Source organism: Dysidea avara, chromosome 6 (assembly GCF_963678975.1).
Source record: "Dysidea avara chromosome 6, odDysAvar1.4, whole genome shotgun sequence".
In the NCBI taxonomy this organism is placed as follows: Eukaryota; Metazoa; Porifera; class Demospongiae; order Dictyoceratida; family Dysideidae; genus Dysidea; species Dysidea avara.
The window spans coordinates 30393678-30463149 of NC_089277.1; the positions used below are offsets into that span (position 1 = coordinate 30393678).

At 39.4% G+C, this 69472-nt stretch overlaps 2 protein-coding genes and 2 long non-coding RNA genes across 6 annotated transcripts in view; 2 read left to right on the forward strand and 2 right to left on the reverse strand.

Annotated features, from left to right (window-relative positions):
• The window catches only part of LOC136258426 (uncharacterized), a 1406-nt gene extending 1367 nt beyond the window's left edge, over positions 1 to 39 (forward strand). The window contains exon 2 of the mRNA XM_066051741.1: positions 1 to 39. This exon is cut by the window's left edge and continues 1145 nt beyond it. The gene's annotated coding sequence lies outside the window, so the exon portion shown is untranslated.
• Positions 1 to 9193, reverse strand: part of LOC136257357 (putative defense protein 3) — a 112164-nt gene extending 102971 nt beyond the window's left edge. Inside the window, exon 1 of one of the 3 annotated variants that reach the window (XM_066050527.1) lies at positions 9039 to 9193. In XM_066050527.1, the coding sequence (XP_065906599.1) occupies positions 9039 to 9056 (18 nt within the window). In that variant the 5' untranslated portion in view covers positions 9057 to 9193. The remainder of the gene's footprint in view (positions 1 to 9038) is intronic. The other 2 variants (XM_066050526.1, XM_066050528.1) reach the window with 2 other exon arrangements.
• Positions 9194 to 22439: 13246 nt separating this feature from the next.
• Positions 22440 to 56444, forward strand: LOC136257360 (uncharacterized). The gene is made up of 3 exons (XR_010701927.1): positions 22440 to 22539; positions 47065 to 47117; positions 56009 to 56444. It is a non-coding gene; the product is annotated as an uncharacterized lncRNA (long non-coding RNA).
• On the reverse strand, positions 39650 to 41924 carry LOC136258184 (uncharacterized). Its single transcript, XR_010702610.1, has 3 exons — positions 41853 to 41924; positions 40473 to 40544; positions 39650 to 39958 (listed from the first exon to the last, which is right to left on the reverse strand). It is a non-coding gene; the product is annotated as an uncharacterized lncRNA (long non-coding RNA).
• Positions 56445 to 69472: the final 13028 nt, after the last annotated feature.

A 69472-nucleotide genomic window follows, 5' to 3' on the forward strand; every position in this document is an offset into this window, starting at 1 on the left:
GTCATGTCCATAGAATGATCCATTGTATGGTGTAGGAAAAGGATAACCAGAACTCTGAGACTGGACCAACATGGACATCATACGTAACTGAAAATCCATTTCATCCTTTCTCATTCTTTCTTCTCTCTTTTTATTTTCCTGCTCAAGTCGCATCCGCTTCTCTTCTAATTCCAAGTAACGCTCATCACTTTGCAACTGAGAGTCGATAATCTGGGTAACGATTCCACCCATGATGGTTCGCAATCTGTCCTCTCTTCCACGTTTTTTTGGAACCTTCTTTGCTGTTTTGATTTCTACTTTAGCTTTTCCTTCACTTGACTCATCTGCTGGAACACTTGACACATCCGTGGCAGCAATAGATGCTGTATCATCACTTGTTTCAGTGCCATCTACTGGCACATCTACAGGTCTACCGTTACAGCCATTGCCAGTAGTACCTTCACCATCAGTGTCGTATATACCTTCACATGATGTGTCAATAACTAACGGTGGTTTTGTAGCCGGTCTATGAGCCAGCACTTCTGCTAATGCTTCTCCATAATTATTTACATGTTTTTCTTTTGTTACCTGTCTGTTTGTTCTTATCTTTCGTCTTACGATAATCTACCTTTAGCTTTTTAGCTTTATCTCGACATTGGTCACTGGTTTTGTTGAAACCAGCTTCTTTCATGGATTTGGAGATCTTCTCATACACTTCTCTGTTATGTTTACATCCTTCTAATTGGCTTTGAATAACGTCATCTCCCCAAAGCTCAATAAGCTTGTACACCTCTTCGTCTTTCCACACAGACGACGACGACGCCATTTTGTTTCTACTCAGTAAAACAAATCATGATCCGGATATTTATAACTGAACCGAGCTGGCACGGCAGTTCTTGGTGCACTGAGCATGGTTGTAGTAGCATGGTTCGCTTCCTGTTTACACTGTCAACGTGAACTGAACCAAACCGGGATGAACCGCGCTAGCACGGTTGTTTATTGTAGTGTGAACAGGGTGTAAGTGTCTATACACACAAACATTCTGAAGGTGTTATGAAATCCATGAAAACTGTATTTACATACTCTAATAGAACATTTACTGATGTCGCAAAATTGTTTCCATATGATACAAACTGGATATGCTCTCAATAATACACTATTCCTGGTAGCTTACAAGACTTGCTACATTGTCATTAAAAGCCTGTTACACCCCCCACCAAGCAGTTTCAGTGATGAGTTTTAAGTAAACATGACAAAAAATAGAAAGCTATAGCCTTTAACACAGTACACCCAGGTAAAAAAAAACTTGCAAGAATCTTGCTAATCTTGCATCAAATTCTTACACAAATGTTGCCAATTCTTGCACTTTCAAGATTCTTGCCCAATCTTGCAAGATTAAATGTGACCTTGCAAGATTAAATGTGACCTTGCAAGATCTTGCACAGGCTTGTTAAATCTTGCAAGTTTTTTTATATACTGCAGCCTTTATTCATCGAATAAAGGTTAGTTTTCTGTAGCTTAAAGCTTATTTCTCACTTCAGGAGCTCAGATACATGTGGTACTTATGAGCTCCTTCTTATGTGGGTGTGTGGACAGACACACAATTTTCCCAAAACAATTTCAGGAAACCAGGTGCATGCTGTCGTTGGCTGTGGGCACCACTTTATACCACAAATTAAACACCTGTCTTAGCCATGGGTAGTAGGAGTTTGTGTTGTAAATTGAAGCTATCTGTAACAAAAATATGGTGGTTTTCAAATTAGATGAGATAATAATTATTTTAAATGAAGTTTAACCAGTTAAAAAAAGTTAATATAGCAATGGAACACAAAGGAGTGTGTGTTGACATATTCTTACATACTGACCTCTGGTAAAAGCGGGTAGTGCATGGAGGCAGTAACTACAGTTAGGAAGTCCACCAGTGTCTGCAACAGTCATGAAGAAAACAGGGGTGGCCACACGTTGACAGGGGGATCCTTAATTGGAATATGGTTGTTGCACATGTGTTACCAAAAAGTGGCTGCATCTCGTTAATAGGAAAACAATTTGTTGTGCATGTGTTATCAGAAGGCACGCAGTGAAGTGTGAAAAAACTTGGAGAGCTTGTTCCTACCCAGACTCCCTCCCCTGTTGTACAGTTGTATTTGTGAGGGTGGGTAATGGAATCATATAATGAAACATGGTTGGATTGTCTCAATCCAGAGAGGATGGAGTAATAAGTGCAGTCTCAGTGGGGAGATTATTTAGAAAATCCCTTAATTCCTCTGTTTATCCATTTTGAGGTTAGCCCAGGGTGTGAAAGTGCAGGTGTTTTACCTAAATGCCCATATTGGCTGTTGAATTCTGTTAACTATTATGCTTGTGCACATTTGAACCTTTGAATGATTTCACAGTGAACTGTGCAAAGACAAAATATCACTACAAAACTCTCATGGAAATAAGACTTTCAGCATGTAAATATGGTGTATTATCCTATATCCCAGCCACGCTGTGGGCATGCATTACAGCATTAGTCTAACATGTGATTACAAGACAACCATAGATAACATGCAAGAGCATCCTGTTTGTCTTATACACCACATGTATAGTTAAACACCCACACTATGTACATTACAGTATATTACGTTCATTCCCACATACAGTACCCACTTAATCAAACAATGGCAACAACAAAAAAAGTGTGCATGGTAAGAGTACAGCAGAGTTACAATCCATCCCACATTGACAGTATACTGGTTTGCTGGCTGTAATGTATTTTGTCCCTTTAAATGTTTCATAGATTGTCATGCTACCTGGTCAACATTGTGTAAAATCAACTAACTAGTATAATACACTTGTGGTGTTTTGGTACAGCTACATATTCAGTAAGTTGCTGCATAATACTGTATAGAGGGAGAGTTTGGCACCGGCAAATTTTGCGAATGCCATGCACCTGAATTATCCAAATTTCTCCATCCAAGTACTTTGCTTGTGAGAAGACAACAGCCATTTTGCTTGCTCTATGTGGCTACATACTACATCCTGTCACATTACAGGTCATATCTCAGTACTGGAACAGAATATTCAGTTGCATTCTGTAACTTGCATCACAACGCCAATTAAATGCTTACTAAGAGCTTAAGATTGCATTGCCATAGCCAGTTACTACTGCAGAATTATGGTCAATTGCCATTAGTAGCCAGCACTGCAGCCATCAACATGGTAGTGGAGAAATAAATGAAACAACAAAGGTAAGTCCATGATGCACGCAGAGCTGTGTTTGGTGAAAAGGCATACCTTGGGTCAAAGCAAAGTTGAACAGTGAAGAAATCAAGCCTGTAGCATTAGCCATAGTTCAGTTATGCTTTGCTAGAGCTTAGAGGCATCAGGCAGTCAATCAGCTATCAGAAATTTCAGATTTTGTAATAAAAATTTCATAGAAACTTAGTTGTTAGAAGAGTTTATGGGGGTCACTCTGAAGACATTTTTGGCCTTAATCATGCCTAACCAAAACTACCAAGTTGGTGTGAAATAAAAACGAGGCCGGTTTTTGTGTGATATTATGTACAGAAATCCTATAGCTACAGTACTACTGTAATGTATAATTAACTAGCTACATGTCACACCAAACATATTTTCTGTTTCTATCCACCACTTACATCTGTTTACTATCACTACCATCAACACTATACTGCTCTATTATTTCTGTATTCATTCTTCAAATATTTCAGTTTATTATAGCATAACAGCTAGCTACACAAGCTCAATAAAAGTGATCCTTGTGTAGCTAAACATTTCAACGGAACACTAAGTCATAAACATGTTTTAATAAAAACTTATTATGATTAAAGTACCTGGTAAAGGCAGAGCCTGTATACCAGAAGGCCTTATAAAGGCCTAAGATGTTTATATTAACTGCACTAACTTATTATGCTTGTGCCCTGTCATGTGGTAATTTAAAAAGCTGCTACTCATTGAAGTTACCAACTGCCAAGAATCATGGAATAGTCCACCTGCCCACATGTAAATAATAACAAAACATTATGTTGGTATGGAAAATGAGGAGAATAGCCATACAGCTGCTTTAAACATGTTCAACCACAAATCTAGTCAAATGTGATAAAATTGTCACTATAGTGGTGTTTACGTGTAGAAAGAGTTATCATAGTTACAGCATCAAACTTTAAATGTCGCTGGTGCGTGGGGGTATACTGTAACATCTACCAGATGAGAACTACACATGTTCACACTACTGATCGAAGATTAAATGCACAATAACTGAATATAGTTACAACGGATATACTATTGAGACAGGCAGTCACTGTCTATCAGGGATGTTATCCACTCCTTGACCTGCATTTGTCCTCTCTTAGCTACTTCCCTCATTGGTCTCTTAGGGGTACAGGTATGTCACTTTTCTTCGACATCTCCATGGTAGATCGCTTTGCTGTCACCACAGTTGTTGACACTTCAAGTGGATATGGCCGGGCGTTGGAATGTGTTTGTCTTCCTGGTAGTCATGCGAATGTTGGCTGAACATATCATGTCATCTGCTCCCTTTTTTACTGACTCGATTACAGCAAGCTACCAACTGACTCACTTTGTATCATCATGGATAAAACAACATTCCTATCTTCATGTGTTGATCATTACTGCCAGTTTTCCTATGGGTTTCCCTCAGTGCTGTAAGATACTTGTCCTTCCAACATTTCCCAAACTGTCTACTCACGAGGGCTTGTCTCATAGCTCGTGCTGAATCACTGCCACAATCAGGGTCATGAATTTCATCATTTTGTACCATTGAATGTGGCAGAGTGACAATTCTTCCATGGAGCAAATGTGATGGAGAAATTGGCTCAAGATCAGATGATGTGTAATTCAGTGGCCTGTCATTGATAAATGCTTTAATTTCTACAATGATGGTCTGGAGATCCTCTAATATAGTGCAATATGCGTTCATCCCAATGTTTTCTTCAGTGTGGTCTTAGTTAGTCGTCCTAAGCATTCCCAGAAACCACCAAACCAAGGTGCACATTTGTGACTGGATCTGGGAAAACCGGTCTTATCGCCCATGTCAGCAGATTCGATTTATCACCAAGAACACAAAGCTACATGCAATCAAAATCAGTTAGACATGAGTGGTCTGGTTTTGCTGGCTGCTTTTCCCAAGCCCAGTGGTGGTCCATACATGAGGTGTGGGGCATTAATGAGGTTCTGGTCAGCCTGGGGATGTAGCTGTGCAGCTCCGTGGTGTAGAATAAAAACGTCTGTGAATTTCCTTTCATTTAAACTAGTTTTGATACCTGAATGGCCCATAACTTGGCCAGTTCATCCCTACACCTTCATTTTCAATTTTTTCAACAGCCTCTTTCCCTCCTTCCACTCTCTCCACTTTTGGAGCTTGCCTGATACAGTCAACCTCAGTTTAAAAACTATCTGAAATGGTGGGAAACTTAGCTGTTGGCTACTTGCACAGTGGATGCTCTGGAAGATAAGGAATTGTTGTAAAACGTGTAAAAATTTGGTACACATAGCTTTACCATTGGCGAGCTACAACACACTAAATACTTAAAACTGGCAATTCTCGATACATTTAAATAGGTGATAGACCGGTTTTCCCAGTTTGGGTCACATTTGGGTATGAACTTTCATTTGGGAACCTTTGGGGGCAAGGGTTTCTGACAATTCTGTAGAAGAAAGGGTGTATTTAGCTCCTACGCCACCACCAAAAGTGGATAAATCAACAGACATATATATATATATATATAGGCAGTTACTGCAATTAACTTGCTTAAGTTGCTGAACTTGAGATATTGTGGATACCAGACTCAACAGCAGGTGTGGAGTCAGAAGTAGCAACTTCACACATACTTCACCTAGTTCATCTGCTACTGCTACTGCTGCTGCTTGGATGTAGAGAACTTCTAGGCACTGCCACGTGGGCCATTGTGATGGTGGTGTTAACTATACTGGACCATGATTCCACTTGTCTGAAGTACCCAGTTGATCAAACATTATGCCCCTGGTCAGTAGGTCAGCAGATTATCAGCCAAAGGGAAGTATCTCCACCTTGTTGAAACAGATCAAATTTCAGCTACTCAGTTACTAACAAATTCTTGTTGCTTAATATCCATGAAAGTACTATCTGGCTATCTGACCACAGGCAAACTGGTACAGTGATTTCAAGTTATGATACAAAAAATGAGCACAGACATAAAGCAACAACAGCTGCCATCAGTTCTATAATATGGGAAGTGAGAGTGGCTTAGGTGGGGCTGCTCTATATAGATTTTGATATCACAATAGCAACTTGTGTTCCTTGTAACATGTACACAATAACTCCATATGCCTAAGGACTTGGCATCTGCAAAAAAACATCTAGTATTGTCTCTGAGGTGGATGGCAGTGATGCACACCGATGAGGAAATGATAATTCTGTAGCTCTGACTACATCACAGGAAATGGGACTCCATGTTGTACAAAGGTCTTCATTCAACTAAGTGTCCCAATACAGTTCTGTAGAAACAACTTAGTAGTGATTATCACTGGGGAAATGAGCCCTAAAGGGTCAAAGATGATAGAAGCCCACTTCAGCTCTTGGTAGTGGCAGCAGAAATGTGGGAAACATCTGGTTTTAGTGATGGACTGGATACGCATCAGATCAGATTGTGTATCCCACCATAGGCCAAGTACCTTGACTTGGATTGCTAGCTCCAGCAATACTGTGTTCAATAGTTGTAGTTCTAAACTGGGCACAGTTAGAAGCCCAGGAGCATAAATTATATCTGGCACCACCCAATAGTGATCTTGAAGATACAAAGTACCACACATCCTGTCTCAGTATGGCAATCCAAAACCATATTATCTACATAGAGGTTATGGAGAAGGTCTTGAGATACTTCTGTGTCAGATGGTGGGAGAGAGCAGCATGAGAGCAGCATAATGCATAAATGGTGAGTACATGATTCCAATCAACACAACCTTAAAACTTATATCAGATGGATCAGAGAGCCACAGAAAACAAGTAAAGCCTCTGTCCTCAACATCTAGGTTAACATGCAGAAATGCCTTGTCTTTATCAGATGAAAAGGCAACGTTGTGCTACCGAAAGTGAATAAGCATGCCACAGAGGTCATTGAAGAGTGGAGGACTGCAGTCATTCAAACTGGGGGAGTCAAGAGATTGTCATCATAATTCACCTTCTCAGTGAATCCTCTTGCCTCCTGTTCTCTGATAATACCATCATATATCTCAATTAGTTTGGTGTTTTGCCAACCGATAGGCCATTGATCAGGTTTGTCTTGTGTAAACACCATAGTTGGATGGTAGTGGTGGATGAGCCTTCTTCCATGGGAATTTAAGACTATAAGCCATCTGGTAAAACTGGTATCTTGGTGTCCATGTACTCCTGTAGGAAGCCACATTCTGGATTCTGCTCTGGGAATGTGGTGTCTTCACAGAAATATTGTTTTCAGTATCTCGCAAGATGCAAAATTAATTTTTTAAATTTCGTGCTCCACAAAAAAGACTGGATGAAACTTGCTACTTAGCCAGATTATATCCAGAGTTGTTGTAGTTGAAAAGTACGCACAGAACCAAGTGATTGATTTCCTGGGTTCCCCGGCACAGGGTTGCTTTCTTTGAAAAAACAGACAAAGAAATACAGTTTCGAATTCAAACTGCCCTACCACCCAGGGCAAGAGAAGCCAACTCTTCCTCATAGTGTTTCGATACGGTTGGGTGCATAGTCTGTCTATGCTGTTAGTTTGGAAAAGATCTGAGACTTCTCACCATCTGGGTGACGAGCGTCAAATTTTTCTGCAGCATCAAAGAATTGTGTCACATTTTCTAGCCATTTCCAGCACCTCTGCAGCCACAACAATCATCAATTATTGACTAAAACTATGGCAAAAGATGTCACTGAATGTTTGATAGCAGCGGTTGTCCATGATTATTTCGTCCACAACTTCCAAGCCTCGCTCTAAGCTATGCATCAAGGGAGGCAGCAAAGTCATCCAAATTTGACTTCACCTCTCACACTCCACGGCAGCTTCAAATCTTCACTAAATCACCCTACATCACCATTATGCTGCAAAACATCCCAAAAAATACCGAAAAAAGCACAAAATGTTTCATTTTTGATTTGAGCTGGGTGGAGCTCCTGGTGAGCTGCTGGTATACTGCATCATATGAAATCACAGAAACACCAACTACTACCAAACATTTTGAACCATCATTTATCATCATTCTAAACAAAATTAAGTGGCCAGTGTGGCATCAGAAGTACTGGAAAGCACTTTGGTACGATTGAGAGAATCCCTTGAAATGACGCACAAAAATTTTGACGTTCTTCACCCAGATGGTGAGAAGTCTCAGATCCTTTCCAGACTAACAGCATAGACAGACTATGCATCCAACCTTATCACATCACTATGAGAAAGAGTTGGCTTTTCTTGGCTGGTAGGGCAGTTTGAATTGAAAATTCGTGTTTCATTTTCTAGAGAAAGCAACCCTGTGCCGGGAACCCAGTGAATCATTTGCTTATTACTGTGCGTACTTTTTAACTACATTAACTCTAGATAATATCTAGCTAAGCAGCAAGTTTTATCCTGTTCTTTGTGTGGAGCACGAAATTTAAAAAATATTTTTTGCATCTCACGAAATACTAAAATCAATATTTCTGTGATGACAACAATCGTGCCTCCGGTTTCATGGTGGATCTAGTAATGAGGCACTACAATGAACATCCCACAATGGTAGGGGGGTCGATTTGTAAAAGTTGATTTTTCGGATTGCGGACCCTATCCATGATATTAAATCACCGTAAAACTATAAGAAGTGTTCATATGATATCCCCACTGTGCATTTCCGTTATGGCATCTTGAGCATGTAGGGATATAACACTTCTTATTGTTTTACGGTGATTTAATATCATGGACTACTCCAGCTTGTTTCAGTACTTTTTATCGATGTGCTATGGTCCCTACTCTAGTTGAAAATTCTTAATTTTTTCGTGTACTTGTGTATTAAATTAGTTAGCTACTATGATTATTCCACTGCACATTGTGTACATGATGTACCTTGCTATGTACCGTCATGTCTCCGAGTACTGTTGTGAGCAAACTGGTCCAGTAGTTAGATGCAAGTCAATTCAGTCTCAGACCAGAAGAGGCTTTCTCGTTTCACCGAATACTTCACGCCACCAAGGATGTGGTCTAGCCGTGCTGATTAGCCATATCACAACAAAGACCTACTGTAGTTCCGCCTCCGTTTGTGTGTCGTGTGGTGCATGTGATCACTCTCCCACGTGTTCTGGCGTCCAAAACGCGAAAGAACTGGTCTGTGACAATATTGTCATTGAACCCCACTTTCAGCCTCTTTCTGGTAGGACCCTTCAATACAAAACAGCCAACCATGATGATAGCGCAAGGGCTTGACATTGAAGCTAATGGTTGAAGAAGACGTGGTCGGTGGTGAAGCCACAGTATTTGGAGCTGGCATGTCAAGTGTTTGATGGCATCAATGTTAACATTAAGGGTATAGGACCTTACTTGGGGGCTGCAGTTGGAACTACCTCCTACATTGCTGACTATGTTACTCAGAAAGTAAATTTATGGATTGAGGAGCTGACCCTTCTATCTGCTATTGCCAGGTCCCAACCACATGCTGCTAATGCTGCCTATTCTGCATTTACACATGGTTTCATCAGCAAATGGCTCTTTATTACTAGGCTGTTACAAACCTTTAGAAGTTTGTATCCGTAACATTATTATTCCTGCTGTAACTGGGCAATTGCTCACCCTCCCTACAAGACTTGGTGGTTTGGGAATTACTAATCCTGTTCAGTTGTCATCTGTTGAGTATGATGCTTCCACTGAGGTTACTGGACCTTTACAGTCACTTCTTTTGTCCCAAACAGGCATTTGTTCAGCTGATTTTCGAAACACCCAGTTATCACTGAGATCTGCTGTTCAACGTTCAAAGTCTGTTGTGATGGCCTCTACTAAGGATGCTTTATTGGATCAAGCACCACCAAGTTTAAAGAGAGCTTTAGAATTGGCTTCTGAACGGGGTGGGGTCAAGTTTTCTGTTGAACATGCTTTTTCTTGCCCTGTCTCATTATAACAGCAAACCTACGTTACTCACATATATCAGCTAAGCAGTCCAATTGTTGGTTTGAAGTAAATGTGGAGCAAGTTGCAAAGAAGTTGTGAATGCCATTCCAAACAGGCTTAATGGAAATCATGAGAACATAACCAAAAGGGCATATTGGGGGGTTTCCTGGGAAAACCCTCTAAAATCGTGACTTACAGGCTTACAGTAGGGGCACCAGACTATCTTAGTTTGGCAGCACAATTATACCAAATAAATGGGAGCAGGGCAGTATAGCTACAGCGTAATAGGAAACTTACATTGGTTTCTCAAAAGTGGATTAAGGGAGAACACAAGTATAGCTATGTATTAATGAACCTTTATAAAAATTGGGATACTGTAATAGAGCAGTCAGAGGTATTCTAATAGTGGAAATGCACAGATACCACATTTTCACTACTGATCTGATGCCAAGTACATTTTAGATGGAAATGGCCAATACCATGCAGTCATAATTTGCCACAATGAGGTATAATCTTTAGAAGTAGTATATACAACATTAACATGATTTTATAGACACAATTTTAAAGATGCAAAATTTCAAACTCTGGGTGATCCTCAGAGATTAGGAAAACTAAAGAACTTCCACTGTAATACAGTACATTTTGATAAAGTTATTATACAGTATGATAGTACTGCATATTAGGAATCATGAAGGTTTGGCTTTTCTTTATCACCCTAAAACCACCCTCACAATACCACCTTCATGGTGCCTTGGCAATATTGGTTAAGTATTTCCAAGTGTCTTTAGTATGAACTGAATCACTTCTAATAGGTTGCTATGGTTTAAAAATTATTCAGTGGAATTTTCTACTGGCTGACTGACTGACTCCCTAATTGACTGACTGACTCCCTAATTGACTGACTGCCTGACTGACTGCCTGATGCCAAGTGTAACTTTATAGTGGGTAAGGCTACAAGTTTGACTTTTCTCTGTTCGATCTCTGCAGTACGTACAATTGCATGCTTCATGGACAACTTATCCTTTGTGTCCCATTTATCTTTGACGACAGCACAAGGTGTTGGTTCACAGCAGCACCATGTAATGGCTTCCCTATATATGAGGTCCTTCTCGTAATGTTCTTCATTCGTAATGCTGTGTAATGGTCTGAACATAGCTGAAATTAAAAGCCACTTTGCTATTTCAGTAATTGGTGGTTGGGGGCACATGCTCAGACAAAAACAATAAGCCCAGCACCATTCTTTCTTCTGATGCGATATGCACAGGTTCACCAGTCATAATGCTACAAAAAATAACTAGTAAAAATTAGGAATTTTAAGTTTGATTAGGGATCAAAGAAATAAAAAGTAGTGAAACAAGGTTGCCTACACTTGAGGATATGCTAGTGGACATTTAATCCCTGTGGGTACTGACTGAAGTAGTGATTATCTTCAGGTGTAGGCAGCCTTCCTTGTTTTATTACTTTTTGTTTCTATTAAATTTAAAATTCCTAGTTTTTACTTGTACTTGTTTGACTAATGTGTACAGTAGATGTGTTACTGTTATAAGATGGCTGGACACCATTGCACAATTCGTGTAATGAAGGACATGTAAATATTGTTCAATTTCTTTTGGACAACAAAACTGATATATCAATGACTACTGATGTAAGCATAGGCGGTGGAGACGGGGGGGGCCAGGGGGGCCATGGCCCCCCCACTTTTATGGGACACTGTTTGCAAGAAAAGATCGAGATACTCTAATAGAATAGTCAGGATCTGGAAACTCTAATAGAGCAGTCACAGTATTCAGAGAAGCAGTGTAGCAAGCTACTTAGCTACGTATATGTAGTTATAAATCTAATCAAAAACAGCCAAGCTGTAAAAAAAGGTGCGGCCCCCAAAGAGGCCATGGTGAAAAAAGATGTGAAATCCAAGGTGGCGGCCAAGAAATGGCTGTGATGGTAGGTTAATGGTTACATTTTAATAACAACAATTCAGGTGAATTTGGTGCCAAGACCAAGCGGCACAAAATTCACCTGAATTGTCGTTATTAAAATGTAACCATTAACCTACCATCACAGCCATTTGTTGGCCGCCACCTTGGATTTCACATCTTTTTTCACCATGGCCTCTTTGGGGGCCGCACCTTTTTTTACAGCTTGGCTGTTTTTGATTAGATATCACTTCTTTTTGTATTTGTATACTGCAAAGCCGGCCTATGGCTGGCTTTGGGGCTTTTTTAACCCATGTGTTTTTTTCTTTACCACAGGAAGAAGAAAAGAACTTAAAGAAGAATTTTATTACTTCAATTATTTTTGATTTTATTAGTAATTATACAAATTATATACATATATTTATTACATGCCCATTATTCCCCACAGGATTTTTTTGCAGCTGATCTCTCTACTGGGTGACTTGAAATGTAGCTGAACTATATACAGGATGGTTTCTTTGTAGCTGAACTCTCTACAAGGTAACCTCTTCTAGCTGGTCTCTCTACAGGGTATTTTGTTTCTAGCTGAACTCTCTACAGGTGATTTGTTTGCAGCTAAACTCTCTACATGGTGGTGTCTTTGTAGCCAAACTCTCTACATGATGGTTTCTTTGTAGCTGAACTCTCTATAAGGTGACTTCGTCTAGCTGAACTCTCTACAGGGTGATTTTTTTGTAGCTGAACTCTCTGCAGGGTGATTTGTTTGCAGCTGAACTCTCTACATGATGGTTTCTTTGTAGCTGAACTCTCTACAAGGTGACTTCGTCCAGCTGATCTCTCTACGGGGTGATTTGTTTCTAGCTGTACTCTCTACAGGTGATTTGTTTGCAGCTAAACTCTCTACATGGTGGTTTCTTTGTAACTGAACACTCTACAAGGTAACTTCTTCTCTACAGGGTGATTTGTTGTAGTTGAATTCTCTACAAGGTGGTTTATATGAGGCTGAACTCTCTACATGGCGGTTTCTTTGTAGCTGAACTCTCTACAGAGTGATTTGTTTGCAGCTGAACTCTCTACATGATGGTTTCTTTATAACTTTACACTCTACAAGGTGACTTCTTCTAGCTGATCTTTCTACAGGGTGAATTGTTGTAGCTGAACTATCTACAAGGTAACTTCTTCTAGCTGATCTCTATACAGGGTGATTTGTTTGTAGTTGAATTCTGTACAGGTGGTTTCTTTGTAGCTGAACTCTGTACATGATGGTTTCTTTGTAGCTAAACTCTTTACAAGGTGACTTCTTCTAGCTGAACTCTCTACGGGGTAATTTCTTTGTAGCTGAACTCTCTATATGATGGTTTCTTTGTAACTGAACTCTCTACAAGGTAACTTCTTCTAGCTGATCTTTCTACTGGGTGATTTGTTTGCAGCTGAACTCTCTACATGGTGGTTTCTTTGTTGCTGAACTCTCTACAAGGTGAATTCTTCTACCTGATCTCTCTACAGGGTGATTTGTTTGTAACTGAACTCTGTACAAGTGCGTTTTTGTGGGTGATCTCACTGCAGGTTGATTTGTTTGTAGCTGAACTCACTAAAGGGTGATTTTGCTTGTAGCTGAACTCCTTGCATTGTATCTAGTTTCTAGCTGTTCTCTCTACAGGGTGATTTGTTTGTAGCTGATCTCTCTACAAGTTGATTTGTGTGTAGCTGATCTCTCTGCAGGTTGATTAATTTGCAGCTGATCTCTCTACAAGGTAATTTGTTTGTAGCTGAACTGTCTATAAAGTGATTTATTTGTAGCTGATCTCTCTGCAGGTTGATTTGTTTTAGCTGAACTCTCTACAGGGTGATTTACTTGTAGCTGAACTCCTTACATTGTGTCTAGTTTCTAGCTGATCTCTCTACAGGGTGATTTGTTTGTAGCTGATCTCTCTACAAGTTGATTTGTGTGTAGCTGATCTTTCTACTGGTTGATTTGTTTGTAGCCGATCTCTCTACAGGGTAATTTGTTTGTAGCTGAACTCTGTACAAGGTGCTTTTTTGTAGGTGATCTCACTGCAGGTTGATTTGTTTGTAGCTGAACTCACTAAAGGGTGATTTGCTTGTAGCTGAACTCCTTACATTGTGTCCAGTTTCTAGCTGATCTCTCTACAGAGTGATTTGTTTGTAGCTGAACTCTCTATAAGGTGATTTGTTTGCAGCTGAACTCTCTACATGGTGGTTTCTTTGTTGCTGAACTCTCTACAGGGTGTTTTGCTTGTAGCTGAACTCTCTACAGGGTGATTTGTTTCTAGCTTATCTCTCTACAGGTTGATTTGTGTGTAACTGATCTCTCTACAAGCTGATTTGTTTGTAGCTGAATTCTCTGCAAAGTGTTTTGTTTGTAGCTGACCTCTCTTCAGGGTGATTTGTTTCTAGTTGATCTCTCTACAGGGTGATTTTTTTGTAGCTGACCTCTCTTCAGGGTGATTTGTTTCTAGCTGATTGCTCTGCAGGTTGATTTGCTTGTAGATGAACTCTCTACAGGGTAACTTGCTTGTAGCTGAACTCCTTACTTTGTGTCTAGTTTGTAGCTGATCTCTCTACAGGGTGATTTGTTTGTAGCTGAACTCCTTACATTGTGTGTAGTTTCTAGCTGATCTCTCTACAGGGTGATTTGTTTGTAGCCGATCTCTCTACAGGGTAATTTGTTTGTAGCTGAACTCTCTACAAGTTGATTTGTGTGTAGCTGATCTCTCTGCAGGTTGATTTGTTTGTAGCCGATCTCTCTACAAGGCAATTTGTTTGTAGCTGCTACAGGTTGATTTGTTTGTAGCCGATCTCTCTACAGGGCAATTTGTTTGTAGCTGATCTCTCTACAGGGTGAATTTTTTGTAGCTGACCTCTCTTCAGGGTGATTCGTTTCTAGCTGATCTCTCTACAGGGTGATTTTTTGTAGCTGACCTCTCTTCAGGGTGATTTGTTTCTAGCTGATTGCTCTACAGGTTGATTTGTTTGTAGATGAAATCTCTACAGGGTAATTTGCTTGTAGCTGAACTCCTTACTTTGTGTCTAGTTTGTAGTTGATCTCTCTACAGGGTGATTTGTTTGTAGCTGAACTCCTTACATTGTGTCTAGTTTCTAGCTGATCTCTCTACAGGGTGATTTGTTTGTAGCTGATCTCTCTACAAGTTGATTTGTGTGTAGCTGATCTCTCTGCAGGTTGATTTGTTTGTAGCAGATCTCTCTACAGGTAATCTGTTTGTAGCTGAACTCTCTATAAGGTGATTTGTTTGTAGCTGATCTCTCTGCAGGTTGATTTGTTTTAGCTGAACTCTCTACAGGGTGATTGCTTGTAGCTGAACTCCTTACATTGTGTCTAGTTTCTAGCTGATGTCTCTACAGGGTGATTTTTTGTAGCTGAACTCTCTTCAGGGTGATTTGTTTCTAGCTGATCTCTCTACAGGTAGATTTGTGTTGATTTGTTCATTGCTGATCGCTCTAAAGGTTGATTTGTTGCAGTTGAACACCCTGCAAAGTGTTTTGTTTGTAGCTGATCACTCTAAAGGGTAATTTGTTTGTAGCTGAACTCTCTCTACAGTGACTTGTGTGTAGCTGAATTCTGTGTAACTGAATTCTCTAGAGAGTGACTTAATTGTAGCTGAATTCTCTACACAGTGCATGACTTGTTTATAGCTGAACTTTCTTCAGTGTGGCTTGTAATGTTCTGAATCTCTATAGTGATATATTTGCTTAACTCTCCACATGGTGACTGTCTTCTTGCTGAACTGTCTATAAGATTAACTGTTTGCAGCTGAACTCCCTACAGAATAACTTGTGATGTAATAAAATTCTATATTGGAGTAAATAAATTAGCCGAATGCTCTATTAGGGTGACTGTTCTATTAGAGTATCTCGATCTCGCATTTGCTACACGGAGTTGGCTTTCGAATCAAAACTCAGTGGTTTGTAATCCGATTCTTCTGTACTACTCCAAGGACTTTCTATGAAGATTATTCCAGCTATACACCGATTTTCAGCTCATTGCTCTAAGCGGTTTGCCTAGTAGGCGTGAAAACTAATACTTTTTAATTCATAAAAATCGATCGCGTAATTGTGACACAGGTTGGGTTTTGTATCATATCTCCGTGGTCTTTATCTCGATTCCTTTCAAACCACCAAAAGGCACTCCTACGATGGTTACTCCATCTACATAGCAATTTTCAACTCATTCCATGAAGCGGTTTACCCTGTAGGCGTGACAACAAATCGATCTTGTTTTACGCGACTAATCGGTCATAACTGCTGAACCATTCATCGGATTTGTACCAACTTTGATGCTAGAATTCGCCTTTGGACTCCCTTTCTGTGTGCCAAATTTCAAGGCGATCGGAGTACGCGTTTGCTTGTTATAGCAATTTTTGCAAGTGTGCGAAAAGACGAAGAAGAAGAAGAAGAAAAAAAAAACGAAGAAAAAAACACGAAACTTTGGCAGTTCGTATCTCGGAAATGGCTGGAGCGATTTCCTTCAAATTTGGAATGTAGGCTCCCTTGGCTGGCGGGCAATTGTGTAGCAAATTTGGTTCCAATCAGATAAGTGATCACCGAGATACAAAGGTGTGAAAATGACGTTTTCTTTCTTCCTGTCAATATACTCACGGTGTGGCGCGCCGGCTTCTTGGGCCGCACGACACACTACCGTGTGTCTTGATAAGGAGATATAATTGGTGGAGAGCAGCTATTGTCAAGAGGCTGTGACTTTTTTTTTTTTTTTTGGTCTTCAACTTACAGCTGGCCTGGCCCCCTCACTCTTTGGCCTGCCCCCTGGATGTAAGTGATGCAATGTGGGGTAGATTATTTGTTTATTTCTCAATTTCTATTCTAACTATATGCAGGGATAATTGCATAATCAAGTAAAAAGAACAGTAGGGTCATTTACTGTGTTTCATCTTAATTAGTTTACCTGACTGCTGCTACTGTTGGACAAAACTTAGAAATTAATTCTTCACTTCCCACATATTTTACAATGAGACTTCATGTGGAATGACTGGCATCAGTAGAAACATACCAAGAAGTCATTCAACAATACATTTTAAATAATTTGATTAATCACCTTTTTAGAAAATTAAATTTTGATTTGGGGACCAAATTAAAGGTTCCTTTGATGTTTTTATAATAATATTGAAGAGTGACATTACAAAACCACCTCATATGTTCATTACTATATAACAGAAGGCCTGATCATCAATTGTGACTATGATCACTTCATGACTGATGAAGCAAAATGGCCCTGTTCCTATAGGCTATAATGTAATTTAGGTACACAGATAAAAATCAAGCTAAAGTCAATGTGAAGTGGTCAAACTTTGAAAGATAATTTCCTTTTGTCACCAGTAATTGCTTCGCCAATACTTTCAAACATGTTAAATAGCTCTAAAAATGGTTGTTGATTACCTTGGGTATCACATCTAGGATTGTTTTTGATGGCTACACTTTTCACAGCTTGGCTTATATAAATTTTATTTTTAAATTATGTAACCCTTAAAGTGTGCCTGCAGCCATCTGTTGGATTTATTATTTTTACAAATGAATAAATTTAATAAAATTTCATAGTTGAATTTTTGGCTTCTGCTTTGGCTGCTACTACTGTAACTGTTTTTGCTGCTGTCACTGTGGCTGCTTTTACTGCTGTTTTGATTACCTAGCTGAATATTCTGTATGGATTTTATTACATACTGTAGCTGAACACCCTGATAAGTTTTTAATCAACTGAGCATTTTTATAGGTTTGCAATCCAGGTCTATTATTATTTTAGTTGTAATGCAACTTCTACTGATCCTTCTGAATCTACTACTGATCTTGTATTCCATAATCACATCCACCACAACACTAACAATAACTTCGTTGCTTTAATTCCATGCATGTGTATGGAAATTACAGCATGATGGGGGTGTCAAGAAGTTAATACGGCATGAAGCAAATTGTATTAGCCCCAAGGTGCTTTATCTTTTGTACACACAAGCATTGGCAGTACTTTAAGTGTTATATTGTACTTCCTGGTCATCTTGCTCAAAATATTTATCTTGAGTGCTTGAGCCACTTAAAATTTTGATGATCAGATTGTCAGTAAGTATTTATAAATTGATGGGATTAGTTTGGCTAGTTGTAGCAATTTGTAATGCCATGTACGTGATCATTAATTTTGTGCTGTCTGAGTGGGATTGTTTTCATGACATTCCTTACATAACTGCATACTGTTTTGCCCAATTATCACCATAACTGTACTATATGACTCATACAGTACAATTGTATGAATAATTGGTACCGTTTGGAAAATACAGTATTTTTCAGCAACTTTGGGCCTCTCATATAAAGTACGATATATTAACTTTATTAATTAAACGCATGTAATATGACATCATTGACTCAACAAAGGGTGTCTAAAGTTTAAAATATTTCATTCATGACTTTTGTATGTAAATGTGATACTGTATGTTTCTATGTATATATAGAATACGTCACTGCTTCATGCTGCATTGTGGGGTAACTATGATCTTTGCTCACTACTGTTACAAAATGGAGCTAATATAAATGCAATGAACAATGTAAGGGAATGTGTATATATAGCTAGATATATGTATGATGATTACCTAGTTAAAATGTACTATACAGTACTGTTAATCAATGCTGACTATATATCTGTAAAAACATACAGCCTAAGAAACATCAGTGCCAAAGATGCTTGTAAAAGAAACTGCTTTTATAGTAAATCAGTGGTGTCTGTTATATGTAATAGTTGTAATGCTGAAAAAGTGGCTTTATTCTGATACGTATCCCATAGCCTAAGAGCTGTAGACTCAAGGACTGAAAGCATGCACACATCAACTCTCGTACTCTGTGCACCCTTTTTATAGTAATACATATTAGGCATTGTTAGGCAATGTTACATATTAGGTTACTCTGTGCACCCTTTTTATAGTAATACATATTAGGCAATATTACATATTAGGTTACTTTTTCAGCAGCAAGCTACAAAACCAGCTTAGAGTTTTTATCAACTTAGGGCTTCTGATTTTAGAATATGGTAGAGAGTGCACAGTTTTAACCATTGCATGATGTTATGAAATTTATTAGCAACACAACTGCTTTAATGAGTATAATATTATCTTCTTTTACTTGTGGTATGAGAATAAAGCATCATGGCATGGTAGTCAGTCCAAAAAGTACAAACCAATAATAATTTCTAGGGCATTCATTTTAACCAGCTGCAGGTGCATGCCCCACAGCCAACTGAAAACCTGCTGCAGGGCATGTGCATAGTTACTGTAATGGAAAATTGTGTGAGTGTATCTGTTTGTGTCATATATTTCACCCACATAAGCAAAAAAATTGTAAAATGAGCAGACTGACGTGTATGTGAGAAATGAAGGCTGTGCAGTGCCAGTATTAACCTTCAAGTAGGTAAGCTTTCACTTTGTCAGGGGCATAGGGAGGGAGGTTTCCAATGGTTTCAGGAAACCCATGTAGAATTTAGACTTCTGAGTTTGCAGCAGTTTAATTTGGCAGCACAAAATGGATGTACCGCAGCGCAATGATTTATAGTAGTACAAAGCTTATGTTCATCATTTCTCAGGGAAGAATTTACAGAGGGAACATAAGCCCTCCTTAAAATATTGATATGCTCTAATAAAGCAATCGGGTATACTCTAATAGAACATTCATTAAAATATCCATAATATGAAAAGGAATTTTATTGCTCTTGGGGAAAGTGTTAGTTTTTGTTTTTCATGCATCTTCATTGACTAAAAATAATATTTATTATAATCGAATATGATGCAAAACTGATCATGACCTTACACTGCTATGTTTAGTCTGCGGCTTTTAAAGATATAGCTAGACCTCCTTATTTTATGATTTGGGCATACAGAATAATCCATGCTATGCATTTTGTGACTGGATCTACAATTAGAGGTCTTATAGTCCAATTGCATGTACGTACTTGGCAACCCATACCTTGAGTTGTGAATATGGTACGACCCTTTCGTTTGGTCACATTGTACCCCTATACCCCTAACAAAACACTATAGTTGGGTGTAATATGATGGTAATAGGGTAAATACATGAGGAGTCATGATTTGCCATTCAGAAAGAATATGGTACCCTTAGATCCAGTCACATTTGTAATTAGAAATCAAAAATAAGTTTTGATTGTAGTCATTCCATTTGTATTGTTCATGGTCCATATACTAGTACGATAGCACTTAACAGATCTGCATGTGTCAAGGGGTCCTCAACTCAAAATCTTGTATAAGATTTCAAACCTTTGCGATTTTTCAAGATATCAAGCAATTATGGCAAGATTTCAGAACATTTGAAATCTTAGATATCCAGAATAATAGCATTACGTGATACATAGTATACGGAAATACGCGAAATTCTTTCTCGAATTCTCTGCAAACTTGTGGGGATGCTGGATATAGCATACGTGATGCTACAAATACGGAAGTATACAGGAAATATACAGAACTTTACAACAATTTTCAGAGATTTCAGATTTCAAAAGGAGAGATTTCAACAAGATTTCAAAGAGGGCTGTGCGAGATTTCAAAGCAGTTGTGGACCCCTTGCCCAAAACTCACGTATCCTTGCTGTGCAAACACAAAACAAAGATTTCTTACTCTCCACAAATGGGCGGATCCATTTGGTGTATAGGTTTTATTGATTTGAGCTTAATTTCAGTTCATATGAATGCAATTAAAGTCTAGCATTGTTTGGCCACAGAACTATCCAAGTTTTTCACAGGATCATCTGTGATATCATTATTGTATATGCAGATTTGGAAATGTGTGTCAGAGGAGTCATTTCACATTATTGTTGTTTTAACACTCAATTTTCATCAATAAAATGATGGTCTTTCCCTGCATAATTTTTCATGTAGCACACATATTTTTACCCAGCGTATTTCAATACAGTTTTATGGCAAATAGAATTTTGTGAAAACTACCAGTTTTTGTTCAGCGGGTCACATATGCTTGTCACAGAAACAAATTCTTACTTGTATCAAAGCACTGATTGTGGCTACACCAAACAAGTCACATATGGACACACACATGTACATGTGTGTATATAATACTGATTAGTTCTTGATATAATCCAACATTAACCTTTTGCTGTGACCTATACAGTACTACAGGTAATGTATTTAACTATAATAGTATATTTTTGTGGTTCAAAATGTCTATAGATTAGTAATGCAGAAGTTGCAACCATGATTGTATGCATGGCTCAAAAGCAATAACAAAAGTTGAAGTCCTTCCAAATATTGGCGGCACAAATTCTAACAGTTGTTCCTTCAAGCCACTAAATGGTATAACCATCAGCACTAATGAAATAATGTGCTGTGGTGGATACCCAGTATTCGAATTCATAGAGCAGATCTACACATCAGTGCCTGCTTTGTAGAAGTGTAATTCTTCAACTCTTTGAATGACCAATTACGCTTTTCTGATGTCATTACTCATGCATTTTATTAGCAAATGGCCAACTTTGGAAGAACTCCACTCCTCATGCAAGTCCATGCACATTGCCAGCTACTAACTACACAATGGTGGATCCTCCTTCTGTGGAAGAGCCATAATATATACTCCTTTTGATAGAAATACTGTACATCTTGTCAGATCAAAATCAATTTATGTAATAGTTATACCACGGGCACAAGTACTTTACTTGATATATACACACAAGCACGAGGGCTACACTCCCGAGTGCAAGTGTGTATGTACAGGCAAAGCATAAGTGCCCGTGGTATAACTAATATGTTCTACTTTAGCATGTAGAGCCACCTATTGGCAAAATCTTTAGTTGCTACACCCTTCTCTTGTATAGGGAACCAAGTAAGCTGTGATTGTGGGATTGAATTTTGCCAAACAAACTGTGATTGTGGGATTCAATTTTAATACATCAAACAGTAGTTTTATTTTTGCTAATATAGCAATTTAAGAGTAGTGTTAATTATGTTACTTTAATTGCTGCATTTACAAAAGTAAAAAACAAACTACTGTTGATGTATTAAAACTGAATCCCACAATCACAGGTTATTTGGCAGAATTCAATCCTACAATCACAGCTTGCTTGATTCCCTATATAAGAGAAGAGGATAACAGTATAGCATCAAAGAAATCTGATGATTTCTGGATATAGTGTGCACTCCTATTAGGTGTGCAATGTCTCAAGTTAACGAGATATACGCACTGGTAGCAGTGTGTATATCTTGTTAACATATTGAGTCAGTGCGATACTGTATGTGATATAATATGCATTGGCTTTCCTTTGATCTGAGGTGTGAAAGTGGTACATATTTATATGCAACACTTTTACACCTCAGATCAAAGAAGCCGCCCGGGCTACAACCTGGCACTGATTATATAGACTTTGACACACTGAAATCGATTGTGGGGATCGATTAATACTCACGTGATTAGGATGCACAACTTGGATTTCACAATGAAAACCACTCAGATGGAGAGAGGTTTGTTATCCTCGCCATCCTACGAGTTGAAAAATGTTGGGCTAAGGTGAGAACTAGTGTTATAGCTTATTCACCGATCATTTCAAATACGGACACGCCCCCATCATGAAGCTACTACTCTACACGGAGTAACTACTCTACCAGTAAGCTCACCTATCTAGACCTTTAGTAAACTCCATATTTTTTCCATAAACGATTCAATAGCACTGATTAAAAGATTAAACTCGCATAACCGAAATTTTCGGATATGGTCATTCATCGTAGCCAGACGTAACCAGAACGTACTAGCTGCTGACCCACAATCAAAAATTTTAGGTATGCATATATAATACATAGATATGGCACAACATGAGGTATTTAGATGTTGTGAAAATTTTTCTTGTAATTGGCTTCAGAAGTTACTAGGTTACAGTGGAGATGAACTGAATGGCACAACAAATTGTACTGGAAAATTACAAATATTTGAAGTGGTTAAAACAGATGACAGTGGCCGCAACAAATTACAATAGGTTACAGTGGGTTACGGTAGGTAACAATGGGTTCAGGTAGGTTACAATGGGTTACGATAGGTTACAATGGGTTACGGTAGGTAACAATGGGTTACAGTAGATTTCAGTGGGTTACGGTAGGTTACAATGGGTTACAGTAGGTTACAGTCGGCTACAGAAAGTTACAATCGGTTACAGTAGATTACAATAGGTTATAGTAGGTTACAATGGGGTAACCCATTGGAACCTACTGTAACCAACTGTAACCCATTATAACCTACCGTAACCCATTGTAACCCACTGTAACCTACCGTAACCCATTGTAGCCTACTGCAACCTATTGTAACCACTGTAACCCATTGTAACCAACCATATCCCATTGTAACCCACTGTAACCTATTGTAACTCATTGTAACCCATTGTAACCTACTGTAGCCTATTGTAACCCATTGTAACCTACTATAACCTATTGTAATCTACCGTAACCGATAGTAACTTTCTGTAGCCGATTGTAACCTACTGTAATCCACTGTACCCTACTGCAATCTATTGTAACCCGTTGTAACTCACTGTAACCTATTGTAACCCACAGAAACCTACCGTAACCCATTGTAACCTACCGTAACCCATTGTAACCTACTTAAACCTACCGTAACCTACTGTAACCTATTGTAACCCACTGTAACCTACTGTAACCCATTGTAACCTACTGCAACCTATTGTAACCCACTGTAATCCATTGTAACCAACCATATTCCATTGTAACCCACTGTAACCTATTGTAACTCATTGTAACCTACCGTAACCCATTGTAACCTACTGTAGCCTATTGTAACCATTGTAACCTACTGTAGCCTATTGTAAAATAGATTACAGTAGATTACAATGGGTTACAGTGGGTTACTGTAGGTTACAATGTGTTACAATAGGTTACAATGGGTTACAGTAGATTACAATGGGTTACAGTAGGTTGCAGTAGATTACAATGGGTTTCAGTAGGTTACAGTGGGTTACAATGGGTTACAGTAGGTTACAATGTGTTACAATGGGTTACGGTAGGTTACAATGGGTTACAGTAGGTTACAGTGGGTTACAATGGGTTATTCCAGGTTTAAACGCAGGTTAAACAGGTTTAACTAGAGGCTCGATATCCGTGAGTGGGGGGATTGAGGTAAAACAGGTTTGTTACCACAAGACCACTCCTTAACCTGTTCATCAGGTTTGTGATGCCAAATATCTATCTAAAATTCTTGGCGCACAGTGGTTAGTGCGAAAGTTTATAGTCATTGCTGGTCCTTGTTTTGGCCGATTCACAGTGTGTTATCGCTTGATATTGCAGCCAGAGTAATGTCCTCAATGGATATCCCAACGTCCGAGTCGGAGGAGAGTCAGAACCCACCTCCACCGCCCCCGCCTCCAGTTTCACCGGCAGTCAGCGGACTATCAGTGGAGGATGCCACGAGACTGATGTCACTACTGCAATCAGTAGCAAGAGTTGTGCAGCCCCTGGTTTCATCCGGACAACAGGAAGGGCGAAATCCCTTGTCCCAGGCCGCAGGAGTTATTCCTTCAACGGAGAATTCAACGGCGACGTCTTCAAGCATGACCACCTCCATGGCTAGTAAACTTTGTTGGCTAAGTGTTACTTATCTGTAATGAGTGTAGTGGGGGCTAGTCCTCAGGGTGAATACCGCGATGCATGGGGGTTAGGAGACCGCCGGGGCTGGGTAAACCCTCCGCCCTCTCCTTGCTACGTCTCCATAAAAAGCACAGACGATAACTAATGCACCTATCGGTTGTAACTCCCGGGGCAGGATAGTTGGGGGCATTATACGGAACCAATGGAGAGATTCACTAACCAAGTATCCCCAGGTGTGAGACAATAGTCACTGAAAAAAAATTTTTTTTTTGTACCCGATTCGGTAGTTTTATGTCCGTTTTCAGAGGGGGGTAGTATTCCAATAGATGGTTGATAGTGGGGCATTTGTCTTGGAGAAGTTTCAAATCCCTTCCTACTCCCACATATCTTGTACTGGGGTTAGGGCGAGGGGTCACCAACTCACGAAAAAGGGGTACGGATTTCAAAATCTTGAACAAATTTCTCAAGATTTCATGGGTTTCAAAAGATTTTGCAAAATCGAACGAGAACTGCAAAATCTGATTTTAAATTACAGGTTGGTGTAGAGTGATAAGTTCTGAAATCACCAAAAAATAGTGGGAGAAAGAAACAGAAGTTCAGCAGGCATGTAAGAGCAAAGCCTCACGAAATTGAGAGGAACTGCAAAGCCATATAAAACCAGGAGTAAAGCCTTGGCATAACTATTAAATGAAATATTACAAAACCAGGAGCAACTCGCAGCTGAAGCCCTATAAACCAGGAAAAAGGCCAATCATTCAGGGGAAATCCCGTGCGAAACCCCTCAAAACCAGGAGCAACTGTCAAAGCTCTATCTGGTGTGAAACCCCACAAAACCAGGAGCATCTCAGTGTATGCTTAAGTTACTTTTGTAGTTGGTGTGTTGCTAAATTTATGAAGTTTTGCTAAGTTTATGTTGCTAAGTTTGCAGTTTGCTAAGTAAATCCGAAGCAGAGCAGAACATCGGATTTCATTCTTACTTTTGTGCAGGAGCAGTTTACATGGATTCCCCTGGTTTTGTTAGGCTTTTTTCCCACAGCTCCTGGTTTTGTTTGGCTTCCACAACTCGCTTAATATAAATCCGAAACAGAGTGGAACGTCGGACTTTGCATGGATTCTCTCTTGGTTTGTTGGCTTCTTTCCCACAACTCCTGGTTTTGTTTGGCTTCCACAACTCGCTTAATGCAAATCTGAAACGGAGAGGAACATCGGATTTCATTCTCAATTTGATTCTCTCCTGGTTTTGTATGGCTTCTTTCCCACACACTGTTACTTCATTTTTAACAGTGCAGCTCCTGGTTTTGTTTGGCTTCCACAGCTCGCTTAGTACAAATCCGAAACGGAGCGGAACATCGGATTTCATTCTTAATTTGATTCTCTCCTGGTTTTGTAACATGTGCTCAATATTACTAATTGACTCTCTCGCGCATGCGTGCAGTGTGCGATATAATTAGAATACAAGTACAGAATGTGTCAGCATGATATAACTACTAGTGGTGCATGCACAGGTGTGAGTCAACCAGTTCAGTCCATACATCATCTCCCTTTCTCAAGAATAACGTTTCGGGGTCTCATTGTAGTGCCAGTTTGTAAACGAGTCCGGATCGGAGGTCTTGGCACTGTCTGATCTTCTGTAGCATTAGCTGCTCCCTCACTTATGGGTTCCTCTGGAAGAGGTGTGTCAATCTCAAGGTCTACATCTCTGTAATATTGTGAAGGACCTCCTATCCTGGGTGCCAGGTGATGACGGTTTCTGCGAACTAATCCTGAGGAAGTCCGAACTGTATAGGATCTAGGCATGTGAGACTTTGAAACTATTGTCCCTGGTACTTGCTGTCTCCCGGTTCGCACCCAAACTGGAGTATTGGTGCTAAGCATTGGAAGGGATCTAGTTCTGTGCCTGCGGTTGAATTGTATTTGTTGTTTGGACTTGTAGGCTTTGTCTGTTTTCTTAAAATGTTTTAAGTGAGACCAGTGGGGAGTCAGCAGAGGGGAAAGTTGAGGTAAGTCTGTGGCAATTTTCCGTCCAAACAATAACTCTGCAGGGCTGAGAGAACACCATGGGAGTGGGGTGGCTCGATAGCTGAGTAATGCCATGTGCGGATCTGAAGACCCTTTCAGTTACCTTTTAACCGTCCTCACTGCTCTCTCCACCAACCCGTTGCTTTGTGGGTATCTTGGGCTACTTGTAACATGATGGAAGCCATATAGCGAGGAAAATTGTTTAAAGGTACTGCAGTTAAACTGTGGTCCATTGTCAGTTACTAGTGTTGACGGGATACCATGTCGTCCAAAAATTGATCTGAGGGCATTCACTATAGTGGTTGAAGTAGTGCTATGTAGCTGAATGACTTCTGGGTATCTTGAGTAGTAGTCAATTACCAGGAGGTGTTGGGTGCCATCCAGTTCAAATAGATCTGCAGCTACTCCCTCCCAAGGCCTTTGTGGTAGTGGCAAAATGATCAGTGGCTCTCGGGGAGGAATGTATGTCTTCTGACAGTGGGGGCAGCTCTTTACATAAGCTTCAACAGCTTTAGACACCCCAGGCCACCATACAGATGACACTGATCGAAGGAGGCACCGGTTTATCCCTTGATGGCCGTGGTGGATTTTTTCTAGAGTCTCAGTACGAAGTTTGACAGGTACAACAATACGACTCCCATACAACAACAACCCATTGTATAGGCTCAACTCACCACGAAATGGCCAAAAGGGTTTGAGGTCCTTTTGAAGTGAAGAGTGCTTAGGCCACCCTGATTGACAATAGGATATGACTGTTTTAGTGACTGGATCCTCAGATTGCTCTTGACGGTAGACTTGTAAACGTTTCTCACTAGCTGGTAAATAGGAGGTAACACTTTGTATGAAATATTCAATATCCTCCTGCTGGGATAAACTCTGGGCATCCGGAGAGGTATGTTGTGGTACCCTGGAAAGTAGATCAGCAGTATGAAGGTATTTACCAGCAACATGAACAATATTGTAATCAAACCTCATTAGACGGAGTCGAAATCGAAGTACTCTTGGAGGAAGATTCTCTAGGTGCTTGTAAGTCAGCAGTGGTACAAGGGGTTTATGGTCGGTTTCTAAGAGGATCTGATTGCCAATAATGTAGCTACTAAACTTCTCACAAGCCCAGGTGATAGCCAACGCCTCTTTTTCTATTTGGGCGTATCTACGTTCAGTGCTGGTCATAGAACGGGAAGCGTATGCAACTGGATGCCAGGATGTGCCCTTAGCCTGAAGGAGTACTGCACCAAGACCAAAAGATGAAGCATCTGCGGATATTTTAGTTTGTGCTTTAGGGTCATACATGGTCAATATGTGAGGTGTTGTGAGTTCTGTTTTCAATTGATTAAAGGCTCTATCTTGGTCTGGACCCCAAAACCAAGCTTGGCAGACCTTCTAAAATGTGGCTCATTTGTTTCTGAAAAAACTCCGGGGCGCTAGATATCCCAAACGGGAGTTTATTGAAGCAATAACGCCCGAAAGGTGTAATAAAGGTGGTAAGGTGTCTGCAGTTCTTAGCTAAAGGCACTTGCCAAAAGCCACTGTTGGCGTCTAATTTAGAAAACACTTTCCCTCCTTGAAGTTGAGCCAAGGTGTCTTCCACATGTGGCATGGGATGTACCTCTCTAAGCACGTTCTGGTTTAATGGTTTTAGATCAACACAGATACGAACCCCTCCAGATTTTTTCTGCACTACTACCATGCCTGCACACCAATTTGTTGGTTGGTCAACTTTACTTATAACTCCTGTGACCTCCATCTGTTTAAGCTCTTGTTCTACCTTATGTCTAAGGGGAATCGGTATCCGGCGGGCTGAGAACAGTGCATATGGCATAGCATCTGGTTTGATTTTTATTTCATATTCAGCTTTCATTGTTCCAAGCCCTTGAAACAGTTCTGGGAACTGGGAAGGAATGCAGCTGGTAGTGTCACCAACAGCATCACCTTTTGTAAGGATATTTAAAGCCAAAATAGCTGGGAGACCTAACAAATTCTGGTTCAGTGTTTTTACAACATACATGTGATGTTTTATTGTGTTGTTTTTGTACCTTAGCTGTACCATAATTCTGCCCAACACATCCAGAGGCTGTCGACTTGGTCCACAAAGTACCTTTGTTGGCTTGTGAAGTCTGGGCTGACCAATGGCATCATAGACTTCCTTTGAAATTGCAGTGACCTCTGCTCCTGTATCAACCTTGAACACCACTTCATTATTGTTCACCATTGCTCGGATGTACCAGGCTGTAACTGATTGTTCAGACTCGTCATTTATGGCATCAAGGTAGCAAAGGGATGTCTCTGTATGGCCATCGTCATCAGGATCAGGAATGTCTTCGGATACCATAGCCACTGTTTTAGAAAAGCACATTTTGCCAAATTGTCCACGTCGGTTGCATTTAAACATGTTACATCTTTAGCAGGGCAGTGGTCCCTAGGGTGACTTTTACCACATCTAGAGCACAGTGACGCTTTCGTCTTGGTGCGGGCCGGGTTACCCATAGGTTTCTGTTTAACATACTCTAGAGTGCATTCTTCCTTCTTTAGAAAGGACTGTTGTTCTTTAACTGCCTCTCTTTGGCGAACGAGTTTCTTGGCCTTCTCTAGGGTTAATGATTCATCCATCTGAAGTAGTTCATACAAACTACTATCACGGATGCCGACTACTAACCGGTCTCTGATCATCTCTTCTTTTAGGGTGCCGTACTCGCAGTGTTCTATCAAATTATAGAGACTAGTGATGTATTGTTCAATGGATTCCCCCTCAGCTTGCACTCTGGAGTTGAAACGAGCACGCTCAAATATCACGTTTTTCCGCACCTTAAAATGGCCGTCAAATTTCTCCAGCACCTCGGCGTATTTCTTGTGATTGTCAACAGAAATATTTGTGGAAGTAAGGACATCATCTGCATCATCTCCCAAACAATACAGAAGCGTGCTAACTTGTCTTTCTTCGTCTTCTTTACACAATCCAGACGCTACTCTAAACTGTTCAAAGCGTCGACGCCACTTGGGCCATTCATCCGGAGAACTGAAGATAAATGGTGGCCGAGGCTGGAGAGATACGTTGTACGTAGAGCTCGAGGCAGTCATTTCACTGATTTCAGAAAGGCACTTCTGACACCATGTAACATGTGCTCAATATTACTAATTGACTCTCTCGCGCATGCGTGCAGTGTGCGATATAATTAGAATACAAGTACAGAATGTGTCAGCATGATATAACTACTAGTGGTGCATGCACAGGTGTGAGTCAACCAGTTCAGTCCATACATCAGGTTTTGTATGGCTTCTTTTCTCACAGCTCCTGGTTTTGTTTGGCTTCCACAACTTGCTTAATACAAATCCGAGGCGGAGCGGAACATCGGATTTCATTCTTACGTTTGTGCAGGAGCAATCTGCATGGATTCTCCTGGTTTTGTGTGGCTTCTTTCCCACAGCTCCTGGTTTTGTTTGGCTTCCACAACTCGCTTAATACAAATTCGAAACGGAGCGGAACATCGGATTTTATCGATATACTTTTGGACAGTTTGCATAGATTCTCTCCTGGTTTGTGTGGCTTCTTTCCCACAACTCCTGGTTTTGTTTGGCTTCCACAACTCGCTTAATATAAATCCGAAACGGAGCGGAACATCGGATTTCATTCTCTCCTGGTTTGTGCGGCTTTTTTCCCACAGCTCCTGGTTTTGTGTGGCTTCCACAACTTGATTATACAAATCCGAAGTGGAGCGGAACATCGGATTTCATTCTTACTTTTGTGCAGGAGCAGTTGAGTGTAAGCTAAGGTACCAGAACGAGTATAGAATCAGAATCACGATAACAACAGAAGGTTTCGTATTTCAGGCAGGATTTTACTGGAGGTGTACGAGATTTCGAAGCAGTTGGTGACCCCTCGGGTTAGGGATTTAACATGTCCAATCTGCATATCAGGACCTTAAGATAAATATTGAAGCTAGAGTATAAGCCACAAGGGTACCACAATTAAGAATTATGGAGTCCCGCATAAGGATGTAGGAGGTGGCGTAGCTGGTAAAGTGGAAGAGGTCCCCCCCCCCACCTCTTTGGTCCACCACAAACACAGTAGTTCGCTTATCAATGTTACTACTTGGGACCTCATTGCAAGAAGAGTAAACAATTTGAATTACACCACCCTCTCAAAGAGCTGAGCAGGTAAGGAATTAGGGCACAAACCCCCAGTTGCACAATTGTGGCTTTAAGGGTACTCAATGGTCAGTGTCCTTCCCTTTGATGTGGGTTGGCTATTTAATCCAGCTAGGCATGGGATGGACCCAGCAAAAACAGCTGGTCACTTTAGGTCTAATTAGCCCCACCCTGTGGATGCAGTCAGTATGAAAAACCAGGCAGAAGGTTTTAATCTTAGGGAAGTAATCAATTTGGGAAACTACAGCTATAGCCAGTTAGCTGCAATGAGCACTACCCCCATTCTATAGGTTTTGGGTGAGCCCCTCTTTTAGCTAGTTCATAGCAGGGCTTCACCTGTGGGTCCAACCACAAGTTGGAGGCTGCGCGTCCAACCGCTGTGCTCTTCCTTGTTGGAGGCAGTGTGTCCAACCGCAGTGTACTTTCTGTTGGAGGCAGCGTGGCCAACCGCAGTACACTTCTCTGTGGGAGGCAGTGGGTCCAACCACAGTGCACCTTCCTGTTGGAGGCAGTGTGCCCAACCGCAGTGCACTTTCGGTCGGAGGCAACCTGCCCAATGCACTCCGCTTTCCTGTGTGTCCAACCGCAGTGCACTTTCTGTTGGAGGCAGCGTGCCCAATGCACTGCGCCTTCCTGTGTGTCCAACCGCAGTGCCCTTTCTGTTGGAGGCAGCATGTCCAACCGCAGTGCACTTTCTGTTGGAGGCAGCGTGCCCAATGCACTGCACCATCCTGTGTGTCCAACTGCAGTGCACTTTTTGTTGGAGGCAGCATGTCCAACTGCCATGCATGATCCAGTTGGAGGCAATGTGCCCAGTGCAGGGTGCCAGACCGTAGTGCACTTTCCTGCTGGAGGTAGTATGTCCTACTGCAGTGCACTTTTCCGTCGGGAGACAGCGGGTCCTACTGCAGTTCATGTGGTAGACACAACATTTCAACCATGACGTATTTACTGGATACAGCACATCCATCTACAAGGTGTGACCTTGTAGAATGCAGGGTCCCAGTCTAGCGGTTGGCATTATAGAAAGATTCTGAACTTCATACAGTACTAAATAACGCTCTTTATGCTATCCAGCTACCAATAGGCTGGGATGCACCTGGCCCTTCCAGCTGGCTGTAGGGGAAGCAGCAGAAATTCACCGTACTCTGGGCCATCAGCTTGCTTTGTGCAACAGACAGCTGGGAAAGTTGGTAAAGGCCCTGAAGTATGTCAAATGGGGCAGGGGGAAAGTTTCAATTAGGTCCTGTGGCCAAAGACATTCAAACTCGGCTCTAGGAAACCCTAGCGATGTTGCACAAAGCAGCTATGCCTGTCAGCACACAATGTTACTGAATTTTCGCATCCGCAGGTGCACCACCAAGATTTCAACTGCCCCTTCTCCCGGTAAACCCAGCTCTGACACACACCCAGTCAGCATGGTGTCCTCCATCAATCTCACTGGACCCAGTGGTGGACAATCTCCCATTGAATTCCTCCCCATCCAGGATAGTAGCAGATGGGATCTCTCCAATTCCCGTAAACTGATTGAAAAGATCCGGTGGTGGGAGTTCTTCGACCTATCGAAGTTCCTTTCAGAGGAACCAGTCACACAGGAAAGCACATCTGTCTTGATAAATGGACAGATGGTTACGTTTGAGCCCAATCCCCAGTCCCACCGGTGGCTCACTATTTCCGACATCGTTTCCTGGACGGAAGCATACGCCAAGTACCTGGCAGTGTTAGTTTCATCAGAAGCTACTTGAAAGGAGGAGGCAGCAGGCCTGGTCGCCCACATGCACCAAGTGATATGATTGTCACAGGCAAGAGGTTTCAAGTGGCTAAAGTATGACGTGGAGTTCCTGGAATGGGCCGCTGCAAAAAATGTTAAGAAGTGGGGAGAGATGAATATGCAAATTTATGGAACCTGCCTTCCCCAGATATGCACTGCAGACGTGGAAAGCCCTTCCCTACTAGTCACCCACAGGCAGGATCAGGGTAGTTCAAAAGGGGGAAAGGCCCAGAGCCATGCAGACGATGGAACAATGGAAAATGCTTCAAGCCTTGCAAGTATGCTCACATATGTTCATTCTGTAAGGGTGCTCACAAGAAATTTAACTGCCCAAAGCTAAAAGGTCGATGAACTACAAGAGTCTTCCCATCCTGACATGATTGCTGGTTTATGCAAATGCTAAACCCATTACTATTAGTCATGTATTACTAATTTTTACTGCTTGACCAATGGCTCATAATGAAATCCTATTGTTTAATGTATTTGGTATAGCTAAGTAAGACAGTTTTCAGCTCCCTGCCCCCACACTGTGGGGTCAAGAAGGGCCTACATTTTAAGCCACTCCCTTAAGCAGTCTACAACCAATCCAGGTCCTTACACAGGAGACACTATTTGGAAAGGGCATAAAGGTTTTTAAATGGCCATTTTATATAGTTTGTAAAAAATAAATAAATAAAAATGGTTGCAGAGCTTAAGGTTCTGACTGGGGGGGTCTGCTGATACTCCACCCCCAGGTGTGTAACTATGTCAGACCTCTTTCAATTCATTGTAGGTCTCCCGGTGAGAGCCTTTACCAGAGGGTTGGTACAAGATGGTAAGTACCGCTATACAGAGGACCTCCTCCACTTTGATGCCTTCAGGCCATCAAAAGATGTGGCTCACATCGTATTCTCACAGAAGGTATGCTCCCCTCTATAAGGGGCAGCCTGGAGGGAGGAACTTGCAGATCATCAAAATAAGTGCTATGTCAAGTACATTTTGGATGGCATACAATGGGGTTTCCGCATAGGCCGGGACAGGAGTTTCCACCTATTGCCGGCCACCTCTAACCTCAACGTCGACAACCCAAAGACAGTAGCCGAGTATCTAAGAAGGGAGGTAGCTCTGGGTAGAATGTGGAAAATTCCAGTAAAGGAATGGCCAAACGGCTTGCACATAAGTCCTCTAGGAATGATCCCAAAGAAGAATAAGCCAGGTAAATAGCGCTTAATTGTGGACTTATCTTCACCAGAAAAGGGGAGTGTGAACATGGGTATTAACTCAGAGCTATCCTCTCTTTCTTATACATCTGTTGACCACTTAGCAGCACTGATAGTGTCAGCAGGAAGAGGTTCTTTACTGGTAAAGGCTGATGTAAAGGAAGCCTATCGTATAGTGCCAGTACACCCAGAGGACCAACACCTTCTAGGGGTGCATTGGGAAGGGTTTCTGTATGTGGACAAAGTCCTGCCATTTGGACTTCGGCCTGCCCCCAAAATTTTCTTGGCAGTAGCGGATGCCCTCCAATGGATACTCCACCATAAAGGAGTTCAAATGGGCCTTCACTACTTGGACGACTTTATCCTGGTCGCAAGAAGTCACCAGGCAGCAGTAGGCCAGAAGGTAACCCTAGTAAATACCTTCGAGAGGCTGGGGGTTCCTCTGGAGGAGTCCAAACTGGAAGGTCCTTCCACGTGTTTAACATTTCTAGGCATAGAAGTGGACTCGATTGCTCTGCAGCTGCGTCTCCCAAAGGACAAGTTGAGTAAGCTTAAGAACCAGCTAAGGGGGGCCATAGGTCGCCGGTCAATCCCCAAGAAAGAGTTGGAAAGCCTGACTGGGCTACTTCAATTTGCTACAAAGGTGGTCAGGCCGGAAAGGCCATTTCTAAGACGGCTGTATGCCCTCCAGTCAGTCAGAAGCAGGCCAGACCACCTAGTAAGGCTCAGCCTTCCTGCTAAAGCAGACATCTTGTGGTGGTTATCTTTTGTGGATCAATGGAATGGCATCTCTTTGTTAAGGGACCTGGGCCTTCAAGAGCCAACCATCAAGGTACACTCAGATGCCTCAGGCTCATGGGGATGTGGAGCATTCTGTCAATCCAAATGGTTTCAACTTTAGTGGACCTCTAGACTGGCCCCTCTCTCAATTGCAGTAAAGGAAATGATTCCAGTGGTTATTGCAGCCGTGGTGTTTGGCCGCAACTGGGGCGGTCATGTAGTAGAATTTTCAGTCGACAATGCAGCAGTAGTGGCAGTCCTGAATGCCACATTCAGTAGTAACCTACACTTGATGCACCTCACCAGACTGCTGGTATTTTTTGCAGAAAAATTCAATTTTTGGTTTGTCTCATCACATATTCCGGGATCTAAAAATGTAGCAGCTGATGCATTGTCTATGAATTACTTGTCTGTGTTCTCTACCCAGGTTCCTCAGGCGGATCATCATCCTACCCAAGTACCTCTCCTACTAGTGTCCCTCTTGTCACAGGACAACACCTGGACCTGCACGAGCTGGATCGAACAGTTCAGCAGTATTTTACAGCAGGTTTAGCCCCTTCATCACATAAGACCTATAAAGCAGCAGAACGCCAATACCTGGACTTTTGTAACAGCTTTTCCCTAATCCCCCTACCTACTTCAGAGGAGATCTTATGCTACTTCTCAGCCTGTCTAGGTCAACAGGGTCTTGCTCACACTACAATAAGGACATACTTGTCGGGGGTGAGGCAGGGGTAAGGATCCAAATATCGACAAGATTCCCCGTCTACATCAGAGGAATTAGGGCAGAGCGGGGAAGAAGTGGAACTCCCTTATGCTCCCGATTGCCAATCACCCCAGGAATTCTGAGGAAGCTTAGACGGTCGTGGGTTGGCAGGGATTCCTCATTTGATTCGGTGATGCTGTGGGCAGCCTCCCTGACAACATTTTTTTCCTTTTGCCGCTCGGGGGAGGTCACAGTGGAGAGTGTATGTGATCCAAACTCTCACCTGTCTTTTAGTGACGTAGCCACAGATGAGCCCTCATCTCCATCTCTGATCTCTTTGAACATTAAGCTATCTAAAACAGATCAGGGGAGAGTAGATTGCCAAGTAGTGCTGGGAAAAACCAACGATGATCTGTGCCCAGTTACAGAGTTATTAGAGTACCTTGCTAGGCGTGGTGGCCACTCGGGAGCTCTCTTTCAATGGCACGATGGGATGCCTTTATCGAAATCCAAGTTTGTCGAAGTGGTCAGGAAAACATTAGCAGCAGCTAACCTTCCAGCTCAGCAATATGCAGGCCATAGCTTCAGAAACGGAGCAGCTACAACAGCAGCTATGATGGGTTTGCAGGACTCTGCTATCCAAACCCTAGGGTGCTGGAAGAGTGACTGCTATCAACTCTTCATCAAAGCCAATCCTCGTCACCTGGCATCTCTCTCATCGTCCCTCTCTAAAAGCACAATTTGATTCACTTCAGGATCATCCTAAGAGCAAGACAGTGGTTTTAAGTATAAACATCACGTGTTGTAAGTAGTTGTCATTTAACATTTAAGTTATCTGGTCTCCTTTGTCAATCAACTTATTATTTGGAAATGCAAAGTATTGCTTATGTGGGTATATGGGCATCAAGTGCTAGCCAGAATTACTGCCCCATGAGTCAACTATGATCATAAGGCAGTTTCAGTGGGTTGTTTAGGCTTAAATCTTGCCTTCTTAGGGTGGCCTGGTACGTAGGCGGGACAGGCACTGAGTCTCAAGTTTTATTGATATAAAATGTGTACCAGTCCTCCATCTTATAGGCTACAGCACGACTGCCCATACACCCAAATTCTTACCTTTAGATCATTTGTCTGGCTTGGAAAAAGTTTTCTGGCAGTAGGAGCCTCACTAACTTAAAGTAGGTTACAATGGATTACAATGGGTTACGGTAGGTTACAATGGGTTACAGTAAATTAAAATGGGTTACAGTGGGTTACAATAGGTTGCAGTAGTTTACAATGGGGTATACTGTAGGTTACAATGGGTTACAATAGGTTACAGTAGGTTACAATGGGTTATAGTAGGTTACAATGGGTTACGCTAGGTTAAAATGAGTTATAATAGGTTACAGACCTACGTATTGTAACCTACTGCAACCTATTGTAATTGTTACCCCATTGCAACCTACTGTAACCCATTGCAACCTATAGTAACCCATTGTAACCCACTGTAACCTATTGTAACTTACTGCAACCTATTGTAACCCACTGTAACCCATTTTAATCTACTGTAACCCATTGTAACCTACTGTAACCTATTGTAACCCATTATAACCTATTGTAACTTACTGCAACCTATTGTAATTACCCCACTGTAACCCATTTTAATCTACTGTAACCCACTGTAATCCATTATAACCCATTGTAACCTATTGTAACCCACTGTAACCTACCATAACCCATTGTAACTCACTGTAACCCATTGTTACCCTCTGTAACCAATCGTAACCTACTGTAACCTATTGTAACTCATATAACCTAATATAATCCACTATAACCTACTGTAACCTATTGTAACCCACTGTAACCTATTGTTACCCATTGTAACTCACTGTAACCTACTGTAACCCACTGTAACTTATTGTAACCCTCTGTAACTAATAGTAACCTACTGTAACCTATTGTAACCCACTGTAACCTACCGTAACCCATTGTAACTCACTGTAACCCATTGTAACCTACCGTACCCCATTGTAACCTATTGTTACCATTGTAATTTACTGTAACCCATTGTAACCTACAGTAACCTATTGTAACCTACCGTAACCTACTGTAACCCATTGTAATCTACTGTAACCTACTGCAACCTATTGTAACCCATTGTAACTCACTGTAACCCATTGTATCTTATTGTAACCCTCTGTAACCAATCGTAACCTACTGTAACCTATTGTAACCCACTGTAACCTACCGTAACCCATTGTAACTCACTATAACCTATTGTAATCTACTGTAACCCATTGTAAACTACTGCAACCCATTGTAACCTACTGCAACCTATTGTAACCCATTGTAACCTACTGTAACCTATTTTAACCCATTGTAAGCTATTGTAACCCATTGTAACCTACAGTATACCCCATTGTAACTTACTTCAACCTATTGTAACCCACTATAACCTATTGTAATCTACTGTAACCTATTGTAACCCATTGTAACCTACTGCAACCCATTGTAACCTATTGTAACCTACTGTACCCCATTGTAACCTACTGTAACCCATTTTAATCTACTGCAACCTATTGTAACCCATTGTAGCCTACTGTAACCTATTTTAACCCATTGTAAGCTATTGTAACCCATTGTAACCTACAGTATACCCCATTGTAACTTACTTCAACCTATTGTAACCCACTATAACCTATTGTAATCTACTGTAACCTATTGTAACCCATTGTAACCTACTGCAACCCATTGTAACCTATTGTAACCTACTGTAACCCATTGTAACCTACCGTAACCCATTGTAACCCACTTTAATCCTTTGTAACCTACAGTAACCCATTGTAACCTATTGTAACCCACTGTAACCTACCATAACCCATTGTAACCTATTGTAACCCATTGTAACCTACAGTAACCCGTTGTAACCTACTGCAACCTATTGTAGCCCATTGTAACCTACTGCAACCTATTGTAACCCACTGTAACTCATTGTAACCTATTGTATCTCATTGTAACCCATTTTAATCCACTGTAACCCATTGTAACCCATTGTAACCTACAGTAACCCATTGTAATCTACTGTAACCTATTGTAACCCATTGTAACCTGCTATAACTCATTGTAACCTACTGTAACCTATTGCAACCTACTGTAACCCATTATAACCGATTGTAACCTACCGTAACCCACTGTAATCCATTATAACCTCATTGTAACCTATTGTAACCCACTGTAACCTACCGTAACCCATTGTAACCTACTGTAGCCTATTGTAACCCATTGTAACCAACCATAACCCATTGTAACCTATTGTAACCCATTGTAACCTACTGCAACCTATTGTAACCTACTGCAACCTATTGTAACCCACTGTAACCCATTGTAACCTATTGTATCTCATTATAACCCATTGTAATCTACTGTAACCCATTGTAACCCTTTGTAACGTATTGTAACCAACTGTAACCCATTGTAACCAACTGTAACCCATTGTAACCTACAGTAACCCATTGTAATCAAGACTCACGGTAGTGAGTCGCGCGGCCAGTAAAGCAGAAACGCGCGCCGCAGACAATAAATGACGCGACCACTATGTGAGGATTTTACAAGAATGAACGTTGTCAAATTCGGCCTTCCTGTAATCCACCCGTCACTTACGCTATCCCTCTGAAACTCTGGAGTTGAACTCATCGTGTCACTAGTAACTACCACACAAGCAGTGAAGCAAATCCATGCCGATTGTTTCGTGATCGAGGTTGCCGACATCAAAGGGGAAGTTTCATTTTTTTTTTTTATCACATGCAGTTAGACGCAACCGCAGGTGTATGTATGCCTTGCGTTCCTTTGTGCATTCCGAACATTGATCGCCCTGTTATCGCTTCAGTATTCACTCAATCACCTCAAGATTCACATCATCGATTTCACCATACATGATTACCCTACAGTCGTGATTTCAGCACCAAACGAAGTTTCAGTCGTCCTCAGTCGACCTAGAGGCCAAATACAAATCCCAGATTGTTGTTTTCCGCAATACTCGCTTGGCATGTAGGGCAATGTGTCTTTAAACTGTTCTGAAAATTTCGTTCAGATTGAAACATTTGTTTTCGAGAATGGCTAGTTTGAAATTTGAATTTAGTCGCCCCCACGTCATTTGCTCTCTAAGAATTTTACTCGGAATTTAAAGAATGACGCAGAGAACAACTGCGGTCACTGGGTATTGATGAACTGGCGCTCTATGTAGTTAATCAGTACATATAGCCACCAAGAAGTGTGCTGCCATAGATTATAGTCCATAGATATAATCTATGGTGCTGCATACCATCCTTCGTTTTGAAATTAGTCGCCCCCACATAATTTGTCCTCTAAGGGCGCGGCTTAAAGAATGACACAAGAGTACGCTTAAAAGGAAGTGTGCAAAATCGCCTAATACAATTGTCACCATGCATTATTGCATTTTATAGCACCCCCACACAAAATTACACATGTAATTACAACATACAGAGGAGACACATGAATACCAAACACTTTTCACAACAATAATGTAAGAATTGTACAATAATGACTGTAATATAACTGCTATGCAAATGTTTTCCAGTGGCCCGCCATGGTAGCAAGTCTCACATGACGGCATGTATATTCATCCAAACACAATGGGAGTAACGAGTAAGTATGATGACAACAAGTTGGTATGACTCCATTTGTAGAATCCAGATGAGTGGGTGTGGCTCCAGTATGTCTAAACAGTTAACAAACATTCCTGTTATAAATATGTGCTAGAGTTGCAATATAATAGTATAGTATTTAAATGCAATAATACATAGTCTCCATTGCATCATTATCAAACGACACTAAGTGGAGGATATTGTTGCATCTCTAGTATGTACACTCTATCAGTACAACCTATCTTAATGGCCACTAGTATAGAAAGACAACCACTCTTGAAAAGCCAATTCCAATTGAGAATTTATACACTGTTACCTGCTGAATGAGTGAAGGTGGCAATAAACAAGTTCCACCGTAATTTATACACGTGATCTGATCCTGTATATTCTGTCAGTGGATGAGATCCACTTGGCCAGGACAAAATGTGTCTCAAGTGCCCTGGATGATCCATACTCAACCAACTTATGACTCAGTGGCACAATGGAACTGACTATTTATAGAGAATACAATTATATTTATTTCTAAGATGTGTGGATGTGTGGACACATTACAACACATTACATGTACATAAAAGACATGCTACGTACTGTTTTAGCATTTCAAGTCACCACATTATACACGTACCAGTCAACAATGCTTCATAGTGCCCATCAGTAAACCTGAAGAAAAGTTACGAAAAATAAAAATTCACATAAGTACAATGAAACCTCATTAATATGGCAGGCTGTGGGACCAAAAAATTTGGCCTGAATAACAAGGTGGCCTTATTAATGAGGTCATAAGTAATGCTTAGCTATATTTGGGACCTACTAGAGGTGGCCAATATAATGAGGTGGTCTTATTAAAGAGGTGGCCACTAAGTGAGGTTTCACTGTACATATAGTTCACAATATTGTGAACAATATTAATGGTTAACAATATACACTGAAACCTGCAGGTCACTTCTTGTGGAAGATTGCTCTCTACACAAAATGACACATTCAGAGATTGTATTTAGATGGATGATACAGTAACGCATTGTGACTTCAATACTCGTGATGTGTCACTGCTAGGCAGCAACCATATACACGGCACTGCCACATCGCACTTGCTCGCACACACAATTTTGCTAAAGATTTTACAAATTGATAATTAAGGGGTGTGGCAACTAGCTGTTTCGCTCGCAAGACTGTGTGGCAGCTGTTTCCCTTCTGTACAAGTGGCCACCAAGACAGGTCCACTGTGGATGAAAGCCAGGCATTAGATATTTGGTATTTCATGTGTTAAAGACATTCCAGGGCTTCTGGTAGTCTCAAATCTCACCACAGTTTAACTCAGGCAGTGTTGTGGTCACCACTAAACTACTGGAATGCTGTGTTATGTTCATCTTATGCTTGGCTACTATATTGTAGAACTGAAATGGATACTCTGAAAAATATATCCTATGGATAATGACTTCATCACTTTCTTCATCAGGAGCTTATAAGGACCAATAGTGAAACTGTTTACACTTGGGGCTGACAGTCAACTGCCTATGTCTGAAGCAGTGCTTTTGGTGCTCTAACAGATTGGCTGCCCCCTTGCTGCCAGCACTCACTGTCTCATACGCTGTCATACACTAAATCCATCTCTATAGCCAGTTAGAACAGCATGCTTATTACCTTTTTTTAAGGCCGCATAATGCAGCCACCTCTTTAAAAGGCAAGGTTAGAAAATTTTGTCCCTACAGCCTGAATAATGACCAGTTTTCACTGTACTATTAGTGATTAGTGATCATGGGGGATTATATATTAAGATACTAAGATATACAAATGTTACAACCTCTAAATATAGCAGTAAATTTTTTACCCTGGTCCAATGTCTCGTAATAATCGTGACTTCGTGAGAGACTCTACTGTGACAAATACATGTTTATCATGATAATTATGTGCTAATCGCCTTTTTACAATTAAGTTTTACAACACAAATACATGTATAGTTAAACTCACCAATTGCGACTAAATCCCTTCAACACGAAAAGACAAGTAATGAGACAACCTTGGAGACAACAGCCACACAGGTGCGTTTATTTAGTAGTAATATAAATTTTAAAGGCGTTTATTTACAACAGGACATCTCTGTACATACTTGCCTTTTCTTTACTATTCTCATTTCATTTCACAAGATCTCTTGGCAGGGGCGTAGCTTCTTCACTTGAATTAGTCAATGCTTGAAGTAGATCAAGATACTCTAATAGAACAGTCACATTTCTACAAGTGCCATATTTTTATATTGTAAAGTCTGTAAGTAGCTAGTAATTTAAACTATACAATCCGATGCTAAGCAGAAGTTGTAACTATGCTAAATATTGATTGCTGTGTTACAGCTGTTTTGTGACTGCTCTAATAGAGTATCTTGATCGTTTCAATGCAGTACAAGATGAAAGGCAAAGTGTTGTTAAGGGTTTACTAGTTAAAATGGGTGTTAGTTGACTGCAGTTGCATGCCACTAACAGGGCCGTCCAGAGAAATTAGAGGGCCCAGGGAAAAGAGTTAAAGAGGGGCCCAGGGGCAAGGAAGGGTCTAGATCCTGACTGCTCTATTAGAGTATATCAATCTTTCTTTAAACAGGTATTCAAGTGGCCCCTTTCGGGCTGTGGTAGGGGGCAAAATACCCCAGTTATCCCCAATGTGGGCGGCCCTGGCCACTAAAATTACAGTTATATTTTAATATTCTGTCACTGTAATCTGGGGTTTCTGTCAAAACCATGGAAACTCACCTACTGTTATCAACAGTGCATTGCTTATTCTAACAAAAAGTATTGAAATCCCATCCAAAAACAGCTTATAGCTGTAAAAAAAGTGCGCGTCCAAGTAAAGCAGAGTTAACTGCGACAAAAAGTAATAATATCATAATGCGGCCATGTGCGAGGTGTGCAAGTTGTAAAATTAATATTAGCTAATCAGATAATACAATGTTATTGTTAAAGTGTTAATGAGAACTATGTGATGCTGCTAGTTTTTATGTGTGTGAGCATCTTCATAAATGCCACATAAATTTAATTCTCAATAAAGCAATGTGTATAGATTCTCTGATAGTAATAAATAGTTTGAGTTTGGCCGCCTTTCCTGTATACAGCAATGCTACGAACAAAGGAAAGGTGGCCAAACTCAAACTATTTATTACTATCAGAGAATCTATACACATTGCTTTATTGAGAATTAAATTTATGTGGCATTTATGAAGATGCTCACACACTTAAAAACTAGCAGCATCACATAGTTCTCATTAACACTTTAACAATAACATTGTATTATCTGATTAGCTAATATTAATTTTACAACTTGCACACCTCGCACATGGCCGCATTATGATATCATTACTTTTTGTCGCAGTTAACTCTGCTTTACTTGGACGCGCACTTTTTTACAGCTATAAGCTGTTTTTGGATGGGTCTACTATAACCTATTGTAACCTTTTGTAACCTACTGTAACTCATTGTAACCTACTGCAACCTATTGTAACCTACTGTAACCTATTGTAACCAACTGTAACCCATTATAACCTATTGTAACCTACCGTAACCCACTGTAATCCATTGTAACCCATTGTAACCTATTGTAACCCATTGTAACCCACTGTAACCTACCATAACCCATTGTAACCTACTATAACCTATTGTAATCTACCGTAACCGATCGTAACCTTCTGTAGCCGATTGTAACCTACTGTAATCCACTGTAACCTACAGAAACTTACTGTAATCCATTGTAACCTTCTGTAGCCAATTGTAACTCACTGTAACCTATTGTAACCCACTGAAACCCACCGTAACCCATTGTAACCTACCGTAACCCATTGTAACCAACTGAAACCTACTGTAATCCATTGTAACCTTCTGTAGCCAATTGTAACCTACTATGATCCACTGTAACCTACTGCAACCTATTGTAACCCATTGTAACTTACTGCAACCTACTGTAACCCATTGTAACCTACCGTAACCCACTGAAACCTACCATAACCTATTGTAACTCATTGTAACTAACTGTAACCCACTGTAACCTATTGTATTCCATTGTAACCTATTGAAATTTGTTGCGGCTACTGTCATCTCCTTTAACCACTTCAAATATTTGTAATTTCCCACTATAATTTGTTGTGTCATTCATTTCATCTCCACTGTAACATAGTAACTTCTGAAACCATGCCAGTTACAAGACACTTTTTTAACCACTTGTAGTAAGATATTAGTAGCTAAAGTCATAAATAATTACTAAAGTGATAAAAGATTACTGAAATATTAGTGGTTAAAGTTATAAGTTTGTAACTAAGATATTAGTAGCTAAAGTTGTAACTTTGTAACTTGTGTAACTGGTTACAATGATTTTTTTCAGGATTTTTAAGGAGAATATTACCTCATATTAAGCCACATATAATAATACATCCATTTGCTGCACTCTATTGGCTTCGGTGATTGATCACCCTGTACAGGCTATCAGCCTAATAAGTGTTACATATTAGCTGTAACATGGGGCATTCAGGCTTTGTCTGATATGTATGCTCTCTGCCCTCGGGCCTGTGACCCTTGGTCATACATATCAGGCGAAGCCCTCATGCCTATGGTACACAACTATTACATAACACATGAAAACTGCATATTACCACCATTTATTACAAAATCAACTGAAACCAAAGTTACATCAGCTGTCAAACTCACTCAGCACCTTTGTACGCACTAAGCGCCTCTAAAAATAATTATCGTGTTTGCTGATCATTGCTACTCAGCAACTAACACGAGAATCTGCTCTCTCCAACCACCTACCACTCAGCCTGTTTGTTCCCCTCTTGCCAGCTCCTGTATCCGTCCCTGCTACATGTCAGTGATGATCACATCCAGGTCTACAGTTGGTCCCATAATGTTGTTTAGACCTACAGGCCTTCAAATCTCTAGTAAATCTATATAATATTTTGGTCAACATAATAATGTGATACTAGACTGCCATATGTGAGTAGCTGTAATCCAATCATTTTGCATGGGTCATGGATGCCAACAATCCATATATCTACCTGGGAATAATTTACTGCACTTCAGCTATGAAGAATCAGCATGAGAAGTTAGAAATAGCAACAACTCTGTATCAAAAACACTGAATGCAGCTTTGCAACTGACTGATAGCAGCAGCTGTGTGTGGTCTAGACTAGCTATGTATGTACATAACTTCCATACTTGCATACATGGCTTCAGTAACAATGCTCAGTATGAAGTTGAGCTGATACTTAGACTGATGTGGTACTTTCCATGTTCTAAAATGCAAACTCTGCCTTTCTGTTCACCTTCCAGTGTTGAACTGTGGGTAATGGCATTTCCCAACTTACTACACAACCTATACCTGGTTGGCACAGACTTGGCTGGAATCTGGTGGCCTGTGGATCAAGTTATGATGGGTTCGATGGGTTGGCTATTTCTAGTTGAGTCATGTTTTACCTTAGGTCATGTTTTACCTTAGGATGCATTGCACAAAGATTTTTGCTTAGATACCTAGTGCTAAGCACCTTGTACAAGCTGTGCTTTCTGTGTTCAGTTCACTTTTAGTGTACTACTGGATACTAACACACTGTGACACTGCGTCAAAATTTCCATTGGTAGTGACACAAAGACTAACACCTGTTGGTTATAGCCACTATATGATTGTGGAGAGAATACCACAATTGGTGGTGAATCCCTACATAAATATTATTTTATCTAGAGTATTCACCATCAATTGTGGTTTGGAGAGAATCCCACTATTGGTGGTGAATACCCTAGATAAAAATTATTTTTATCTAGGGTATCTGGTGTCTTTAATTTAAGGTAGTGGGTTATACATTTTAGTTAATGTTTCTCTGCATACTGTCTACATTGTCTTATACATGCATGAGGTGCATTGTTTTTATACATATAGCCAGTAATCAATGACTCAAATCTTGAGAGAGTATAGTATAGCAAACTATAGCAAAGTTACTCAAATCCAAGTGGATATAAAAAGCAAATAGTCACTATTAATGGCAACACTATACTATATATAGGCAGAGCTGGATTCTTCAAAGAAATTATTATTGTAACTGACCAAAACATTAATAGATATGTGTAATTGACTATGAATATGACTGTGATGTCATTTCTTGCACTTTATTGGCCAATGATTCTTACAGTGGAGCTTCACTCCACATGCAAGTCAACATTGGCATGTATATTATGGCAACTCCAAACATCCAGTAAATAGTCTCAACTCTTTGGTCAGCCATGGATGAAGTACACATAATGTAATTGTGACCTCCCCTAGTCTCAGTTGAGGCTTTTTTTACAACCTAAATATTAATGTGATACCAACATAGCTATGTTTATTTTGCTTAGTTGATTGCTTGCTTCAGTTAGATGTAAACCAACATAACAACCAATATGTCACCCCAGTGCTAACCATGGAATGCTAGGATATATTTATTGCATGGTCACACAGTAGGGAAAATCCTTATGGTGTAAATGTATTCATTGCCAATTACACACCTTTATTGTATTTATGAAGTGCAATTATTGCATTGGGATTACCTCTTATCTCCTGGCAACCAAGTGCAGGTTATTTTATTGTAGTAATCAGCACCACTGATCTTTACATGATGATCACCACCACAAATCCTTTGTTGTATACCATAATGTGTGCAATATTTTGATTGATGTATGTACCCATGCAGGATATAACTATCTATGCATGTTGACTTTTACATAGTTCAAACCCTAAAGGGATGAGTATCATCAATGTGAGCCATAGCTTCTTTTTTTGTCTGTAGCACAGAAAAAACTAACTGAGAAATAGTTGATATAAAACACAGTTCTGGCATCATTCTAAAATTAACTTGGAGCTTCCTTAGTATAACAATTCATAACATACCGCTAAAAGTCATTATAATGTATAAATCAGCAGCATAATACGAGTTGTATCATTGCACAGACACCCTTGTGTTGGACACCCTTGTGCCGCAATATGATATGTTGACAACCTATTTTGTTGAGAACCAAGTGACATGTATACAATAGCACCAAAAAAAATTAATAATTGTTAGTAGACCAGAGGCCTTTTAGTTTTAGTCTGTCCATATCCTGTTGTTGACCAGAAAATTTTTCAATGGCCTAAATTATATTCTTAAAGTTGTTGAGATTAATTGACTCAATGACATTAACAGGTAGGGAGTTCCACTGATTAATCACACTGTTGGTACAGAAGTTGAGCCTGGATGTGAGTCTACATTGCTGTTTGAAAATTTGTTGATTGTGACCTTTAGTTACGCTATTTGTAAAAACAAAAAATGGTTGTGGTGTGACTCTGCTAAGATTGTTCACCAGCTTGTAAACATCTATTAGTGCACCTCTCTGTCTACGACAATACAATGAATATAAGTTAAGATGGTGTAATCGCAACTTGTAAGGTAAGTGCGCTATTTCTGAAACTAGTTTGGTTGCTCTTTGTTGAATTTTTTCCAGTTTATCAATGTCTGTGGCCAGATACGGAATCCAAATTGACACACAGTACTCTAAATGTGGGAGGATGTAAGTTTTGTATAGTAGCATGAAGGACTCACTGTTCAAGTGATTAAAGGTTCTCTTAATTAGACCAAGGGACTGCATTGCTTTTGCAGAGGCTTTATCACATTGTAGACTAAAATCAGGTTTTGGTGTTATCCACACGCCTAGATCCTTTTACTTACATCTTGATCCTTCTTCATCCATATTGTATTCATAAGTTGAAGCATTTCCATATAGTAAAGATTTACACTTACTGGCATTAAAGCACAGTAACCATTCTTTTGACCAGCTACAAAGATTATCCAAATCATTCTGAAGGTGGAGTGCACCTCTAAAGCTTGTTATCTGTTTAGATTTTGATGTCATCAGCAAATATTTTAATTTTTGAGTCCATCAAGTCTGGGATGTCATTTACGTACAAAACAAACACTGTCTACTGGAACCATGTAGATGTTTCACCATTAACTAATACTTTGATGTTGACCACATAAAAATTTACTAATCCAACAGTAAATTCTTCCACCTATTCCATATCCCTTCAATTTGATCAAAATCCACTGGTGGGGTACACTGTCAAAGGCTTTCTTGAAGTCAAGAAATAATACATCAACACTATGACCTTGATCAACTTAAGTTGTCCAATCTTCAAAAGTTTCCAGTAAGTTGGTGAAGTAGGATTTTTGACAAGTAAAGCCATGTTGCTGAGGGATAAATGCATTATGTTCAGTAAGAAAGGTGATCATGTGATCATGAATAACTGATTTAGCACTTTACAAGCTTGTGATGCCAAACTAACAGGGCAGTAGGTACTACGTAGGTTTCTTTGGCCACTTTTAAAAATAGGGGTAACATTTGCTAATGATCAGTCCCGGGGAAGTTGTTCTGATTGTAATGATTGATTGTAAACTAGGCAGAGAGGTTTGCACAGGTGACTGCAAAATGTAGCAAGTATGTATGGGTGTATCTCGTCTGGGCCTTGGGCTTTAGTGGCTAGGGACCCGCCGATTATGCTCATTATTTTACTCATTATGCTATGCTGAACTGCTCAAAATTTTGCCTATTATGCTTAAATTAATGCTCAATATTTACCTATTATGCTCAGATTATGCTCAATATTTATACCTAAGTTCCTAGTAAATTTGCACTTTATGGGAAAACAGTAAGTTGCTGAAGCACAAATTCTAAATCCTCGCTTGTCAAAGTGCATGTCACAGAAAAATCGATATACTCTAATAGAACAGTCAGCTGTCTGATTATTCTCTGACTGTTCTATTAGAGTATATCGATCTTTTTCTGTGATATGTATTTTGATAAGAAAGAATTATGGTAATGCACAAGTGTTCTGCCTATTATGCTAGCATTATGCTCAATGCTTTCAGGCACCTATTATGCTCATTATTATGCCGGCATAATCGGCGGGTCCCTATTAGTGGCATTGAGTTTTGAAAGTTTGTTATAAACCACCTCTTTAGTTACTACAAGATCAGAAATGACAACATCAACTCTACTAGGGAAACTTGGTAATTCTGTAGATCTTCATTCACAATAAATAGACTTGAAAAAACAAGCTAGAGCTTCAGCCGATTCCTCACTTGTTGCTGTTAGTGATCCATCTGGCTTCTTATGTTGGCTAATAGTATGTTTGATATTTTGCTTCTGTCTAATAGTTTTATAGAGTCTTTTAGGTTGATATCATATATAATTGATGTTTCATGGTCAGTCTTGGCTTTCCATATAGTTTTGTTCCTTTGTAACTTATAACTACATAAAGACTTAGTTCTGAGGTATTTTTTAAAGGCAGTTTGCTTTTTACAGATCATGGTGTTTTATGATTGGACTTGTTTAATTGTAAGGGAACAAATTTGTCTTGGGCATCAAGTATGATCCTCTTCAATGCAATCCAGTTCTCATTCACATCATTACTTGACAGCACTCTCTCCCAGTCAAAGCCATTAAAATACACATTCATTGCTGAAACATTAGTTTTATATTCCATACCTTCCTTATAGGCTTACAAATAGACACTTCATGATAGCAAGTAACATTCCAAAGTAGGACCTCATGATCACTACTACCAAGCGGAGATAAATGATGGACACTGTTTCTCCTCAATCATATCAGTGTCTGAAGTAAAATAAGATCCGGGATTCTGACCATGTCTGTGTCTTGTTGGGTCAGTAACATGCTGACTAAAAAAACTATCTTGACAAACATCTAAAAACTTTGTTGACAACGATTGCTCACCTTCAAGAGAGGTTGAAGTAACCCAGTTTAATTATGTTAGGAAAATTGAAGTCGCCCATTAACAAATAATGTTACCTTTTAATTAGTTGACAGCTGCATGAATGTGGTGAAAATCTAAATATTCATTTTGTGTAAATGTTAAAACAATTTACTGCAATGTGACACTAACAGGAAATTGCACAGAAAATGCTCTAAGACATTTACTACAGGCTAACACAAATAGAAAATTCTATAGGAATTCATCAGAAAAATTTCCTACATGCTGACACAAGCAGGACATTTTCATGCAGTGCCTGCAAAGTCATTTCCGATTAATATGAATAATCTGGAAAAGAATTCGAAGTTGATTCAAGGAACACCCACAGTTTACCAATCACACTTACATCCAGTTAACAGTTTTATAGTTTCACTTTGTAGTGGAGCAACTCATCTACTGTCTATTTAATCATTAATTACAAATCAAATTAAATGAGATGTCACTGAAGTATAACTACACCACAGCTATGAACTGTGAACTGCAGCTATGAACTACACCACAAGACAACCCATATAATATACCAATGCAGCTATGAACTCCTACATTTTCACCTACCTAGAATATGGAACTCTCTGCAAATTATAATTGATCACGCACAATCAATTAGCTGTAATAAAACTGATAGAAATTGAAGAAATTTTTATGGAGTTATTTCTTAGCAAACTTTGACAATTCTTGTTCTTTCCATTACCTTTGTCCCTGTTCCCGTTGTTCCAAGAATCCTGCATCTAACAATTTTAGCCACCTATAACTAAATATGTAGATGTTAGTGTATAGGTATTATTTAACGTATCTTAGGCTATCAGTGTAGGTCACTGGTAAACCCCGCTCAGAATTACTATTCTGTAAAGCATTATTATGGAGGGAAATCACAGCAGCATAGTGGTACAAACACAAATGGTACTGGTACAAAAAGTATAGCACAAATCAACAAGATTTGTAAGCTAAAAAACTAATTTACAAATATCTACATAAAATAAAGCTGGATCCCAAAACTGCTGTATGCTGGAGCAATCCTCAACTACAAAACTGATTAATGGTGAGCCTTTGTAAATAGACTTCTAACATTGCTGTGACACAGCCAAGTCCTCCAACAACCAAAGGTATCACTTCACATTTCATTTTTCCATAGTGATGAAAGTTCAACTGACAAATCCTTGTACTTCTCAATTTTCTCACATTCTTTCTGTGCCACATTACAATTTGAAGGAACTGAAACATCCACAATCTGCACTATTTTCTGGAATTTGTCAATTACAACAATATCAGGGCATCTAGCAGTTATTATATGGTCAGTATAACCCACAAAACTTTCATGTCATTGTATTCCACAACAGAAGCAGGGACATGATCCCAATAATTACGAGACACGGTGTAATTAAAACGCTTCAAAATACCCCAGTGAATGATCTTTCCAATCCTGTCATGCCTCTGCTTATACATGGTATAGTAGCTGCCAAAGGAGTGTAGCTACTCAGAAGATGGTCCACATAATCAGGCACCTCACCACAAATTCTACAGTTCAAAGGCACAGCCAATTGCAATCCATAAATACGGTTCTGTACTGCCCTCACTGCTAGTGCCTGATCTTGTGCTGCAACCACCTGAGCTTCTGTTTGCATCTTGAGTCGGCCATACTTCAACCAGTGAGCACTAAGACTAAGTTTACCACCACTATCCACCTTTTCCAAAAATTCTTTATGTAGAGCTTTGTTTCTCCATTGCTGTAGGCGTTGTTGATGAGCCTCAGCAACAAAATCATCCACTGTACATGTACTCCTCACTGAAATCCGCAGTATATATAGTCCTAAAAGAAGAGTTTCTGTGGTATCATGTAAGTAGTAGTGTTGTTTTAGTATGGAGTTTTAGTTTTAGTTATAGTTGTAGCTAGTTTCATCAATAATTTTAGTTTTAGTTTTAGTTATAGTAATCTTTCTTAATTCTTTTATAATATTAGTTATTGATTTAGTTATGGTTATTCACTCTTTGATGTTTTAGTTTTAGTTATAGTTACAGTTAAAAACATGAAAACCTTTTAGTTTTAGTTACAGTTTTAGTTATGTACATCGAAATCTTTTAGTTCTAGTTCTAGTTATAGTTAGAAACATTATTATTATTATTATTATTATTATTATTATTGTTTACTGTGCAAAACCTCTTACAAAGAGTATATACAAGCACAGATAATAAATCAGCAAAATTAATTATGTGGTTAATTGATGTTCAGCTAGCCTTGCTTTAAATTGGTCTAAACTTGAACAGGTGATGAGGTCATTGGGTAAGTTATTCCAAATCTTTATACTTGAAGGGAAGAATGAGTTAAGGTATGAGTTTACTCTTGTGTTTGGCTGTAACAGCCTCATTGAATGACCTCGTAGAGAGTAGTTAGATGGAGCTGGTATGAGTATGGTATCAGCCGGTATATCTATTAATTGGTGCATGATCTTAAACATTGTGATTGCTTTCAACTGGTTTCTGCAGTGAGCCAGAGGTGGCCAATTCAAATTTTGTAACATGTTTGTGACACTTGCATATGAAGAATAATTATTATACACAAACCTCGCACACCGTCTTTGAACTGATTTAATAGCTAAGATATCCTTTTGTGTATAAGGGTCCCAGACCACACAGGCATACTCTAGGATTGGTTTAATAAGTGACTTGTAACAACTCACTTTGACTGAGATTGGGCAGCTATGAAGGTTACGTTGTCAAAATATGAAAACCTTTTAGTTATAGTTATAGTTATAGTTAGAAACATGAAAACCTTTTAGTTACAGTTTTAGTTATGTACATGAAAATGTTTTAGTTCTAGTTCTAGTTCTAGTTAAAAACTTGAAAACCTTTTAGTTTTAGACACAGTTTTAGTTATGTATCTGAAAACCTTTTAGTTATAGTTTTAGTTGTGCATAAGAAAACGTTGTTTAGCCTTAATAGTAAGCTATATTTTATGTGAATGAAACTCTTGTTATAATTTCAGTACCATTTTTCCAGCTTAGTAATACAAAATCTTTGTATTACAAGACCTGTCAATTTTTTTATAATATAGATTAATACAACACTTAATACAGTGCATTTGACGCAATCTCTGTTACAGGTATTCCTTATTCTTTCTTAGCAGAACTTCCCTTTCCAAGTTACTATTAGTAAGTCTGTTGCGTTTGCCAGATGTCGATTCCCCACTTGTAGACAAATACTCTTTCAATAGGGGCTGTTGAAGCATGCAGGTATGCATAAATGTAGCCATTAGCTAAAAGCATTAAATTACAGTGACCATTAACAAAAATGGTTAGCATACTATAGGCCATCACTACTACCTAGTACCTACATTACTGAGTTCGTGAATTTTGGTCAAACAGTTTTTATTAGTTATAGATTTAATAGTATGTACGTAACTATATGATATAGATATTTTAGTTGCATATAGTTTTAGTAGTATCAAATACATTTAACAAGCAGTTACAGTTCAGTAATAAGATCAACTTGCTATATTGTAAGCAGTTTTAGTTTTAGTAATAATATAGATTTGATTTTAGTTATAGTTATAGTTTCAGTGATTATATACGTTTGTTTTAGTTATAATTTTAGTTTTAGTAACAATATAGATTTGATTTTAGTTATAGTTATAGTTGTAGTTTCAGTGATTATATACGTTTGTTTTTGTTTTAGTTACAATATAGATTTGATTTTAGTTATAGTTATAGTTTCAGTGATTATATACATTTGTTTTTAAACCAGGCGCACGCCCACAGCCGGCCGAAGGCCGGCTGTGGGCGTGCGCCTGGTTTACTGTAATTGTTTCCGTAAAAGTGTGTGTGTGTACCTATCTATCTACCTATGTACCTATCTACCTATGTTTGTCCGTACGCACCCACGTGAGCAAAATCGTTTAATAACGGTGAAAGCAGCTTTTACGTAAGAAGTAAAAGTGAAATGAAGTCTGTATTAAACTTCTGCACAGGTGAACTTTGCTCTGAGGTGGTTTCTTTTCGACGGACTGAAATACGGGTGTGGTGACTTTCCTCAGACTACCTCCCCTTGAGGTTTTCAGGCATTTAGCAACTGAAAAACAACGGTGCAGGCCTCGTACACTGCCAGCAATAGCCTATCGCTTCGAGTTGAAAGGGGGCGTATCCCTTACGTACGCGAACGAAAATGAAGAGCAGCTTTGAGGCTTTGTCGAGAGAATTTTTGGGAAAAAACACGTTAGTCACACTATAAAACAGTTTAGAAGATAGTTTTGTGCGTAATATGTTGGTAAAGGTGGTTTATTTAACAAACGCTTCCTTAGCAGTGCATAGCAACGTAATTGAATGAATTACGAATATTTCATGAATTACGAGAAATAGCTAATTATATTATTGCACAACCCAAACTACCATATTGTAAAGTAGTAATACATAGTTGGTTAATTCATAGTAGTATATACTGTCTATAGTTATTCCAGATGAGTTAGCTAGCTGCATGGCGCCTGGTTTTTAGAAGTAGCACAACATCAACTTGTTAGTTATAGTTTTAGTTTTAGTTAACTTAAACATATTCACCTTACTAAAAGTACTTTTAGTTTTAGTTACAGTTAACTGAAACAACACTAGTAAGTAGCTGGATAGAGACCGCCTCTCACATTCAACAATATCAAACACAGACAGGAATCCTCTCCCACCCAGATTTCTAGGGAGATACAAACAGTCAACATCCCCTTTGAGATGATGAGCTCCATTCATTGACAGCAACTTCTGAAATTTTATATCTAACTGATTAAGTTCCGTTAGTGACCAATCCAATAAAGCAGCACTGTAATGTATAACTGGGACTGCAAACATGTTGAACCATTTTACCTTATTTCCAGAATTTAATTGGGTTAAATTGCAGCACTGTTTTAGATCATTTCAAAAACTCTTGTTGTACCATTGTCTTCATCTGAGTGGTATCACAAATACATTACTCTCTAATATGCCGAGGTATTTATAAACAGAGCCTTCAACTAATGGTGATATTCCCTCCAAATGTGGGGATTCTACAGTTTGAACTTTTCCTTTCTTGATAGACAAACTAGCACATTTATTAAAACCAAATTTCATAGATATCATCACTAAATATTTGCACCGTAGTCAGCAGTGACTGAATCTCCCTCTTATTTCTACCATATAATTTCAAGTCATCTAAATAAAGCAAATGGTTAACCAAAATATCTTTTCCAAGTACATAGCCACTAGAGCACTTATGAAGAATCATGGTTAGTGGTAACAAACACATAACAAATAATAAGGGAGAAAACTGTCTCCCTGAAAAACTCCACACTGTATATCGATGGTTCCCAAATACTGACCACCACAAATTAATTGTGTATGCTACATCTCCATAGCTTTTATCATAAAAGCACAAATATTAGCAGCCACTCCAAAAGTCATAGTATCATTATTATTATTATTACTATTACTAGGACTGGGTCACACATAACCAAGTAAATTGTTTACGTATAAGACAACCTGTATTATGTGATAGTCTCTGTGATAGTCTCTGTGATAGTAACTTAATACAGTAGGACCTCCATTATCCAAGCATCTGTGTGTCAGTTCAATTTAAAAAATGTTAAGATAAGTGATTAAATGTAGCCCATTCATTTATATAAAACGTTCTGTTCAACTACTGTAATAGAACATACACTTACTCTAATAGAACATTCAACATCTTGGCTACAATAACAGTTATTACAATCACATCCATATAACACTAAACTTTGGTTGTGAAATTAATTTGGAGAATTGGCAAATTGTCACCAAACTGCCAAATTTAAATATCACCAATATTAGTTTTATAGGAGCCAAGCCAACTAATCGGGTATGAATTCTAGGCTAGTCCAACTTTTGTAGTGAGCCACACCCACTTGCATAGGTAGAGCCACACTAATTAAATTTTAAACGTGTGTTTCAAGTATCCAAGAATCCACATCTGGCTTGACATCTAGGTTTTCAAAAGCAATATCAGAAGCTATTTGGGAACGCAGTGTCACAAAGCATGTAAGCTTACAGACAACATCAAACATAATATTCACACTTCAACATGAACTAATTGATCCATTGCACACATGATCCAATCCGGATCAGACTCAGATATTTGATGACATGCTGGATGATCTAATTAACCCTGTGAAAGTGATCAGTGGACAGCCAGTAGACATGACTGACCAGTGGACAGGACAAATAGTGGCCTAACGAATAATCATGCATGTGTAAAATAAAGAGATATGATTGGCTACAGTTTATGTCAATTATACCATTAACAATAAGTCAGTGTTACATATACATTTGTGTATATTGTAGTCACCATCCAATCAAACATGTAGACGGTTAGACTGTTATCAAATGGAACTTTTTTGCAGCTGGGCTTTACCTCCAAACTATGGCATTCCATGATTTTATACTATGTAGAACTGGTAAGATACACAAACATGTGTAGTTGTAATAGTTTTAAACTAATATAATATGTACAGATTGTACAAGTGTCATTGAATTGTAGTGTTAATTGTGTGAGATTGTTACATTGGTAGCAGAGGATGGTTTCAATCCATTGACCTTGACCTCTGGGTTATGGAGCCAGCATTCTCCCACTGTGTGCACAGGAGTCTAATAGAATGGTCAAACATGGGGTATGGTGGTAGCTGAGTCTGGGCTTACCTCCAAATTATTGTACTCCATGAGCAACTGAATAATAATTATTATAGGTGCATGTTCTATTGAAAATACACTATGTTGGCTTTGTTTGTATGAGGTTGATAATGTAGTATACAAGTATGTACGTTTTTCATTTCTGTACAAATACATGCTTATTTAACGTAATTTGAGCACCATACAATGCTCTCACAATAATTATCCTAAACACATTTATGTATACAGGATTTTGTTTGGATTCCACACACTGTTACGTTTAGTTCTCAAATCTTTGAAGAAAACATTTCCGGGCCAGTTTATTGTATTAACAGTTAACACTGATACATAATGTATTGGCAAAATATCCTATCATTGATTGTACTGGCAATTTCAATGTACATTGAGACTACTGTGCCCAAGTTTTGCCACAAACAGCCTGGCCCACATTTTCTATAGATTGAAATGCAGTATTATATTAATAATATTAATATTCTTGACTGCATTTTGATTTGAAATTTCTGTGTAAATCCAATTAGTTAGTGCAACCAGTGATTCCGAAACTTATTATCCGATGTGAGAAAATATGCAAGCAATGCCTGAATGGTATGATAGGTATAATGCACTTGTCAATTTTAGGGAGGGTGGGGGAATACAGGGGATTTGACAAATCGTGGTGTCAAATTCCCCACTACAGGGGCAAAATTGGCTGTCAAATCCCCACTATGTCCCCACTCCCATAGTAGGGGATTTGACAACACCTCAAGGATGACTAAGCGCATATTTCATGTGTGCGACTAGTAATAAACCTGCCTGTAGCTAGTAAAATTATAGCAAGTGCGATTTTATTGTTTAGAAATGCAACTACTGAATATCTATCAGTAAATTGGACAACCGTCAATTTCCCCAGGAGTGGGGACAAGAAGCAATGTCAAATCCCATCTGGGGTGTGGGGATGCTGGGGGGGGGGGGGTGCCTGGGGCTGAAGCACCCCCTCCAAACTTTTACTATGTGCTACCTAAAAAGATAGCATAAACACTAATCTCTACTAGGTAACCAGCAATTCGGTGCAGTGTAAACTGATGATTTGTAATGTGTCAACACTACACATGTTAAGTTCTTACTTCAAGGTTCTCCTAGCATAGTTGTATATAATCTATGCTCCCAGCTTCAGCCATGGCAAGTCAGTTTCAGACATCCCGTGTGTTGTGAGAAGGCAAAGGAAATCTTCAACCAGTAGACCAGTTTCTGTGTACTTCACTACGTGAGTCTACATCACTTGAGAAGATGAAGAACTCTTGGTTAGATCACAAATAATGTACTGCTCACAAATATGGAGACCTCAACTAATAAGAGATATAACTACCCTGGAACGTGTACAGCGTAGAGCTACTAAATTCATACTGAATGACTACATCTCATCTTATAAATCAAGGCTACAGCCACTAAATTTATTACTGTTAATGTACATCTAATCCAAAACAGCCAAGCTGTAAAAAAAGTGTGCGGCCCTCAGAAAGGCTATGGTGAAAAAAGATATGAAATCCAAGGTGGCGGCCAAGAAATAGCTGTGATGGTAGGTTAATGGTAAAAATTTTAATAATGACAATTCAGGTAAATTTTGTGAAGTGGCACAAAAATTCACCTGAATAGTCGTTATTAAAATTTTTACCATCACAGCTATTTCTTGGCCGCCACCTTGGATTTCACATATTTTTTCACCATAGCCTTTCTGAGGGCCGCACACTTTTTTTACAGCTTGGCTGTTTTGGATTAGATTTCATTTCTTTTTGTATTTGTATACCCCAAAGCCGGCCTATGGCCAGCTTTGGGACTTTTTTAACCTATGTTTTTTTTCTTTACTACAGGAAGAAGAAAAGATGAAGTAGATGTACTTTAAATATTTTATCAGTAAATGTACAAATTATATATGTGACCAAATTTGACAAAACAAGGCTTCCACACACATCCACTTTTATGACTTTGAAGTGCCATAACTCAATGTAGGAGTATGCTATTAGTTTCAAATTTTGACCTGGTATTGTACTATGCTATGAAGGATGTTGTGAAAATGTTAGGCCAATAGTTTGCTGAGTAGTCAAGTTACAGCTGGTTAAAGTCAGAAAATTGGATGTGTGTGGAAGCCTTGTTTTGTCAAATTCGGTCACATATGTAATACATAATATTGATTACAGAAATCTCCATGGTGGTTTCTTTGTAACCGAACACTCTACAAGGTGCTTCTTCTAATTGCTCGCTCTACAGGGTGAATTGTTTGTAGCTGAACGATCTACAAGGTAACTTCTTCTAGCTGATCTCTCTACAGGGTGATGTGTTTGTAGCTGAATTCTGTACAGGTGATTTGTTTGCAACTGAGCTCTTTACAAATGGTTTCTTTGTAGCTGAACTCTCTAATAGGTAACTTCTTCTAACTGATCTTTCTACAGGGCAATTTGTTTCTGGCAGAATTTTCTACAGGGTGATTTCTTTGCAACTTAACTCTCTACATGGTGGTTTCTTTGTAGCTGAACTCTCTACAAGGTAATTTCTTCTAGCTGATCTCTCTACAGGGAGATTTGTTTGTAGCTGAACTATCTACAAGGTAACTTCTTATAGCTGATCTCTCTACAGGGTGATTTGTTTGTAGCTGAATTCTGTACAGGTGATTTGTTTGCAGCTGAGCTCTTTACAAATGGTTTCTTTGTCGCTGAACTCTCTCCAAGGTACCTTCTTTTAACTGATCTTTCTATAGGGTGATTTGTTTGTAGCTGAACTATCTACAAGGTAATTTCTTCTAGCTGATCTCTCTACAGGGTGGTTTGTTTGTAGCTGAATTCTGTACAGGTGATTTGTTTGTAGCTGAGCTCTTTACAGAATGGTTTCTTTGTAGCTGAACTCTCTACAGGGTGATTTGTTTGTAGCTGAAATCCCAACAAAGTAACTTCTTCTAGCTGATCTTTCTACAGGGCGATTTGTTTGTAGCTGAGTTCTCTACAGGGTGTTTGTTTGCAGCTGAATTCTCTACATCAATGGCGGATCCAGGATGGGGCATTTGGGGCAAATGCCCCCCCCCCCCAGTGACCTTGTGGAGGAGCCATAGCTACTTCTCATACTATTACAATTTTATGTCAGGCCAAGATCAGCTTATATAACTCATGAAAATATGCACAATTATTAGCATTTATTACAAATTCACCTGAAACCAAAGCGAACCAAACTCAAACTAGCTATGAAATTGTCACCCTGCACCATCGTCCGCACTAAGCGCCTCTAAAAATAATTATTGTGTTACTTTTGTTTAAGACATTCAGAGCTATTTAAACAGTTTTTAAGACTTCATAAAGGCCAAAATGGTAAAAATCAACAATGAGATACTACTAAGAGGTGTATTATTTGCTGCACAAAAATGCAGCAACTAACAACAGAATCTGACTCTCCCTAACCACCTACAACTTGGCCTGTTTGTGCCCCTCCCCTTGCCAGGTCCTGGATCCGCCCCTGTACATGGTGGTTTCTTTATAGCTGAACTCTCTACAAGGTGACTTCTTCTAGCTGATCTCTCTATAGGGTGATTTGTTTGTAGCTGAACTCTCTACAGATGGTTTGTTTGTAGCTGAACTCTCTACAAGGTGATAATTCTAGGTGATCTCTCTACAGGATTCCTTGTTTCTAACTGAACTCTCAACAGGGTGATCTGTTCATAGCTGAACTTTCTACTGGGTGATTTGTTTGCAGCTGAACTCTCTACATGGTAGTTTTTTTGTAGCTGAACTCTCTACAATGTGACTTCTTCTAGCTGAACTCTCTACAAGGTGACTTGTTTCTAGCTGATCTCTCTACAGGGTGACTTGTTTCTAGCTGAACTCTCTACAGGTGATTTGTTTGCAGCTGAACTCTCTACATGGTGGTTTCTTTGTACTGAACTCCCTGCAAGGTGACTTCTTCTAGCTGATCTCTCTACAGGGAGATTTGTTTGTAGCTTAACTCTCTACAGGTGATTTGTTTGTAGCTGAACTCTCTACATGATGGTTTCTTTGTAGCTGAACTCTCTACAAGGTAATTTCTTCTAGCTGATCTCTCTACAGGACGATTTGTTTGTAGCTGAACTCTCTACATGATGGTTTCTTTGTAGCTGAACTTTCTACAAGGTGATTTCTTCAATAGCTGATCTTTCTACAGGGTGATTTGTTTGAAGCTGAACTCTCTACATGATGGTTTCTTTGTAGCTGAACTCTCTACAAGGTGATTTCTTCTATAGCTGATCTTTCTACAGGGTGATTTGTTTGTAGCTGAACTCTCTACATGATGGTTTCTTTGTAGCTGAACTCTCTATAAGGTAACTTCTTCTAGCTGATCTCTCTACAGGACAATTTGTTTGTAGCTGAACTCTCACATGATTGTTTCTTTGAAGCTGAACTCTCTACAAGGTGATTCTTATAGCTGATCTTTCTACAGGGTGATTTGTTTGTAGCAGAACTCTCTACAAGGAAACTTCTTCTAGCTGATCTCTCTACAGGGAGATTTGTTTGTAGCTGAACTCTCTACACGTGATGTGTTTGCGGCTGAATTCTCTACATGATGGTTTCTTTGTAGCTGAACTCTCTACAAGATAACTTCTTCTAGCTGATCTCTTTACAGGGTGAATTGTTTGTAGCTGAACGATCTACAAGGTAACTTCTTCTAACTGATCTCTCTACAGGGTGATTTGTTTGTAGCTGAACTCTCTACAAGGAAACCTCTTTAACTGAGCTCTGTACAGGGTGAATTGTTTGTAGCTGAACTATCTGCAAGGTAACTTCTTCTAGCTGATCTCTCTACAGGATGATTTGTTTGTAGCTGAACTATCTACAAGGTAACTTCTTCTAGCTGATCTCTCTACAGGGTGATTTGTTTGTAGCTGAATTCTGTATAGGTGATTTGTTTGCAGCTGAGCTCTTTACAGAATGGTTTCTTTGTAGCTGAACTCTCTACAAAGTAACTTCTTCTAGCTGATGTACCTACAGGGTCACTAGTTTGTAGCTGAATTCTCTACATGGTGGTTTCTTTGTAACTGAACTATCTATAAGGTGACATCTTCTATCCGATCTTTCAACAGGGTGATTTGTTTGTAACTGAACTCTCTACAAGAAAACTTCTTCTAACTGATGTCTGAACAGGGTGAATTGTTTGTAGCTGAACTCTCTACAGGGTGATTTGTTTGTAGCTGATCTCTATACAGGTTACTTATTTCTAACTGATCTCTTGAATTCTGTTCAGGGTGACTGCTCTATTAGAGTATCCAAGGTGGCGGCCAAGAAATGGCTGTGATGGTAGGTTAATGGTAAAAATTTTAATAACAACAATTCAGGTGAATTTTGGTGCCGCTTGGTCAATTGGCACAAAATTCACCTGAATTGTCGTTATTAAAATTTTTACCATTAACCTACCATCACAGCCATTTCTTGGCTGCCACCTTGGATTTCACATCTTTTTTCACCATAGCCTTTTTGAGGGCCGCACACTTTTTTTACAGCTTGGCTGTTTTGGATTAGATTTCACTTCTTTTTGTATTTGTATACCCCAAAGCCGGCCTATGGCCTGCTTTGGGACTTTTTTAACCTATCTTTTTTTCTTTACCACAGGAAGAAGAAACGATGAAGCAGATGTACCTTAAATATTTCTGATTTTATCAGTAAATGTACAAATTATATATATAATACATATATTTATTACAGAACTGTCCATGGTGGTTTCTGTGCAACTGAGCACTCTTCAAGGTAACTTCTTCTAGCTGATCTCTCTACAGGGTGATTAGTTTGTAGCTGAACTATCAACAAGGTAACTTCTTCTAGCTGTTCTCTCTACAGGGTGATTTATTTGTAGCTGGATTCTGTACAGGTGATTTTTTTGCTGCTGAGCTCTTTACAGAATGGTTTCTTTGTAGCTGAACTCTCTACAAGGTAACTTCTCCTAACTGATCACTCTACAGGGAGATTTGTTTGTAGCTGAACTCTCTACAGGTGATTTGTTTGCAGCTGAACTATCTAGATGATGGTTTCTTTGTAGCTGAACTCTCTACAAGGTAATTTCTTCTAGCTGAACTCTCTACATGGTGGTTTCTTTGTAGCTGAACTCTGTACAAGATAACTTCTTCTAACTGATCTTTCTACAGGACAATTTGTTTGTGGCAGAATTTTCTACAGGGTGATTTCTTTGCAGCTGAACTCTCTACATGGTGGTTTCTTTTTATTGTAGCTGAACTCTCTACAAAGTAATTTCTTCTAGCTGATCTCTCTACAGGGTGATTTGTTTGTAGCTGAATTCTATACAGGTGATTTGTTTGCAGCTGAGCTCTTTACAGAATGGTTTCTTTGTAGCTGAACTCTCTACAAGGTAACTTCTTCTAACTGAACTCTCTACAGGGAGATTTGTTTGCAGCTGAACTCTCTTCATGATGGTTTCTTTGTAGCTGAACTCTCCACAAGGTAACTTCTTCTAGCTGAAGTCCCTACATGGTGGTTTCTTTGTAGCTGAACTCTCTACAAGGTGACTTCTTCTAGCTGATCTTTCTACAGGGTGATTTGTTTGTAGCTGATTTTTCTACAGGGTGATTTGTTTGCATCTGAACTCTCTATATGGTGGTTTCTTTGTAGCTGAACTCTCTACAAGGTGACTTCTTCTAGCTGATCTCTCTATAGGGTGATTTGTTTGTAGTTGAATTCTGTACAGGTGATTTGTTTGCAGCTGAGCTCTTTACAGAATGGTTTCTTTGTAGCTGAACTCTCTACAAGGTAGCTGATCTCTCTACAGGGTGATTTGTTTGTAGCTGAATTCTGTACAGGTGATTTGTTTGCAGCTGAGCTCTTTACAGAATGGTTTCTTTGTAGCTGAACTCTCTACAAGGTAACTTCTTCTAACTGAACTCTCTACAGGGAGATTTGTTTGCAGCTGAACTCTCTTCATGATGGTTTCTTTGTAGCTGAACTCTCTACAAGGTAACTTCTTCTAGCTGAACTCCCTACATGGTGGTTTCTTTGTAGCTGAACTCTCTACAGGTGATTTGTTTGCAGCTGAACTCTCTTCATGATGGTTTCTTTGTAGCTGAACTCTCCACAAGGTAACTTCTTCTAGCTGAACTCCCTACATGGTGGTTTCTTTGTAGCTGAACTCTCTACAAGGTGACTTCTTCTAGCTGATCTTTCTACAGGGTGATTTGTTTGTAGCTGAATTCTGTACAGGTGATTTGTTTGCAGCTGAGCTCTTTACAGAATGATTTCTATGTAGCTGAACTCTTTACAAGGTAACTTCTTCTAGCTGATGTCTCTACAGGGTCACTAGTTTGTAAATGAATTCTCTACATGATGGTTTCTTTGTAATTGAACTCTCTACAAGGAAACTTCTCCTAGCTGATTTCTCTACAGGGAGATTTGTTTGTTGCTGAACTCTCTACAGGTGATTTGTTTGCAGCTGAACTCTCTACATGATGGTTTCTTTGTAGCTGAACTCTCTACAAGGTAACTTCTTCTAGCTGATCTCTCTACAGGGCAATTTGTTTGTAGCTGAACTCTCTATATTGTGGTTTCTTTGTAGCTGAACTCTACAAGGTGATTTCTTCTAGCTGAATTATCTCTTTCTATAGTTGCATGAATTCCCTACAAGGTAACTTCTTCTAGCTGATCTCTCTACAGGGTGAATTGTTTGTGGCTGATCTCTCTACAGGGTGACTTGTTTGTAGCTGATCTCTATACAGGTTACTTGTTTCTAAGTTCTAACTGATCTCTTGAATTCTTTTCGGGGGACTGCTCTATTAGGATGACTGCTCTATTAGAGTATCTCGATCTCGAACTTGCTACACCAAGTTGGATTTCGTGTTATAACTCCGTGGCTTTAAGTCTGATTCTTCTACACCATTGAAGAGCCTTTCTAAGATGATAACTCCATCTGTACAGCGATTTTCAAAGCATTACCCGAAGCGGTTTACCTGGTAGGCGTGGCAAGCAGTCGTTTTTTATTAGCTAATCTCGATTGCGTAATTGTTACACACTGTTGGTTTTTTCGTTGTATCTTCCTGGTTTTTAGCTCGATTTCTTTCACACCACAAAAGGTTTGAGGTTCAATAGTTAACCTATTCACCCACCGATTTTCAGCTTCCCATACGCGGTTTACCCTGTAGGTGTGACAACATATTGGTGTTATTTTTCGTGAATAATCGCCCATAACTCTTTGCCTGTTTATTGTATTCCAGCCAAAGTTGGTACAGAGATGCGCCTTTATACCCCCCTTCTGTGTGCCAAATTTCAAGGCGATTGGATATAGCGTTCGCGTTTTATAGCAGTTTTTGTAAGTGTTCGAAAAGAGGAAGAAAAATAAGAAAAAAACGAAGAAACTAAGCCAATTTTTGAAGTCACATATCTCGGGAACGCTTGAAGCGATTTCGCTCAAATTTGGAATGTGGAGTGCTGAAGGTGGAGGGAGTGTCCACAGCAAAAATCGTCTTGTTTCATCAAGGCAGCACAGAGCTACGGAGGTGCGAAAATTGCGTTTTCTTTCTTCCTGTCAATATACTCACGGGTGTTACGCGCCGGCTTCTTGGGCCGCACGACACACTACCGTGTGTCTTGATCTATGAACTGAATGATTTAATGTTTCTGATCAAATCCTTGAACACACCAACAGACAACTTTGACATCAGAAATTTTATCTCTTTTAACACCAACAGCACTAGATCTGGAAGTCACTTAAAACTATGCCATCCAAGGACAGTATCCACCACTCATCATCATTTCTATTTCAATCAAATTATAAGACTATGGAATCATCTACCTGTTATAAACTTATCTTTACCACCTTATGTCATCAAACAAAAGCTCACTAAACATCTATGGGACCATTTTACAGTTAACTTCAACTCTGATCAATCCCGTTCATTTCATTTGTTATGTCCATGCCACTGATGCTCAAGACAACCAACCAATCTCCGGTGGGGTCTATTCTACGGAACGGAACGGAACGGAACGGAATGATGGACTAAACCACGGAACGGAACGTTTTCTCAAATTGAAGCTTGCAACTTACCATTGCTGAAACTGCCCTTATAAGTTAGCAGTGGCACCTCCAGTGGGTGATCAAACATAAGATAAAAAGAATTGAAGGATCGATTGTGGGTTCTTGTTGGTTGTCATTAGTAACGAAGTATTAATTGTGGGATGAGCTGTATCAGTGATGTTTATCCATAGTTCATCTACGAGAAGGGCACTTTATGTGAGCTGTTTTTCTTATTTAGACTTTAGAAAACAGTCTGGGCCGGCCTTTCAAGTCGTAAGTCAGTGTGCAAATAACAAGCAGGAAGACACTGGTAACAGGAAAGAGCCAGCTGAATCAAAACTTGAAGAATTTTGTGCAGTGTGTGAGGAGCAAATATTTTGGCAGACTGCAAGGAGGGTATATTCTGCAAACATCACTGAAGTGTATGCATGGAGTTATTTATATATTAACAGCTGGTGCAGTGGACTAATGTCGTATTCAACAGTGCGCTGATTTTATCTGTTGCACAATTCAAGGATGTGTCTGACTGCTAGCCTTGAATCAGGCTAAATGCCAAAACTCCAAGATCAGCCAAATCTCAATTATAAGCCTTCTATGCATGTGAAACCATGCCCTTAGCCACCAGGCAAACATGATTTGGACCAAGATGTGTGTGTAATTTCAATGTATCTGAAATGGAAAACTCACATTAAGTACATACCACCTAAGAATCCTAGGATTTCTTAAGTGTAACATTTCACATGCTTCGCTTCAAACAAAACAGGTTAAATTTGTTCATTTATTTTCAAGTGATTCCCAGTCCAGCTGGTCAATGAAATTACAGTGGGATCACATGTATTTGTTATAGTACAGGCTGCTCTGAGTTGGATCTACTCTAGAATTGAGATTTCAAGGTAGACTGCCAATGTACTTACACTGTTGTAGCATATTTAAGTGGAGGACAAATGAATACAGTAATGTTAGATTATTTATGTATTCAAATTTTTCTCATTGATATCCCATTTTGATTTGTACTTCCACTTTGCAACATATTCAAGAACAAGAAGTTACCACCCTTTTAATCTCCAACCACTGTCATTAATTAACCAAGATCTCACCAGTCTGTTTTTTCCATCTACAATTTAGCTTTGGAACAATAATTATCTAAAGGCTCTAATTCATATTAAGTATTTATTTAAATCCGTAATTCACCATATTGTAGTGATTTTATTGATTCATCTGTATGTTTTCTTCATTTTCCTTTGAAGTTGTACGAAGAGTTCATAATAAGGAGTGTCTAACTTGAATGCATTCACCAAACACCCTGCTTAAAGTAACAGCTCGGCCTTATTTCAGAACAAAGGCTTTACCTTCAGCAACATTTATAAACAGTTTTCTATCCCCAGTAAAGGTGTTGATTTGATGAAAGGTGAACTTTACGCAGGGTGTTTGTACAGGCCATACTGAGAGTTAGACGCTCTCCCCCATACAAATATTATGAACTCTTGGTTGTACGGTATAGGTAAACGAAGATAAATTTCTCTCTCATCTATTCTAGGATTTCTATTGACTAGGAAAAATTCAATTATTTGTATACAGGCTCAAAATTGAGAAAATATAAAGAAAGTGAATTAATATTATACAGTCAGTTTGCTTTTGGATATTTAATGTCTCCAACTGCAACAAAAATTTGATGAATCCATGCATCTCATCACTGGTCATCTGAACATTCTGAAAGTGATACCTCACTCAATCAACCATATATTCTGTTCATTAGACTGAATAAAGTCATGATCACCTAGCCTTTTCATGTCACCAGTAACTTTCTAGTTAATTTCTCTGGGGATATTATGCTCTGAAACTGATGAAATTGAGTGGTCTTCTAAACTATTTATCTTGTCAAGATCAGCAGAAACAACTGACATCCAATCGACTACTGTATTGTAGTAACAAAACTTGCCTTGGTCATGCAATACATGAATTGAAGAGACCTGCTTAATTTATCAGATAGTAGAACAATCACTTAATTAATATTTTATAATTATCCTATTCCATTTTCCTGGAGGTTCCACTGATAAAATGCAATTTCAGCAATGATAGCAGCTAGCCAAGCTGCACGTTTTGATCCAGAAAGCATTCCATTCTGTAAAATAAACTCCATCCAGAATTCAACTCAGTACTCAGGCTGAGATATCTGGCAATGGTGGCAATAGTCCACTACTCTGTTAATGAATCATTGATGCTCACACAATATAGCCTCCTTGAGGTATCTGAATGTTTGCTCCTCACACACTGCACAAAATTCCTTTAGATTCTGCTTAGATTGAGTTGATTCAGCTTGTCACCATACTTGTTTCCTTTTTAGCGTAGCTACACATACTGATTTATGCCGATTAGAAAGGCTGGGCCCCAGACTGTACATTCTAAAGTCAAAGTAAGCAAAAACAACTCACATACTAGTAAAAACAAGTCATGCATTAAGTTCCCTACTTGATATATCCGAAGATGAACACACTGAGTCAGCTATTCCCACAATTAGTACTTCGTTACTAATGACAACCAACAAGAACCCACAATCGATCCTTAAATTGGTTTTATCTTTCTTGGGGTACGTTTGATTACCTGCTGGAAGTGCCACTGATAACTTGTACAGCAATGGTAAGCTGCAAGCTTCAATTTGAGAAAGCATTCCGTTAGTCCATCATTCCGTTCCGTAGAATAGACCCCACCCCGATCTTCACTAATTTTAATGACACTGAACTACAAATTCGTAATAAATACATAAATACTCTACATAGTTAAGTAATAAGTAATTGTAATGTAATTAATGTATAGCTATACATTTCTGGCTGTGGGCACAGGTTGCCCACAGACCTTTGATTCAGGTTCTCCTGCTTCAAAAAAACATTATAAATAATAAAAGCACCAGCACCGCCGGAGATTCGTAATCCCTCCCCCTAAGAAGAAACATGATTTCCGTAAAACAAACGAAAACGGTAAGTTCACGAAACGTGAAGCTACGTACTTGGATGAATTTTTGTGATAAGAAGGATGGCAGATTGATAATTAACTTTTTCGATGTGGCTAGCTAACTACGCAGAATAAAAACTAACTTTTCCCACCCACACTTTATAGCTACTCTTAGCATCTCTAATATCTATGCTCTTAGTGAAGCTATGTAGCTATTAGACAATGGTATGTTGGCAATGCTTTGAAGTTCCATTAAAATAGCAGTCTCTATATCACGAAGAGACTCCAACATGAGTCTCTTATTCATTAAGAGACTCCAACATGAGTCTCTTATTCATTAAGAGACTCATGGCTAACCACACGCTAGTTAATTAGTTATCACTATGCACACAAGAATTTATTATTGTACCTGTATACAAATCAGAAGATAGATCTTCAGTAAAGAACTATCGTCCGATCTCCCTACTCAGCAACACGTCTAAAGTCCTTGAAACTTTAGTTTATAACAACATAATCAATCACACACTCAGCCATATCACAAATTGTCAATTTGGGTTCCTTCCTGGTAGATCAACTACCCAACAACTGTTGCTATACTTGAACAGCATTCATCAAGTCACCACTCAAGGCCATCAAATAGACTCTATTTATTTGGATTTTCGCAAGGCCTTCGACAGTGTTCCACATATGAAACTGCTAAATAAATTGAAGTCTTGTGGAATCTCCGGTAATCTCCATAAGTGGTTCAGCAGTTATCTACATAATCGTCTACAATGTGTAAGAATCTGTAATTCCATTTCCAACTTACTTCCTGTCCTGTCTGGGGTGCCTCAAGGTAGCACCCTTGGCCCACTGCTCTTCCTGCTATACATCAATGACCTACCATCTGTCATAAAATTCTCAAGTATATTCCAGTTTGCTGATGATACCAAACTATCTAAAAGTATTGCTGTTTCTTCTGACCAACTGTGCTTACAAGAAGATCTCAACCATTTATTCACCTGGAGTGTTAACAATGATTTTAGATTCAGTGTACCCAAATGCATCCACCTGAGTTTCAACAGTAAATTCACTACCACATATTCTATTGATGGCTGCCCACTCCCACAGCTTCTTTCTCATCGTGACTTAGGTTTGCAGCTTTCATCAGATATGTCCTGGTTCAAG